The following is a 72,089-nucleotide window of genomic DNA, read 5'->3' as shown; positions in this document are numbered from 1 at the left end:
CACACTTCCCACCAATGTCCCTCACATTGCTCAATTCACTAAACAAAGTTATTGTCTCAATTATTTAATCTCATTTATTATATGGCTGCATCTAACGTCTTGTTAGACTGCCTACGTATCCTAAACAAGGATCAAGCCATTCGTAGTTCGCAATGATTAATTGTAGGTAACAAGCATAGATCATTATAGAAGTGCTTGTGGAACTATCAATTATATGCCTATGAAAGAAAAAGACCCACTCACCTGGAGTCCACACTATGATTATCTTGCACGCACATCGAGACATCACGATCTATCGTTGCCTGCCACGAAGTCCAAAAGTGGACGCAAGATGGTCAATTTTGCCCACAAAGCCAGCGGGTGCCTAAAACTTCCCGACGTCGATTCATCGTCTACAGTGGTCCAACAGGGTCAAGGTTGGTTGGGTTTTGCTCCTGGGATGATGGGCTACAAAGCCCAAGTGGTGGCATTAGCCATCACTTTGTCGATTTGCCGAAAAATTGAAAAGAGCGGCCGGAGCACTATTGATTTTCGTCAACTTTCGTGGCCTCCAACCGCCACATGCCATGGTTAATCAAGGTGGTTCTTGGGTGAGTTTTGTAGAGAGGAATGAGAGCTTCAAGATGGTGGTGGTGATGTCGAAAAACTGCATCGGAGTTGGCCGGAATCGGCCTTGGAAGATGGGTGGTCGTGGAGGTGTACGGACGGAAACCCACGGGAAAAGCTCCCAGCTTTTCCCTTTTTTTTTTTTTTTTTTTCCTTCTTCCTTTTTTCTGATTTCTCACTGGTCCTCCATTCCTTTTAATTTGATTGGTCCCTTTTCCTCTTTACTTAAGGCTAATTAGTTAGTCTTCCCACAAGGTGAGAGTTCAAATAATTTAACTACCTTTAAATAACCAACTTCAAACATCCGTAATTATACCGTTATAATTCGAACTCGCAAACGGCTTTCGCCTATGCGTTCGTAGTGACAAGTACTACGAGGATATGCTAAAAGAATAAGTCATATGTCACTCTAACCGATGATCAATGGAAGTCAAAGTCTTTGCCTCTAGGGCATTTTCATAAATTCACGCTTCTAAAATTAATAAAAATGTAAAATTTGGGATGCATTGTCATAGTTTTTGTTGGTGAATGAAATATTTAGAGAGATTTCTATCTCATATTTGTGCCTTTCTCTTTGTAAGAGTCTGCTGCTTTGTTCTTTCTGGTGTCTACGTTGTAGGCTAGTACTAGAACCAAAGTTTATAGGGTTTTCAGGCCTCTCCTCACACTAAGAGATAGTGGGCTCTATCTATCAATCTTATTTCTCATTTTATTTTGTTTCTATCTGCTGCATCCTGCATCACAGAGTATGTTTATACACTTTTCAAATCTTGCATACGGAGTCTAATAAATGACCATTTACATTGCATATATAGGGATTCAAAATTGTTGACTTTTAAACTTTAACCCTTGAGATATTGTTATATTCAAAATTAAATATGACTTATGTGTATTGCTCCAAACTCATATGTGACCCCCTAATATTTCAGTGTATTAAGAGAGAACGAGTCAAAGTTAAAATCAAATATAACTTTCGACTGGTCAAATTTTCCACGGTGAAGTATGAGTAGCCTAAAAATTTGATATGTGCTCTGTTTGCTTTTATCGTCATCGGGTACAAACAACAAAGAGCAATGCTTGGTAAATCAAAATTTTAAATTAAATTTATAAACTAAATAATGTGTCAGTAATAGAAAATAAACACATGAATCGATACTTAAGTAATAATTCAATCATCAACTACCACATCATTTGGTTTACAAAATTTGATTTAAAAATATGGTCTCTTTAGCATTATCCAACAAGAAAATATAATCGCTCGTTATCGATATATATGAAGCGAATTTAAACCACATTATTATTAGCCTATTGTGAGGCTAAGCACATCATCTTTCTTTTAGTATAGAAAATATCGTTCGTTAAAACAAAAAGAATTAACAATTTCCACTAAAATTAAAATGAAAAGAAAGTCCACTTTATGAAGCCAAAATCTAGCATTTTAAGATATCGTAAAAGTTTGTATGTTTTTAAGCTATTGGTTAGCCAGAAAAAGTGGTAAACAATGGAGGGGCAGATGATTGGGCCAAATAGTGTGGGACGGAACTGTATGTGAGATCATATGCTTAAACTAGTATATAGTTTCGAATTCTCCTCTACTCTCCTAATAATAGTAAATTTGTCATGGGAACTCACCATCATGTGCTAATATAATAAGCATGGTATAATCTGACGGTGAGAGATGTGATAGCAAAGACCATGACTAGTCAAAGCATATTGTTAATGTTAACTTTTCTTATATAGCGGCCAATATGTCATCGATCCACGTGGAAATAGAATATGCTAGGTCAGAAGTAGTAGAATTGTCAAGGTCTTATTTCTTGTTCATTTCTTATTCAATGCTAGCCTCTTATCATGAACACTTCAATCTTTCTCTGTGTTTTTTTTTTTTTTTTTTTTTTTAAGTTTGATTGAAACTACATATTTGCTCCGACGAATCTCGTGAATAATTAATATATGGCGCAGTTAACATAAAAAATTAGATCAAGAGAAACGAGAAAAAGTCAAAATTTTAAACTCGTTTATTGGATTACCATTTTACCTTTTTCAGAGGAAATGGTACGGCAGTAGGATATACCATACAGGACGGCACCGGCAGCGGTGATGATATGGTGCCGCGGCGTTACTCAATCAGAGAAGGTGACGGTTCAGTTTGGATGAGACTAACGGTGGGCAAACGTCCTAAGTGATCAGCTGTTCAATTACACTAGTTACGTTCGTTAATCCGTTGATGATGTGATGGTGGCCGTTCAATTTTGCTGATATTGCCAATTTTCACCATAGACTTCTATTTGCAAACCGCCCCTTAAAATTTCACAAATGGCCATGTCCTTTTCACTAACTATCACTTTCAAAAATTTCATCCATCCATAGACGGATGGATACTTTGTGAGAAGAAAGATAAAATGACTGTTTGCCACTCACTTAAATCCATAACTGCAAGCAAAATCTATTTTTCGGCCAACTTGTGCAGATCTAATCTATCCACTTATGTACAGCAATAACTCATATAAGTTCAGCAAAATAACATTTTAACTCTATTTCAGTATTTCACGTGTTATCCACTAAAAAATTAAGTAGTCTAACGATAAAGAGGTAATTGACTATTTATAAAAATTTGAGTTTTCGGGCGCGGGGGGGGGGGGGGGGGGGGGGGGGGGTGGCGGGGGGAGTTTTAATTACTTGAAATTTCAAAGTCAAAAATGACCTACAAGTTTAGAGGGTAAATCGTTAAAACAACTTTTAAAAATTAAGTTAGTTAAGCTAGTCGAAAGTGATTCGTTCCATTGCAAGTTTGTTAAGTTTCTAATATTTGATTGGTCAGGCCATTCGCAATCCCTTAGGCCATCTCCAACCGATGGCTGGCCAGAGGGCTCGTTTTAGCCTTCTGGCCCTTTGGCTCTCCAAGATATTAATATTTTAATGAACAATACAGGGCTATATTTGCCTCCGTCTCCAACCGAGGGCCAAAGGGCCAAAGGGCTCGTTTTAACTCTGTCACAAAAAACCGTCTCCAACCGAGGGCCATAGGGCCATAGGGCCAAAGGGCTCGTTTCACCATAGACGGATGGATACTTCGTGGGAAGAAAGATAAAATGACTGTTTGCCACTCACTAAAATCCATAACTACAAGCAAATTCTATTTTTCTGCCAACTTGTGCAGATCTAATCTATCCACTTATGTACAACAATAACTCATCTAAGTTCAGCAAAATAACATTTTAACTCTATTTAAGTATTTCACGTGTTATCCACTAAAAAATTAAGTAGTCTAACGATAAAGAGGTAATTAACTATTTATAAAAATTTGAGTTTTTTTTTGGGGGGGGGGGGGGAGTTTTAATTGAAATTTCGAAAATGACCTACAAGTTTAGAGGGTAAATCGTTAAAACAACTTTTAAAAATTAAGTTAGTTAAGCTAGTCGAAAGTGATTTGTTCCATTGCAAGTTTGTTAAGTTTCTAATATTTTATTGGTTAGGCCATTCACAATCCCTTAGGCCATCTCCAACCGATGGCTAGCCGAGGGCTCGTTTTAGCCCTCTGGCCCTTTGGCTCTCCAAGATATTAATATTTTAATGAACAATACATGGCTATATTTGTCTCCGTCTCCAACTGAGGGCCAGAGGGCTCATTTTAACTCTATCACAAAAAACCGTCTCCAACAGAGGGCCATAGGGCCAAACATAATTTATTATTTGAAAACTACAACTTAAATGTTGTTTAAGTTTCATGTTGTTAAATGTTTTTTTTAACAAATATGAAAAACTAGAAATGTTTTTAATAATTTCTTAAATTTTGTTAAAAACTACAAATTTTGCAAAATAAAAGTTATAGGAAAAAAATAGAATTTAAAAAAAAAATGAAAAATAGAAGTTATAGGAAAAATTTTGTAAAAAAAAAAAAAAAAAAAAAATTCAAATCATTCATGTCGGTTAAAACCGACAGGAATACATTCATATTATTTAGTATACAACTGACAGTAATACATTTATACTAAATAATATGAATGTATTCCTATCGATTAAAACTAACAGGATTTTCATTTTTTCTGGCCAGCTCGGAGCCAGCCCTTTGGCCCTTTCATATTTTGTGTGGGCCTCTCAGATTCCACGAGCCCTCTACCCTAGCCCTCGGTTGGAGACGGTTTTCAGGCTATTTTCGGGCCTCTGGCCCTCTGGACCCTTCGGTTGGAGATGGCCTTACATCTGAATTTGAATTTCTCTTCTCATAAATTAGAATAGTTTAGGAAATTATGATCAAGGGACAAATATTTTTAGACTCTTTTTTAGCCTTTAAATTTTACACATTAAGGGTGTGTTTGTTGCATCAGACTAACTCGGACTGTATTAACTTTAAGGACTAAGCTGGATTGGCTCAGACTAAACTAAGCTCAACTAACTTAGTGAAGTATTTGGTGCAGTGTCAGACTAGAAAACTGGACTAACAATAAATTATTATTAATATTATTTTTTAATATATTTCCTATTAAAAATATCAACATTAATATGAAAAAATGGGGCACATTCTTCACAAATTGCTAGTGCTCCTCTGCACATAGAATTTCCATTCACATAATCCAATAATTGTTCAATGATCAAAACTAATTAGTATCCCAGAAACTCACAAATCCAAGCCTACATTCACAAACCAAATGCAACCAATTCACATAATCCATCAAATATTCTGAAATTTAAGGAACAGAACAAATACGCAACCAATTCACAGAATCCATCAAATATTCTGAAATTTAAAGAACAAAACATGACACACCCCGACCCGAAATATCCACTAGAACTCTGAATCGAGCTATGTTGGGCGACACTCGAAAGGTGACGAAGTCAAAAAGTGTGATGATGATTAAAAAAATATCAATTAATTTGAACCTAAAAGTGTCTAAATACCAGAATGTGCTATGAATGGGAATGAACCCATCACACACGCGATACAGAGCATAAGTAAAGTACAGTAAGGTAAGGTAATGATTATACCATCATAAGAAGACACCTGAACTGAAAAGTGCCAAGAATCCTCGTCGATACAGACACTCTGCTGTTAGAACCTGAAGGGGTGCAAAAATAGAAAATGTGAGTGGGTGAAACAAAACCTTTCAAACCAAATTTCAATTACCAAGGAATTAGCCCCTCACCTTAAAACCTGTATAGTTTTCACCAAATCATATCCCGTATCTAAGTGGAATCAAAATGTATCCACAGTAATTTCATAAATATACCATGACACAGCATCTCATCAACATTATAACTAATCATGTGCTCAACAATCTATATTAGCACGTAAGTCGGAGTCACCCAATGTGACTTGCACGACTTATCCATATCTCATCAATCAATGCTAGCTCATAAATCGGAGTCACCTATAGTGACATGTACAACTTATCCATATCTCATCAATTAATGCTAGCTCATAAGTCGGAGTCACTTATAGTGACCTGTACGACTTATCCATATTTCATCAATTAATGTTATAACTCCATCATTTGAACTAATACCATAAACTCACCTGAACTTACCTGTGCGTCCTGCGTTCACCTTTACATTTCAGAGCATTCACCTTTAATTATGTGCAAGTAACATACATATGGATATACCAGAATGTAAATCTGAAATTCAACCATATCATAATATTTCCAAATATATAAACATATATACAAATGGCATAATATGCGTAAGTTGTAACACCCCACTCCCAAACTATTTACCTTCGGAAATAATTATCGGTGATAAGCCCAACTAAACACTAGTTAAATTAACTATCATTCCTAACTATTTTTCACTTCAATATTACGATTCTTCACACATTAATTTATAACCAACATCTAACCACCAATAAATAAGGTTAAATCTCACATTTTCCATCAATCTCCTTCACATTGCTCAATTCCCCAAACAAGGCTATTGTCTCAATTATTTAGTCTTATTTATTGTATGGCTGCATCTAACGTCTCATCAGACTGCCTACGTACCCTAAACAGGGATCAAGCCATTCGTAGTTCACAGTATCAACAATAACATAAGCAATCACTAGATGCATATTCTAAAACATAAAGCATATATACTTGTATAGAAAACCAAAAACCCACTCACCTGGAGTCCTCGCTAAAATTCGTAAATCCTTAGCACGAAGGTTGAGGCGTCATGAACAATCGGCGCCTAGAACAATTATCAAACCATGACTCAGAATCCTTATCAATATAATACATAATCTATATAGAACACACCCCTACGATTTGATCCGGAAGATCCGCATCCCAGATTTTCAATCCGAATTTTCCAAGGATCCACATTATGCTTCTAGAACAATATACTAAAATTTCATTACGATCCAACGGTTGGATCTTCGCCAATTTCAATTTCAAGTGGCGATTAACTTTTTATTTTATAAACATAAAATTCCAATTCGGAAAGATCCCTACGTCGCATTCCTGATCCGTACATTCTTATGATCCTCAAATATTACGTACTATAACATATTAAAGTTTGGTGACGATCCAACGGTCAGATCGTCGATTCATATTTTGACCTATTCACGTGTCGAAATGAAATTACGTCGTACGGATATCAAATATGAACCCAGGGCATCTAATACTACAAAAAAATATAAAAAATAAAAAATAAAAAAGCATCATTGGCCCACAGACCACGTGCCGCCGCTTCGAGTGGCGGTTGGCCACCCGACCCGTTGGAAAATTCAACTATTTTTAAAAATTCTCAAAAATTACAGAATTGAAGATCTCAAAGAGTAGAGTAAACTTTGTACCTGTGACCAAATTTGGTATCAGAGCCAATCCCTGGCTGTGGTGTGCCAATGAGGACGTCGGGCCCCTAAGTGGGATGGATTGTAAGATCCCACATCGCCCAAATGAGTGATCCTTATATGTATATTCCCATCTCTACCTAGCACGAGGCCTTTTGGGAGTTCACTGGCTTCGGAGTTCATGAACTCCGAAGTTAAGCAAGTTCGCATGAGAGCAATCCCATGATGGGTGACCCATTGGGAAGTTCTCGTGTGAGTTCCCATAAACAAAACTGTGAAAGCATGGTCGGTGCCCAAAGTGGACAATATCGTGCTGCGGTGGTGGAAGACCCCGGGCTGGGATGTGACAGAACAAATAAGGTATAAAATAAAAAATAAAAAATAAAAAGGAGATGAAGAACGCAAAGCACCTAACCCATAACCAAATCAACTTCTGCAAACCCTCCATAGTTGTAATCCTTCGTAAGGAAAATTAAATCCCAAAAAAAATCAAATCCTTCAAGCTCACTTGTATATGCAGGACAAAAAATTCGATTTGAAAACCTTAAATCGCCGGAGTTCTGTCGAATTGGAAACGGAGCTCGTCGGTTCTTCGATTGAAGATTGAATTTAAGGTCTCATTCGTGATTGTGGGTTGGGGTGATGAGTGAGAGATTGGTGGTGGTTTAGACCGGTGGTGTGATCTTGGCTGTGTTTAGCAATTGAAACATGTGTAGAACTTCTAACGAATTTGGTTTTGCAATTCGAGTCTAGGATTTGCGATGGAATTTAGGTTTCGCGATTCGAATATGGGTTGCAATTCAGCGAATCTGGGCTCTGTCTATTGGCTTTTGGGTTTGGGTTTTGCGATTCGAATCGGAGTGAATCAAACGACGGCGAGAGCAGGGAGAGAATACGACGGGTTCTGGGTTCTGAAAGATTCAAAACAAGCAGACGATGCGATTTTGGGTTAGCGAGTGTTGACGATGCTGGCAATGCGAGCAGACGAAGTGAGTAGAGAGAAGAGATAGAGGATGACAAGGAGAGAGAACGTGAGAAAATCAAGATGCAGTGAAGGTCCTAGCAGTCTCATGGTTATTGAGGGGTTTCGTTAAGACCTCTTAGTGAAGGGTTTTGTCCATGCGAGTCCTCTTTAGTCTCATTAATGTTAATCCCAGCATGGAACAAACATGGTATTGGACTAGCAGCTAGTCCAATCCAGTCCAGAACCACTTAGTAAGGGCAAACAAACGCCCCCTAAGGGTCTTAATTAAGAGTGATGTGGAAACTTTTAATAACTATATGGTGTGGATGCTAACGTGGATTATAACTAACTGATATGAACTCTTAGCATATTAACGTAGTACTCGCTGATACGAACTCGTAGACACAAACAGAATTGAATTCCAAGTTACAACAAAGATTTTACGAATCATGGAACGTCAAGGGTAATTTTGTAATTTCACATCATGAGGGATATTTTTTTCCTTTTTTATTTATTTATATTTTATGGCTTTGGGCTATGTGCCAAGTTGGGCCAACACCCCACTCTCCTCCCTCACCCCCGTGTCTCCCTTTATTTTTCCATATTTTCTAGAAAACTCTCTCATCTCTCTCACTTAACCCTACCATTCCCTCAACCTCTCATTCCTCTACACACACAGGGAGGCCGAGAGGCCTAGAATCACACCACCCACCAGTTTTTCCAACGAGCCCCACCTGAATCACCATATCTCTCCCATCCTCTGCTTTTCTTCCTTCCACCAGTGGTGTGCACTGCACATAATCACGGCAAGCACGCCACCATTTCACCATGATCCCCTAATAACCACCTAGACCATAACCTCATCATCTCGTCCTGAACCTAGAAGCAGGAGTAAGCTCACGATCTCGAACCCAAACACGAAACCTTATACTGCACAGTAGCACTACCATTGTTCAAGGGTTTTTCCGGCAAGTTTTCGCCGTTTCCGACAAAGGTAAGCCTCGGGATTCTTCAAACCTTCCTTATATATGGATCTAATCCTATTTATAACCTTGAATATTGTTTTGGTGAAGTTGGGGATGCAGGAACATCGGGGAAAAGTTATCCTAGTTTTCTAGGAGGTGAAAACCGTGGCCATTGAGCCATTTTCAAACCACTTTTCTGGCTGCCTCCCCGCTCCGTCAAGCCTCAATTTTGGTATAAATCTTTTCTTCTCCTTGTAAGCTTTAAATTGGTAGTTTATATGTTAGATTTAGTTGAGAAATGAGCTCAAATGACACTCTGAAAGTTGGACAAAAACCTGCAAAAATGCAGGCCTTCGCGAGGAACGCGAGTGCCAGCGTACTTGCAAGCATGTAGGTGTGTGTGGAGGAACCACTGTGAGTCGTGCATGGTTGCCAGTGCAACCACCTTGCAACGCGTGGTGGCGGCGTGTGGAGAAGCCCCGAGGTCCCTCCTTCTGTTTTTCGAAATTCAATCATTTTAAAATAGTTCCTTTATTAGCCATACTTTATATGAATACGCAAATTTACATTAGTTCGTTATATATTTACGTAAATGGTTTCGTTTCTAGGTGAAACGCATCGCAAGGATCTTCAATGCCCGCGAGGCAGGTTCAACCTGACAATATGACTGTGAGTGGGTTTTTGCTTTTAAATATTATATATTTATTTAGTTTCCATATATATATATATATATATATATATATATATTTTTTAATAAAGAACTTTCTACGTTACGTCTAAATTGGACCAATGTTTATAAGAATTAGCGGATTGACGGAATTTATGAAATTATTCTACGTTTTATGGGATGCATAGGTATGCGTACTATTATGGAATGCCTTAATTATATTTGCGGCCATGAATAGTATTTCATTGACTAGAATTATTGAATTATCATTGCATGATCATACTCATATTACAACTCATCGTGTATGCTACACTGGTGTTAGTACTCATCCGGGCCCTAGCCAGTCTTCACGTGTATGTTCACATCCCACCGATATGCTCACTTTAGATCCATTGTAGGCGCCAGTCCTGTCCTAGATTGCTATAGGCAATTAGGACTTGTATGTTCACGTGATTGTAGTACTGGAGCATAAATTATTATTACACCTAGTGAAATTGGTACCAGGTGGAATACCCTACAACAAAAACTTAAAGCCAACTGTATTAACTAGTCAGATGTACTAGTCAATTGAGTACAGATTGTTAGAAGCCCACAAGCATATAAACAAACAAACTTAAAAGGTTAAAACTTAACAATGTGAACTTCAGTTAAGTTTTAGTCTTAGTACTTGAGTTATGTTCACTTGGTTAATAAAGTGTCAATACTAGCAAACCCTACCATTTTTAACTCCAACAAAAGTTATAAATGAAACTTTGTAAAGTATCGAACACAAGAAAATTTTTGGTTGGAAAAACCTACCTCTGGGTTAAAAAATCGGAGTGCCAATCCACTAGTGTAAACAAAGGTTCATACAAAGATCACACAAGCTTAATTCCTAGATCCCTATCTATAAAGCAGCTTTACCTTTGTGCAACATTGCCTTACATGAGATGGACTCATTTGGTTTTCACGAAATGGTAGCTCCTCCTGAGCTCATCACCTTGTGGCACCGAGATCAACACGATCAATGATTTGACATGATTTTATGATATGCACATGAAATCTGGATTCAAATGGCCAGTCAAATTCTCCAGTCAAACAGTTGAAGGAAGAATCTAACTTGAATCCAAAAGCTTGGTCTATGAAGGATATGAAACTTAGGTTTAGACCAAAATCTTAATGCAAAACCATTAAAACAATCCAACCCTAATATGCAGTGATTGGGTGTTTGTGCATGAGATGGTTTTGTGGCTAGGGTTTTGGTTTGGAAGCTTAAGATGTAGCTCTAGGTTAAGTGCACTCTTTTTCTAAAATGAGAATATCTTAGCCAAAAACAAATGAATCCTTGAAAACCCCTTTAATGGAAGAGTTGGATGTTTTAGACAAGAGGGACAAGGAGACATATGTCACAAGCCAAAGAGACCTTCTTAGATCAAGGGTGAGAGATCCACGCACGGGAAAAGGTGTCAAATGGCCCATGTGGGCTATCTTAGTTTGCATGCTTAGACAGTTGGATAGCAAAGGGAATTTCTGACTAGACAACTACACTAAACAAAAGGAATCTAGAAAACTAAGGTTGATATGCAAATGAAAATGTATGATTCAAACCTTTTGCAGTTAAGAAGGTTTGGTTCTTGACAAGTTTAATCCTAGTAGAAATCCCAGATTAGTATTGTATCCTAACTCTAAAATATGAGCATGTGTGGTAGCAATTACAAGTTTTGACAAGGGAAGTCAAATAATAAACCTAGTACTTAACATCCAGTCATGTTCATGTCATAATATCTTTGATTGAGCTCGTGTGTCAGCATATATCGATGAGCACCCGATATTATATGTTCGTCTATGCGAGATATTGTGATTACCAGTTGTTATATGTTTTATATTTGAAATATTGTGAGTCATCGTATTTCTGAAATATTGCTGTTTATGGTAAGTGTTTTCATACAATATGTACTATATATATATTTGGAAACTATACTTGTTTTATGGCAAGGGGTTATACGATTTCAAAAAGATTTTTACAAACTTTATTGTCAGGCCCACTCACCCTTATTTTTTGCCCCTTTAAGATTTATTGGCAGTGTTTTTGTGGGCGATGATTTCTGGCAAACATTGATATAGGAGATTACTTCCAATGGTATAATTCTTATTCTAATTTTATTGTACTTTACTTAAGCTCTGACATCACGTATGAAATGGGTTTATTCCCGCTCACATGCGCACTCTTGCATTTAGTTACTTTTAGGTTTAAATTTATTCATATTTTCCATATCACCACACTTTTATGGCTTCATCCCCTTTTTGGTGTCAGCCAGCACAGCTCAATTTGGAGTCCAAGTGGCATTCCGAGTGGGGGTGTGTCAAATATAATAAAACCAAGTTAGTTAGAAAAATATTCAACACCAAACTCTCAAAACCAATTAACTATGAGATAGGAAAATGCCATGCTTCTATTTGAACTCTATAAAGAAAGATATCAAGGCTTCAATCACGTTATGATCCCGAAACATCATTTAATATATCCAACAAAACTTAACTAGCCTGCCTTAAGTACTATGGTGAAAACAACAAATCAAACTCAGAAGACCAAACTCGCCTATTGGGAGACTAACAAAACTCGCCTAAACCGAGAATACCAAACTTCATATAACATTACTCAACTTTACTTGGGTAGGTTGGTATGAACTCCCATAACAATTGGGAGGATTGACATCGCTCCCTAAATCATATCCAAACTTGGTTCTATTATGCAAGGTCAAATCGAGGAGTTCAGCATATCATATGGCCTGGACATAAATTACTCATGACTTAAGAGCCTCAAGTGCTTGTGGGATTCGAATTTAAAAAAGTTGTTGGTTCGTTGAGAAGATAAGAAATCATGACTAAACAATATCAAAGGGATGAAGATCTCATCACTATAGTGCAAAATGTTAGAATATTTCAATATTCTAGTGTGGCCCACATGCCATGATACATGTTATGTGGTATATTCTGTTTAATGAATATTGTTTTGCAAAGCAATTCTATTGGTCAAATTATGAGCATTGGTTTCCTCTTTTATTACCTTGATGGGTGGCATTTGATGACATTCTTCTAAACTTAAATTTTATTGATCTTGATGTGTGTATATGGATTGTCCTAAGGAAAACAAACCAAATACACCAAGAACGATGCCAAAAGAAATTATTAGCTTATTGAAATTATTCGTACAAACATATGTTTACATGATGTTGCTTTACAATGATTAGGAGTATGTTAAGTAACTTATTGTTACATATACCATTATGGATACATTTTCTTACTTTCAATATCATGACAAATTGGAATCCTATTAAGATAATTTGTAATATATGTATGTACATTATGAACTATGAAAAGGAAGGAAAATTCAATTTAAGGCACCTGCGAGTTCTAGGTTGCCATTGAAAGTAACAATTTAAGTTTGTGGACTTTTAGAATGTTTTGTGGTTACTATACTAGTTAACTAGAAAAGTCCAGATTAAAGATACATGTGTTATTTTGTCCTAATCATAGTATGATATTGTTAAAATCAGATTCATTTTATAATCATGAAATAAGTGTGAGTGGAAAAACAAGGGAAAATGGTTGTTCAGGAAATTGGGATCTAAGTATTTCCTAAAGCAATTGTTGTTTTTACAGTTGTGGACAATTGAACAACAATGAACACAACAATAAATGAGTATCCACTCTATGATTTTTAGCAATAAAAATATCATACAACATCATAAAGAGGAACAGTAAGACAATGTCAAGACATCAATTGTGTTGACATTTGTTATTTTGAATGAATGTATGTTTTTGTCTACAAGAATTTCATTTTACAAAATAAGTATGGATTCAATTTCATTTTCCCATTTCATAAATGTATTGATTCTACTTATTGGTTTTATATCCTGAATGATGCAGCTAAAATGAATGGATTGAAATAAAGTCTGACATTTTGTTGATTTGCGTAACGATGTTGAGTTGTATGAAAGTATCGTCTTGACACATAGCTCTCATGACAATATGCAATGATATAAAATTCAGGTCATTGATCAAATATTTCACTTGTAAGGAAATGATTCACTGTAAGGAGCATTCTCACATGTTTATAAGAATAACTCAATTAGAATCACACTGATATAAGTATCTCATTATGTTTTATAGATTCATAAAATTGATGTGAAAAATGTTATATTGGATGAATGGTTAATAGAGAACTCCTCACAAATTAATATGAGAACTTCTCGTTACTGAAAAAGAAACACATAATTTTGTAATTTAAAGTATCATAGTGTGCAATGTTTAATGGTATTATAATCTACTTTAGTCTAATAATTTGTATATATATCTCAAAGTTTAATGGGAGTAAATTTAAATTTATATTTATCATCTGAATAATTATAGATATTTTTCTTGCTAATATTGGTCTTGGTTTATTGCTTAAAACCATTAAATCTTCTCTAAGATCTATGAAACAAAGATATGAATGAGCCATTTTATGTGATAGGAATTTAAATATTTCGAAGGGATCATATGGATTTTTAGGCTTTTCCCTTTAAGTATGTATTGAACGAGTTATGGAGAGATATGAAATAATCTTATCCAATTTAGTAAGGGACAAGTTTAGGCTTATTTGATTTCCATAAAGAATTGGAACATCAAATTACAAAGAGAATTCATTATCGTTGTAGGAAATGTGACTTGCTTATTTGAGGCCACAATTCTTACTATTTAGTGAGAATTTTTCTTAAAGGCTGGGTACTTATGTTTTATTACTAAGCTGCCGAGAATTCATGGTAATGTCACAACTGTCACTTTTTCTAATAATGACAAGTATTGTAAGAATGCTAAACATAACAAAAAGAAAAATATCTTGTATAAAGTAGATTTAGAAACAATGAGTGTCTGTGATGACAAAAGTTCTTCTCCCAATCCCATTAAGAATTAGATTATGGTTGTGGAAATAAATGACATATGTTGAAAGAATTGTGGTCATGATTGGTACTAATGATTTGTTGTGTTGGATGATGTTTAATTCTTCAAGTTGACACTCTAAGCTCAATAACTAGTGATGTTTATGATATTTCCTGTTTTCCAATATATTTATACATGTATGATATTGGATGTATATAACAGGAATAGTCTCTGACAAATATATTATTGGGCCTTTGTATTTACTACTCACTAGTTGACCGTTTTGAGTGATTTATTAGTGTTGTGGTACATGGAAGGGTTATGTTGCATATAGATTTAAAACCAACATGACTCGCATTAGTGAATTACTTAAAATTGGTATTTATATTAACCATTTGATAGTGAGGATGCTTTCAAATATAATGTGCGCCTATTGTTTCTTTAGGTACCGTTTGGTACATGGGACGAGACGAAACAGAGTGGGACAAGGCATTCCGTCCCGCGTTTGGTGCGCCTAAAACGGGTGGAACGAGCTGTTCCACGGGATGAGTTTTGGGTGAATTTTCGTTCCACCTCACCCCCTAGAACGACTTGTTCCACATCCGTGGAACACAAAATTATAACCTCTCCGTCTCCTTCTTCTTCCTCCTTGTTTCCATCCGAAGGCATCTTTGCTCCCGCTCCATTCCGTTCCGTCCTGTCCCGTCCCGTCCCATCCCATTCCTTTCGGTACCGTTTGGTACATGGGACGGGACGGAACAGAGTGGGACAAGGCGTTCCGTCCCGCGTTTGGTGCGCCTAAAATGGGTGGAACGAGCTGTTCCACGGGATGAGTTTTGGGTGAATTTTCGTTCCACCTCACCCCCTAGAACGACTTGTTCCACATCCGTGGAACACAAAATTATAACCTCTCCGTCTCCTTCTTCTTCCTCCTTGTTTCCATCCGAAGGCATCTTTGCTCCCGCTCCATTCCGTTCCGTCCTGTCCCGTCCTGTCCCATCCCATTCCTTTCCGTCCCGTCCCGTCTGCATACCAAACGATACCTTATTAAACCAAAAGACATATGTCATATGGGCCAACTGAGAGAATGTAAGAATATTTTAATATTCTAATGTGGCCCACATGCCATGGTACATGTGTGATATAAAGCAATTCTATTGGTCAAATTGTATGAGAATTGGTTTCCTATTTTATTAGTGTGATGGGAGGTAATAGATGATGGGCTTCATTAGAAAATTGTACTCCTCTCTCTGCCTATAAGAGTGCACATATCCATCTAATGTATACACTAATGAAGAACACATATTAAGGTTTTAACATACAAGCAAGGGCTAAAGAGAACCTAATTTCATCCACACTGACGACTTGTTTATGGATTGCTCAAGATAAAGATTGTAGATGGCATTTGATGGCTAATTATCGAGGTATGTAATTTATGTATAAAGGATTAATAATCGTTTGTGAAAATGATGGAGTCCAAGATCTTGGCTCATGAATTGGGTCTTATGGATTTACCCAATTTTAAATTTACATGCAAAAATCATTAAAATATAAAAATAAAGCCAACTTGGCCAAGCGATGAGTTGTATTATTATAGCTAAGCGACGAACCTGAAGAATCATGGAGCCTTGATCCTTCTTTGTTATGACCAACAATCACTCTCCAATATCACTTGGCTAAAGTGCGCTCCAAAACTTGATAGATTTCCTCACGAGCAGCCTGAATTTGGCTTTTAATTTTTTTTAAAATGTTACAAAATTTAAGGACTTGCAAGAAATGTTAACTTTTCAAAATATTCGTCCACATATCCTAACCCATATATATAGTGATGTAAAAGAATTATAATTAATAGAAAACATTTTGCTACCTGCGGAAACAACATTTTGGCTATAAATAACGTTTGCCATATTTTTATTTTTATAAAAGGTAAGCTTGCAAACTATTGATTTGTCAAGATGCATGCAAGAAGATCAACATTCAACAACAGTTCTAAGAAGATGAATAGAGGGTTTAAATTGCAAGATCCATTCTTAATATACTACAAATCCTTATTCCAAGTTTCCAATATCAAAAGCTTCAGATTATTTTCTATTACATGATATATGCTGCAGGATTATCACTCTAGCCTATATATGCCTGGCCATCACTTGAGCAATGACTCCATAATCTTTTCCCAGTCCTGTCAGCGAAAAAAAAAAAGAATGTTAAAATCGTAAAGGAGTCCATCAAAGTAATTAGAGCGAACACTTCTGGACTCTCGCCCATTTTGAAATGGATCAAGGATTTACAACGTTCACGAATAAAAATCCGCCACACGAACATTAGAATAAAATTTAATGTATATTTTTTCCTTATTAACAACTATTTCGTCTCATTGGATCCCTCCGTTTTTGCTGATCAAGGTTTTCTCTTTTTAATTTCTTTGGTTATGTAGGAAGGGGTCGAACTCTTAACCTGCCCAATTTTTGATTATTTCTCACCACTTGGCTAATTCCAAATTCCCAAGGACTTACGTAGGTATATATATCTCTACACGTCCGAGAGGAGCTTAAACTAACAAATACGAAAACTAGTGCTTGATGACATGAATATTTAAGGATTAAATCTACCTTGAATAATCTACCTTGAATAATGAACATACCTCATCAGGAGAGAGATCCACGAAATTCAGCCCATCACCATCGAACTCAAGGTCCATCATATCAGCTTGGCTTTCCTGCTACACCATTACATTGCCACTATGTTAATCAAATGAAATATATCATGAGTTGAAATTAAAGTTGATTATGCCAAAAGGAAAACCAAAGTACAGAAAATAAAATAAATCAAGGCTGCGCCAGGCGTTTAATATACAAAGGTGATTTTACATGCCTGGCGAAGGGATATTTCTTTGTTCAGAGTAGAATTTTCTTGGACCAAACTTGCATTGGGATCAGAATTCATGACTTGTTTTCCCTAAACAAAAAGAAGATAATGCTCAATATTATATATAAATTAAGTCAAAAATAAAATTTAATTATGTTTTTCTTAGTACCTTGAAAACAATCAAGCATACCTTATCACAAGTCGCGGGTTCCGAATTAAGTTCATCCAAAGTTATACTATCAAAGTCATCACTAGTGTCTTGTTCAGAATTCATGACTTGTTTTCCTTTTCCCTGCACAAAAAAGAAATAGGATAATTGTGAAGGACCACATGAACAATTATTAATGGAGAAATGATGTTCGCTCCTTTTCTTCGAATGCACATCTCTGCTTATTTATGTTTCTCAATTAATTATCTTTTAATTTTATTCAATCCAAAGAAAAGAAAAAGACACAAGCGGGGATAAAAGAAGTATAGAAAATTATTTCCCTTATTGATGTGCAGCATTATATATCTAGTCAAAAGGGAAATCTTATATCTTTCTCACTACCATTACAAATATTTACACGAGCATACCTTATCATCAGTAACAGATTCCAGTTGAAGTTCATTCCAAAAGATATCACTAATATCAAGGTCATCATGACCAGTAGTGTTGTCTTTCAAATGTATCTCAGTAGAGCTAGAACAGTCCACTACTCCTGTCACATGGCTACTGCTGTTATTGGAAGCATTCACAAGATCAGTACCACCATATTGTTGTTGCTGTTGCTGTAGAGGGTTTTCCAGTGCTAAAGCATTAACATTTTCTTGTCGAATATTATTGCCTTCAACAAACATTGGTGACAACTGACTGCTGCTAGCACCACAGACATAATTTTTGATACCATTTGAAGTATCCCAGCTTGAACTAAACAGAATCTGATTTGGAATATTGGTACCAATTTTAACTCCATTTGCATTATTGCTCCCAAAGTTATATGCAACATCTGCCGATGTGTTAGTAATGGACCAGTTTCTTTGAGCACTGTTTGATTGAAATATTCCACAGTAATTGGCTGGTTGGAAACGATTTGGTGTGTTCATCATCAAAGGCTGCTTTCCAGAGTGAGTCTGACCATTCAGTAAATATGGATTTTGTCTGGTGTTGTATGATCCTGATCGAGGTAGGCATCTGCTGCTAGAAGCTTCATGATCATTAGCACCACGTCGCAGCCGGTTGAGAAGCCATGCAGTATTCTGATTAACTAAGAGCTCGAAATTTTCATGGAATGATCTTCGTTGCTGCAGTGTGGATGCTTGTCCTTCTAAAATGTTTTGATACAATAATGCACGTCTTGTGTGTTGGGCTCTTTCCACAGACAATTTGCTCACTGAAATTTTTGCTGCAACTTTCCTTAAGAACATTCGATATTTCTGAGAAAACAACGAAAGATTAATCATCATTGTTCATTTGAATTGAATTAATCATCAGTTATTTCCGCACACCCCTTTCTCTTTAAGCACATTTATGGCATTTTGATTAAATAAATCAAAGCAGAATAATTAAGGACAAAAACAAACAAGGGTGTGTAGAAGGAGAAGGGTGGGTGGAAAGGATTTATCATGCCCTACAATCAGGAATAAGTACCATTCAGTAGGAAGAACCACAAAGTTCTAATGTATACATATTCCTGTCGCATCCAATCATTTAATTCAAGGTTTTCAAGAATTCAAATCTCATGGACAGCAATTGTTGAAAAAAGAATCAAAAGAATTATTAACTTTCATAGCATTTGCCATTTCTCTTTCGATTTCAATTAAACGTGAGGGTAATCATGCGAGAACTTTTACTAGTTATCACATGCATAGGTTAATTATCTAAGTGTTGCAATTTGAAACACATTTATTGACATCTCTAAAACAAGTGGGTCTCACATACATAAGTTGAGAGTGTTGGTATCTAAAACAAGGTGATGAGTAAATGTGACCCAATTAGCATTATTACATACTTACTGAACTTTCCACAACTACAGACTTCAAGACAAACCTGCAAATGACTTGCAACGTTTTCTCTGGTTAACCCTTCAACATTCATGACCTCAAGGATTCTTTTTGGAACAGCCTCTGAAAAAATTGTAAATCAATAAAACCGTAATCACTAGAAGTTAGTTATTAGTAGGTAATTAAGCCAAATCAAACTACAGCACTAAAAGGAATAGCAATTAGTTAAATATTAGTAAGAAAAACTATGACCAAATCAAACAACTTTAACTTACTGTCTAGACCTATATAATTAATAGCCTCCAAGAAGCGATCCTGAAGTTCAGAAGTCCACTCGACCTTGTGCTTTTTTGTAGAAATATAAGTACTTTTCCCTCCCTCTGATGATCTTTTTCTCTTAGAATTGTTACTCCCATCTGTGGATGATGATGATTTCCCATCAACACTTGCTCTACGGTTAGTAATATTATTGTTTGAATCCAATCTTGTTGTTTCATTGACTCCCAAAACCAATCCCCATAGGTTTTTCACATCACTAAAGCAAATTGGTTTTACTGTATAATGTATAGCACCATTCTCTAGAGCCGCTAGTATGGTACTCTCGCTGTTATCAGCTGAAGCCACTGCATCCAAGTTGAAACCAGTTAGAATTACAATCGTTACATAATACTCATATACAAACATATATACTTACATACATAACAAAGGCTAGAAATACAATCATTGCGTGATAATCATTTACAAACATAAGTACATACATAACAAAAACAAGAAGGTAACTGGATGCCTAGAGATATCCTTAATCCCAAATTTCACTTGAATATACCCCAATCCCCAATTTTCAAAACCCTAACCACTAATCTAAAAAGCCACTCTCACTTTAAGGCAAAAAGTATATATATACAAAGGAGAGAAAATGACACAAAAGGTGTGACTAATTAGGACTTTGGATATATAACATATGCAAACAAAATATAAAGAACATGACTAATTACAGTTTCCTCACCAATTAACGGCAGCTTAAATTCATCTCTCACTCTTCTTATAAATTGAAGTCCACTAAAAATATCAGGCAGGTAAAGGTCTGTGATAACAAGATGGAATTTGTGTTCTGCAACCAGAAGTGCAGATAAGGCTTGGATTGGATTCATGAATGTCACAACTGAAACATAGCACAAAATAATAATTATTTTTTCACAATTTAGAAACAAAGTAGCATTATTCAAATAGGTTTTCGTTAAATGTTTCGAAAGATACACATGCATTGGATAATTAATGAGGTTCCAAAATGAGCGCATATGCTATGCGAAGAGAAAATTAGGCGAAAGTTAGACATCGTTGACAGTCATGCAGTAGCAGGTACTCGTGGATAGTAGAATTACTTCACTAAGAACATAAACACTTACCTCTGTATATATACTATGATGGATTGATAAACCTTTATACATATGACGCCAAAATTAAATATGTATGAAAAACCTAGTCAACAGAATCCAAATAAGCAGTATATATTGAAATTTGGTGGTATTGTTTTAAACAGTAGCGATTTATGATCAGTTAAACCTGATTTGATAAACTATTTGTAAAAGATCTCCATATATGCAAGTGTGGTTTTTCAGGATAGAACAATAACCGGAAGAGAGAGAGAGAGAGAGAGAGAGAGAGATGAGCTAAACAATCTAATTCCTTCCTTCTAAGTTTGATGAAAAAAATAAAAGAATTAGAAAAAGAAAAGCAAAAACTGAAAGAAATGAAAGGGTTAAAAAAAAAACAAAAAATCTGTAACAAGAAAAACACTAAAAGCTAATCTCTCTAATGAAAAGCAGATTCTTTAAACTCTACTGGAAATCTATAAATCAAATTTTTACCTAAAATGAAAGAATTGGGTAGATTAACATGACTAAAATTGAAAGGCTGCATGCACAACTTTACGTATATTTCGGGGATAAAATTACTTTCCCCTTTTTATTTCCTCTTCATTTCTCTTGTAAGAAGTGAAAAATCAAATGGAATGATGTTTCCTAAGTCTGGTACCTTCATGTTTCAAAAGTTTAAGCAAGCCTGAAATAAAGGTAAGAAAATCAGCATCAATGTCCAGAACGAGAATACGAAGTCTGATGGGAATGTTATTTGTGGGCATGATATCAGATTGGGGGCCCCTCAAATTCTTATCTCGACACATACTTGACGAACCTCTCTTAGGCCTTCGCATATGAACCGAAGAGGAAAGTTCAAACAAGGTTACAAGTTGGTAGAATCGTAGAGAGAAAGAGAGAGAGAGAAAGACAGTGAGCTAGAGTGAGATGAGAAAGAGGGGGAGAGAGCATCCCTATTAGTTTGATTCATTCTTAAACTCCAGGTTAAACAACATATATATAATGGATAAAAAGCTGGTGTATCGTAAGCCATCACAAATTACTATGCCACATGCTATTTGTTGAGTAATTAATGTGCATATCTGGGGTAAAATTTACAATTAATGCAGTTTACCAAAAAGAAAAAATCCTTCCAAAAGTTTCCAAAACAAGAAAATTATGCAACCTTTCTGTGGGCAATGCAGCATAATGTTTTTCTTCAGATCAACTTTTCTTTTTCTAGAAGGGGTTTTATAGCTTAATCGGTTAAGAGCCTCAAAACTTTCACTCGAAGTCTTGACTCACCTCCCTCTATATCAACGGCATATGAACAATAAAAAACTTATTCTTTTTCTACTACTTCTAAGTTCATCCCGAACACAATATTAGCTCAAAAATACTTATGAACAATCATGGTATGGGTGAGGTCTTGACAACTTATTTTAGTAAATTAAACTTTTAAGATGAATACTGAATAATGTATATGTGCGAGTGCACGTGTGTGTGTATAGATATATCTGAACATGTCACATTTAAATATATTGAAGGACGTTTCACTTTTTGAATCATACTACACGATATTAAGAAATACAATGCAGTTTTAATTCACTTTCGCTTATAACCCTCTAAAGGAAAATATCACCCTTTTAATTAATTATTTCAAAAAAGCTTTATAATTGGAAAAATAACAAATTGTATATTGAAAAATTTACCCTTTTAATTCAATATTTTGTCCTGCATCTTCTTCTCTCTCATATGTTTCCTTCTTCTTCTTCTTCTTCTATCTCATATATATATATATATATATATATATGTTTCCTTCTTGTTTTTCTTCTTCTACGATTGGATTCGAAGTAGTTTCGAACATAGAGTTTTATTACAATGTCCTTAAATGTCGAATTAATATTCTCAAAATAATTATCCCCAACGAGTCATAACAATGCTTAATCAAGCTTTACAGAGTTGCAGAAATTATGAGAAAGGTTGAAGAACTTCAGAAATGTAAAGAGTCGAAGAGAAAGAGAAGAGAAAGAAAGAGGGAAAAGTATAGCTTTGAATAGATTCACATTAATGAGAAATGAGAGGCTACATCAGTACATATAGTGTTTGAGATTCTAACCAACTAGCTTACAATACAAGGCAGCCAACTACCTAACTCATATCAACCTAATCTTATTACAATCCAATTACACTATGACACATAGACCAATAGACTAAAGCCACATTAGCATTCTGTTATTACTCCCCCTCAATCCCAGTTGGGATATCCAAGCCTAAGATTATTGCAATGTCTAATGGAAACTAGGCGGTGTAATCCTTCAATCAAAATGTCTGCAACTTGTGACTCAATTGAAACATAATGAACTGTAATGTCTCTTTTTTACACTCTCTCTATGACAAAGTGATAATCAATGTCTAGGTGTTTTATTCGAGAATGAAATACTAGATTTGAACTAAGTGCCAAGGCAAAGATCTTGTCAAAATGCATAGCAGGTGGAGAAGTTACAAACTCATTCAAATCTTTGAGCACATATCTTATCCAACAAACATCAGCAGTGCAATGTGCTAGTGCTTTGTATTTGGCTTCAGTTGAACTTCTAGAGACAGAGGCTTGCTTCTTTGATTGCCATGATATAGGATTTCCACCCAAATACACAACATAACCTGTTATTGACCTTCTTGTATTTATGTCTGCAACCCAATCAACATCAGAGAAAGCTGATATATGAAGATCAGTTGAAGGAGTGTAAGTAAGACCACATTCCAAGGTTCCTTGTAGATATCTCAAAATTCTTTTCATAAGGAAGAAGTGCATATCAGTAGGCCTAGTCATGTATTGACAAATAACATTGACAGAGTGTGCAATGTTAGGCCTAGAGAATGTCAAGTATTGTAATTCCCCAACCAAACTTTTATAAATGGTAGGATCAGACATAGGCTTGCCTTCAGAGACAAGTAACTGAGTGTGTGGTTTGGATAGAGTTGGTGTAAGTCTACAATTTTCCATTCCTGCCTTTTTTAGTAATTCTTTGGCATATTTTGTTTGATTGACAAAGAGACTTCCATCTGCCTTATATTGAATATGAAGTCCAAGAAAGAATGCCAGCTGCCCCATATCCTTCAAATCAAATAACTCTCCCAGTTGAGTGATAATCAATTGAACTTTGGACTTGTTAGAATCTGTCAAGATGATATTATGTACATAAAACAGTAGAATGATAACAAACTACAACGTAGCTAGGTCTTCAGTATGTTTGTTCTTAGGATATGCATCAGGATTTAAGGGGGTTATTTGCTATCATCTACAAGCCAAAAGATTAATTCTATCCAGACATATGCTTCATGATGAAACTCAATTTCCAGCAAAGGTCAATAGAGTTTAAATCTCTGAGAATATAAACACAATAGTTCCTAGTTCTTCATCTCCAGTGATTGTGAATGTTGTAACTTCTGAAAGTAACAATAATACATTTCAGGCACTAAATCATGCTACAACTTTATCAACTCAAGTACATGAATTTGATACTGGGTATACTTCAGGATCTGCATCAACATATGGTGGACTTTGAAATGGTTCTAATCACACTCAATCATCAAATGTTGTAGAGTCATCTCAGGAATTTGAAACACATAGTTCACAGGTCCTTCCTCAATCATAAGATCAATTTCTCCCATTGTTACCTGTTCTTGATCCTACACAGCTTCAGGTAATATTACCTATCTCAGATACACATGAATCCATCTCTGAATATAATCATATATCTAGTTCTGGAAAAACACATAATATGACAACTAGATTGCAATCTAGTGCAATTATGAGGAAAAACTATGATGCTTATTTGTCTGTATTACCTGAGCTAAAAACACTACAAATGGATGATGAAGATACATTCTATGTTGGATATTCCTTTTTAGCAGAAATCAATGATACTGATGAACCAAAAGCATTCAAAGCTGCTTCATCAAATCCTTATTGGCAGCAAGCAATGCAGGATGAATATGATGCACTAAAGGCTCAAGGTATATGGATATTGGTTCCAACTCCAACTAATAGGTATATTGTTAGGAGTAAATGGATTTATAAAATAAAGAAGAATCTAGATGGTAGCATTGCAAGATACAAAGCAAGATTGGTTGCACAAGGGTATACACAAGCACAAAGGCTTGATTATGCTGAAACCTTAAGTCTAGTTGTGAGACACACTACTGTAAGGTTGATTCTTGCTCTTGATACTTATCATAAATGGGAACTCAGACAACTTGACATTAAAAATGCCTTCTTGCATGAAGATCTTCAAGAAAACATATGAAGCAACCACAAGGCTTTATAGATCCAAAATTTCCTCAACATGTGTATAAGTTGGTTAAATCTTTATATGCACTCAAACAAGCACCTAGGGCTTGGAATTCAAAGTTTACATGTGTGTTACCATTTTTTGGGATTCAGTGTATCAAAATTTGATACAAGTTTATTAGTCAAGAATGATGGAAAAGATATAGTCATTCAACTATTATATGTAGATGATATCATATTGACAAGTTCTGACAAGTCTGAAGTTCAATTGATTATCACTCAACTTGAGAGTTATTTGATTTGAAAGATATGGGGCAGTTGACATACTTTCTTGGACTTCATATATATATTTAAAATAAAGCAGATGGAAGTCTCTTTGTCAATCAAACAAAATATGCTAGAGAATTACTAAAAAGGTAGGAATGAAAAATTGTAGACCTGCTCCAACTCCATCCAAACCACACACTCAGTTACTTGTCTCTGAATGCAATCGTATGTTTGATCTTACCATTTATAGAAGTTTGGTTAAGGCATTACAATACTTGACATTCTTTAGGCCTGACATTGCACACTCTGTCAATGTTGTTTGTCAATACATGACTAGGCTTACTGATATGTACTTCTTCCTTGTAAAAAGAAGTATGAGATATCTACAAGGAACCTTGGAATGTGGTCTTACTTACACTTCTTCAACTGGTCTTTATATATCATACTTCTTTGATGCTAATTGGGCTGGATACATAAATACAAGAAGGTCAATAACAGGTTATGTTGTGTATTTGGGTGGAAATCTTATATCATGGCAATCAAAGAAGCAAGCCTCTGTCTCCTGAAGTTCAACTAAAGCTGAATACAAAGCACTAACACAGTGCACTGCTGATGTTTGCTGGATAAGATATGTGCTCAAAGATTTGAATGAGTTTGTAACTTCTCCACCTGCTATGCATTGTGACAACATCTCTGCCTTGGCACTCAATTCAAATCCAATATTTCATTCTCGAATAAAACACCAAGACACTGATTATCACTTTGTTAGAGAGAAAGTGCAAAAAAGAGACATTACAGTTCATTATGTTTCAAATGAGTCACAAGTTGCAGACATTTTGACTAAATGATTACATAGCCTAGTTTTCGTCAGACATTGTAGCAATCTCTTGGGTATCCTAGCTGAGATTGAGGGGGAGTAATAACAGAATGTTGGTGTGGCTTTAGTCTATTGGTCCATGTGTCATCATGTAATTGGATTGTAATAAGATTAGGTTGTTATGAGTTAGTTAGCTGGCTGTCTTGTATTGTAAGCTAGTTAGTTAGAATCTCAAACACTATATGTACAAATGTAGCCTCTCATTTCTCATTAATGTGAATATGTTCAAAGCTATATTTTTCCCTCTTTCTCTTTCTTCAACTCTTTACATTTCTAAGTTCTTCAACCTTTCTCATAATTTCTGCAACTCTGTAAAGCTTGATACATAGTTGCAGAAATTATGAGAAAAGTTGAAGAACTTCATAAATGTAAAGAGTCGAAGATAGAGAGATAAGAGAGAGAAAGAGGGAAAAGTATAGCTTTGAACAGATTCCCATTAATGAGAAATGAGAGGCTACATCAGTACATATAGTGTTTGAGATTCTAACTAACTAGTTTACAATACAAGGCAGCCATTTAACTAACTTATAATAATCCAATTACATTGTGACACATAGACCAATAGACTAAAGCCACATCAGCATGTTATTATTAACGAGGTCATGCAGCTGCCCTTTGAAAGTTTATGTTAAATAACTAGTATTCTTAGGCCCTTGGTGAAACGACTTCGGTTTTGCCATACCAAATCAAATGTCGACTCGTTCTTGTGTAATAAGTCATGCTTCAACATTATCGTGATAAATACCATAAAAACGGCTGGGATTGCGAAGGGCAGTGTTGAGAGCAAGGTCGTAAATGAGGGTGGTATCGTTGGTGCTGAAATCTATCTGAGTAAGCAATGTATGAGGTACGTCAGACTTAATCGTATAGGGGAAATGAACAAGTATGATCCAGCTGAGAAAACCGACAACAGTGGCAAGGATAACGATGATGAAGTTATTAAGGACACGACATGTAACAGCCATGGTTAAGAATAATGAGCCAGCTAGGGATATAAGATATAGATTGCAGGTACTCTGGATTAGGCATCAGGGTTTAAGGTTTAGGTTTCTACGCAAAACATGAGATGTTTGCTTCCTTTTTTTCCCTCTTCTGGCTTCGATAGGGTTTGATTTTTTCTTTTCTTCCCAAATCAGGGATTTCCCAAGTTAAAATTAATAATAAGATGATTTGGAGCAAAAGATAACCCTATAGAGGAAACTAAATCTTTGATTGTTGGGACATGCTTGCTTCTTCTCCTCTAATGGCTGTTTTCATGTGTGCTTGCTTCCTAAATAGAGGTTTGATTCCTCTTTCTACTTATAATAAATCCTCCGCGTGGCTAGGTTTTAAAAGGTTCTTCCTATTATCTCTTTGCATTCAACTTGGGTTTTGGGTGATGGTTCTCAAATTTCTTATCTTGAAATCCCTAATACTCTTGCTTATACGATCAAAACCCCAGTGAAAGATTTTGTATGCAGTTCTCATTGGGAGTTGCCGGCTGGTTTCATTACTATTTTTCCTGAGGTGGCTACTTTAATTATAGCTACTTCTCTCCTATTACAGGCATCTATGGTCCCTTTATGTTGGTCTGGTTCTCTCTCTGGTATTCTTACAGCAAAAAATGCTTATTCTCACTTGCTTAAGGGCTGGTTTGGTATTGCTGTGCTTTGAAAAAAAGCTGCTTCTGTTGTGCTGTGAGAATAAGCAGCTGTGAAATAAAGCAGTAGAGTGTTTGGTAAACTTTTTGTAAAAGTGCTTTTGAAAAAAAAAAAAAAAAGCAGTATTAGAGTGTTTGGTAAACTTTTATGTAAAACAAATGTGAAAAAAAGCCGGTTTTTCAAAGCTAGGTTTTGCAGCTTCTTGTTTTTGGCTTTTTTTCATCCAAAACTGTGAAAAAAAGCTGAAACTGAGTGTTTACCAAACACAAAAACAGCTCCCAGTTTTTTTTATAGCAGCTTTTTTCAGAATCACCTCAGTACCAAACCAGGTCTAACTATGATCAGGTGCTGTGAGGAAAAATCATCTGGTCTCGTTGGATTCAACCAAGGCAAAGCCTTACTGTTTGGAAAGTCCTACAAGGTCGTTTCCTTACTTATGTTGTGCTTCAGCATATGGGAGTTTCAATGGTTTCTCGTTGCTCATTTTGTAATTCAATCGTTGAATCTCTCTTTCACATTTTTTTGGAATGTCCTTGGACAGTGGATCTTTGGTCTTGGTTGCTAGAGCTTTTTTGTCATCCCTCTTTATTGGTACCATCAATGTTACAAGTTTTTTCATAAACCTTTCTTTCAACTTTTTCTGGCTCAACTTGAAAACTTTGGATTATAATGGCTTGTACTTTTATATGGAGCATTTGGTTTCTTCGTAATCAACTTCAGTTTCGGGGCAAGTTTTCTTCATTGAATTATACCACATGCTGGCTAGTGGCTCGATTTTGTGACTTGGTACTAGTGTGTTTCCCAAGTTGTAGGTCATCGTCTTCAATGTTTCCTATTTTCTCTTTATTGGGTATCTCACGCTTTCTATTGAGGCTCCATCCTTTATTTGAGTCCATTGGCAGTTGCCAATGGCTGGGTGGTTTAAGGTTAATATTGATGGATCTTGTACCAATGGACATGTTGGATTTGGGAGGATCTTTTTCTCTTTGGATGGTAGGGTGCTTGGTGCTTTTGCATCAGATACAAAATTTGTAAGTTCAATTGCTACATAAATTCTTGTCTTTATCAAGGCTGTGCTTATAGCTTGGGTCATGGAAGTTTATATGGATTGAAACATATTATATGTTGGTTATTCCTTATCTTTTCAAGGCTCCTAATGCGGTCCCTTGGTTCCTTATGGTGGATTGGAAGAATTGTCTATAACGACTTTGTCAAATGTGGTTTATATGTACACATATTTATCTAGAAGGAAATTAGGTTGTAAATTCTTTAATTCATTTGGGGTAAATAGTTATTGCTCATCACCAATGGTCTATGGTTCCTGACTTTGCTGCCTCTATCCATGCTCGTGACATTTCATTTTGTCCTTATTATTGGTTTCGTTGATCGTTTGGGCATTGCAGGTTTTGGCTTAGTAATGGTGGGGATGGGACCGGCCGGGGTTATTCTCATCTAATCATTCTCAATTGAAATTAAAAAAAAACAAAGCTTTGATAAACTTGTCAATTACTTCATCTTAATGATTATGTACGCACCATCCTATTTTACCATGAAAATAAATATTTACACAGAAATTGCGCAGGACTGGAGTTTTCTTGGTATACAATCTAAAATATAATGTCCGAGCCTCCCGGTACGAAAAAGATTCAGTAACTTAGCTGCGACTTTATTTTCAGCATCTTCTTCGGATTCCAAAGGAACGTGAAAAGCTCCTCCCATAGTCTTGATTTCTTCCTTAATAAGCCTTTCGTCTTCCACATCACCGTCGAAAGATGATATCATCTCAAAGAGTGTCTTACGAACCTCATGCACTATGAAATCCTGCATGAAAAACTTGAATGTCACACATACTGTCCAGAAAATTAATGATGGAACCACAAATTCAATAATATCAATGTTTTTTAACCAATTTTTATTCCAAATATATTTATCAATCTCAATTTGTTGTCACTGATATGTGCATTGTTATTGTTATAATTGTTGTTCATTAAAAATAATACCACAAACCAACTGGGAGGACTTTTGGAATTCAAGATTATGACAACAAAAGCTCTCAAACCTGCGTGTGATCTGTGGGGTATTGATTTTTCCGTTTCTTGCCGATTTCAGAGCTAGTTGAGGATTCTATGTACTTATTTGCAAGTGATCCCTCATTCTCGCTGTTGGAGAACTTTGCCCATTTCTTGTATTCGTCACTCCTGTTCAAGATAGCCAGAAAATACTGAGCCAGTTCTTTTTCCCCAGCAAAAGAATCCTGAATCGTTCCTGCAGTTGGAAATGCAAACAGATGAACAGAGCATCTTTAACATGTCATAATTTTCACTCATACCAGTCATTCTGCAGTAACAGTGTATGGGCGAGTAACTCGATTTGTCCTCTTCATACGAGAGATGGTATTACACCAGAAACAGAAACCTTTTTGGACTAAGTGAAGCTAAAATAAACTATCCGTGATGCTCATACCTGTCAAGGCTAGCTTGGTGCAGACATCATCATCCGAAATATGCGGAGGCAAAACGCCTGGGGTGTCCAACACGTAAATATTGGGGTGGCTTGCAATCTGAAATGAAATACTGAATGCCGTAAGCAGCTATATGTTAAAATAAGAGTGATGCACTCACACACTATTTTATGGTTATTAATATACAAAATACAGTGTTAAAAATTAAAAGACAGTCGACAAACCTTCAAGCTGCTTATATTTTTTGTCTCACCAGGATGTGGACTCACTGTAGCACACTTCAACTTTCCCTTCTCTACAAGACAACCAATGTCCAATAAAATATAGAATTTATTCAACTTCTACTGATACGTAATACACGAAAATGAATTTTTTGAGATTATTTCCAGCTAAACACTCCCAGAAAAGAAAATTGAATGATTACGATTTAAAGCGGTACCTGCTGCACTAATCCTCCCAATCCGATGCAAAGAGTTGGCAAGGGCTGACTTTCCAACATTAGGAATTCCAACTAGCAATATTGTTGTGGTATGACAGTGATCAGCTTTCTTCAATTTTCTTACTTGAGCTTGCAAAAAGTTCAACAACTGTAAGAAGTAAACCGTCCTCAATATCCAGCAAACTGAAAAAGTAATCTAGGGACAAAAAATTAAGAACCAAAAAAGCATATCGTTCTGCTGTGTATATCCACATTCTTGGAAAAACCTATAAATGTTTCGTTTTAATAGTAGGTAAGAGTTCACATGCCAATGATCACCAAGCACATGTGAATTCCAGTGAAGTAGAACGGAACAAGAAAAGGCTGAACTTAATTTTGCGTGCCCCAAATGTTTTAGACTGTTTTGGTGTCCCATCTAACCGAGATCACACAATTGACTTTCCTACTACATTTTGATTATAGAGTGGGGTATATTTCATTACCTTCTGTGATATCTGCACTGATTACACCACACCTATTCCACCACAGCCTTTCAGGTTTCAGAAATAGACACTTATGTCCTGTGTTTTAGTCAAAGTTTCAGTTAAAAAGTCATTTTCTCTGCCAAAAAATAGAAGGGGCAAAAAAAAAAAAAACCTCACTTCTCCCCCTCCAGTTCCAGCACAGTGTGGTCATCCCAAAGTTGGTCCAGATAAACAGATAGATGGTAACAAGTAGCGATATAGAAAATGAAAAGTGTGATTGTTTTCTATCTTTCAATGTGTGTTTTTTTTTCCTCCAACGAAAAATGCATTTAACAAAAGTTATTACAAACAGACATGGTAATTACATTTTACCTGCTGAATGCTCTCGTTATTATGGGCATTGACTCCATATGAAACACGATTATTTTGTTTAAAGTACTTCATCCAGTCCTACAAATTAATCAAAATACGAAATTAATAGAAAAATAGAAATGAAAATGGTTTTTAGGAACATGTATACACAATCTCTCAACACCGTAGTAAAAGCAAAAGGAAAGAAGCATCAGCCTCAGTTAAATGTCAATTGACCAGCTCTTTCACCATTAAAGAAATTCAGTTCACAGAAAATTGACCTAATTTACAATATTTCATGCTCATTCAGTAATTTGTCCTATAAATCTAACATGACTAGAAATAAACCAGCTGAAGAAATGCTCACCTTCAGTTGAGAACGGTTCGCTAGGTCCATCTTGTTGAACAGTATTATTCTCTTTGAGAGTGGTGTATGGTTCCTTAGTTGGTCAAACTCCGACGACAATGGAATCTAAAAGTAGTATTATTGAATAATTAGTGGTTCAGATCATATTTAGTGCAACTCTTATCATAAAACAGAAAAGATGAAAAGAGGAAGTATGTGAAATGATGCTATCCCTGCTGAATTAACATTTCTGAAACCACTCATGTAATATTCCCATTTAAGATTTCAAACAAACTCTTTATTTCTTCTGCAGAATATTTCAACCCAATTTTGCTTTTTCTTTGTTTTTGCTCCCTAAAGAAGTAAAGAGTAAAGAGCCAACCTCAAAGCTAAAAAATTACTTTAAAATGGAAAATTCCATTACGAAAGATTTGTTTCAAAAGTAAGCAAACCATATGGTTCCTCCACTCCAGATTAACCAAAACCCGAGTAGTGAATGAAAGCTTTGACAAAAAATTATTGCTCCACATAAGAATAATTTATACAATAAGCTAAAACTGGTAGTGTAGAAATAAAGACAACTTCACACGAGAAAACTGTATAAAATTCTGGGGTAAGAGAAGCACTTTGTCAACCAAACAAATTAAGCAAACTTGAAAGCCAGATACACAGGTTGCACTAGTTTTCTACAAGTAAAGGGCTAAAAGTCACAAATCCAGAGCTTAAACATAGAAATCCTAAGAAAGAAAAAAAGGCTACAGCATGTGAGTCAGGCATTTCATCAAACAGTTGCAGTGCGTGCGTGACAAATACTTTGAGTTATCATTGTATTACCCTTGCGTCTCTGACTTCGAGAACGAGATCGACCAATGGGATCCGTTCGGCAATGGCGCGGGAAGCAGCAGCCATGTGAGGGTTGAACCATCCGTTTCCCGCGCTTGTGCTGTTTGTAATAGCTCTGCCTATTTGCCTTGCTAAAGTAGCCGTTGCCATTCCGCTTCGAGTTTCAAATACCGTTATTTTTCGAGTTTTAGATGTAGGCAACGGACACCGACCCTTATATGTTCGTTTCGACCCTCGCTCTTGCGTAGTAAAAATCTTTCGGATATGTTAACTTAATTTTCATGATATATTAAGAGAACTGTTCACTTTTCAAATTTTAGTCTACCCTACACAAATGTACTTTTCTTTTTAATTATAAAATATTTAGAATGTAAAATAAAATTTTTGAAATGCTAATAATAATTCTCTATATTAATATTCATGAGATTAAATGAAGGTGTTGCCACTTAGTACTAAGCTTTAATAGTATTTCTTTTCACTTATAAGTAAGAGGTTTTATGTTCGATTCTTACTAAAGGAAAAGTTGAACCCCATTATTATCAACTTATTATGAGGCTTAGCCTACTCCCAATCTTCTTAATGTAAATAATATCGTTTGCTAAAAAAAAACAATGAAGCATGTCATGTTATGCTATTTGCTTCATTTCAAATTATTATATATACACATTTTTTTTGTTAATCTCAATTTACTACTCTGAAATTTCTTGGTTTTCAATATTTGGTATATAAAGTTATCTTCATCCCAGTTTGGTACTTAAAATCATAATTCTGGAACACTTTCATACATCAGTTAAGTTTTCCGTCAGAACTTCTGCAGACGCCGTCCACGTGAACAATGATTGAAGCCACGTGTCAATATGAGCCCACATAGATTAAGGAAAAAAAAAAAAAAATCAATTTGGGTCATCTCTCTTCCTCCGCACCCACTGGGTCAGTGCTCCCCCTCCCTCTTCGACTCCTGCACATCCACCCTCTTCATCCTCCCTCCTCCGCACCCAGTGCTTCCCCCTCCCTCTTCAACTCCTGCACATCCACCCTCTTCTCTCCATCACAAAACTATAAAATAAAAAAATAAAAACCCACATCCCAAACCATCAAAAATTGGAAACCCACGAAATTCAACTCCATCAAATTCAAAAATTGAAAACCCTCCTCCTTGTTCGATTCCTTTCTGTCGTAGCTTCTTGCTTCCCTCACTACGGGGTTCACTCAGGCCTGATCGTGGATGCGGCTGAGGTGGCCCGATCTCAACAACTCTGTTACCTTCCTGATCTCGACCGCCACCGATTCGATTATGTTTGAATTCAGACAAGCCAACAACAAATCTACCTACAACGCCAAATCGAGAGTTTCGTCGCTGATTTCGAACTCGCCGTGCACGGTTCCTCAACGGACGTTACCTTTCCCTCAGAATTCTAGCTCCTCTGACACTTTCATGTCCATCGTCGGTGGGATTGAATCGCTTGGGGTTTCGGAGAGCAAACAAAGCTGGGTTCTTTATTTTTTATGGTGACTGATGAAACTTGGTTCGAATCCGCAGCACCCTAGATGAGAAATCACACTGACCAAACCATGAGCATCAAAGATTGATTCTTTTTAGGGTTAGGGTCAGGAATGGATTGGATTTTGGGCGTGATCTTTGTGGGTTTTAGGTTTAGGTTTTTTATTTTTTACTTTTCATTTTTAATATCTACTGGGGTCTATATTAACACGTGATGAGCATTTATTATTCACGTAGACGTCATGTCATCAGTTAACGAAAGTTTTGACGAAAAACTTAACGAATGTATGAAAGTGTTTCAGAATTATGACTTGAAGGTATCTGTAGACATCGAAATTTCGGTGAAATGAATGTTAACCAATAATTAAAATTTCAACGCTTACGTGTCACATAAATTTTACATGTAGCGTGTGACTCAACGAAAAATTAAAATAAATTGGAAAAGTCATCAAATAGGACACGTGTCATTACCTGGCAGAAATGATTTATTTCATCTGATTATTTAAATCCAAAAATCAAGTTTTGGAATTCTATAAATAGGAAGCCAAGACATTCATTTTGGAGGAAGGAGAAAGAAAGAAAGGAAGAAAGAAAGAAAGAAAGGAATTTACATCACACCAAAACCTTGAAGCCTCGAAACTCTAAAGCTCTCAAGCAAATCCCGAAGGATCAAGAAAACACTCTTCGTTCTTCGTCAAATCCTCCTTCAAAGGTCAAGCCCCAACGGCCCTCGAAGAACTTCCACCATTATTCAAGATCAAGCCCCGACGGCCCTTGAAGAAAGTGTTCATCGTTCATCATCCGTTCATTCAAGATCAAGCCCAAAAGCCCTTGAAGAAATCCACCCAACCATTATTCAAGATCAAGCCCCGACGGCCCCTTGAAGAAAGTGTTCATCATCCGTTCATCCTTAGATCAAGCCCCAACGGTCCTTTGGATCAATAGCTCATCCACAAACCTACACCCTACGAAGATAGAATCAGAGGATCAAATTACAAAGAGATTGTAACCCAAAAATCATTAAACACAAAAAATATATTTTGTGCACGTATTCTTGTTTCTTGTTTCAGGAATTTTTCGTGTTTACAAACTTGGCACGCCCAGTGGGACTTTCTCTACCTCTCATCTCTGTCTCCGTTCAAGATATTCAAGCACAGTCCATGGCTTCAAACAAAGAACAAGTCATGACTATCGGCACTACCTCCATTGAAAAACAGCTGGTTCAGATGAAGGAAACAATTGCAAGGCTGATAAAGATTGCAGAGGAGAAAAACTTGCAAACCGCCGGACTCATCAACCGTCTGGAGGCGCAACATGGTGTCATGGTGAAACCAAGCTCTCTTCCAACTAAGAGGACCGAAGAAGGCTTCAACCCAAATGCCTACGAACTCATGTCAAAGGCTAGGCATGACTTTGCTTCCTCTTCAAATCTTGGAAAGAAGGTTTCAAACACCGTCAACGACAAAGATAGCGACCTCACCAAAACTCAAAAGAAGTTGAAGGAGCATGGTTACGGAGTTGACAACAACCAAAGCACACCTCCAAAATCAATGGCATCAAGCAAGGGACAAGCCGTTCTTGCAACCACCAAGGGAAGAAGCATAAGCACTTCCGCCACAAATGGAGCATCCATTGGTACCACAACCACTACTCAACATGCCGCTGCAAAGTTGGTACTGCTAAGCAAGCAAGAGCAGCATCAAAGGAGCGAGTCGGTCATCCACCTGACCTTGCTGGGGGCACCAAAGCATGCTATTGAGGCACACAAGATGACACCCCAAAATGGCCAATGGGGTTCTTCATCAGCACTATGGATGTCTGAAGGAAAGTCATGTCTATTGGCTGCACAAGTCATGACCATCGGCGTCACCTCTGTTGAAGAACAGCTAGCTCAGATGAATGAAGCAATCGCAAAGCTCACACGGACTGTGGAAGAGAAGGACTTGCAGATTGCCGCACTTGTCAACCAACTAGATGCGCTGCCCGACGTAAAAGTCGACCCAAATATTGGCCTATTAAAGAAAGAAGGCGACGAAGAAGAGGAGCCACCAGCGGAGAAAGTTGAAGAGAAGCCGAAGCTAGACCAAGCAACAACATTCATGGGATCTCTCTCTATCCAGCAGCTACAGGAGATGATCGCAAACACTATCAAGACACAGTACGAAGGAAGCTCGCATGACTCCGTACTGTACTCAAAACCTTACTCCAAGAAAATTGATGCTTTGAAGATGCCAAGGGGTTATCAGCCCCCAAAATTCATGCAGTTCGATGGAAAAGGCAACCCGAAGCAACATGTCGCCCATTTCGTTGAAACTTGCAACAATGCTGGGACAGAGGGGGACTACCTTGTCAAACAGTTCGTTCGTTCGCTGAAAAATAACGCTTTTGACTGGTACACTGACCTCGAACCTGAGTCTATCAACAGTTGGGACCAGCTAGAAAGGGAATTCCTCAACCGTTTCTACAGCACTCGTCGTACTGTAAGCATGCTAGAGCTGACCAGTACGAAACAGTGGAAAGATGAACCTGTCATCGACTACATAAATAGATGACGTTCTTTAAGTCTGGATTGCAAAGATCGGCTTTCTGAAACCTCTGCCATTGAGATGTGCGTTCAAGGCATGCAGTGGGGACTACACTACATCCTTCAAGGCATCAAACCACGAACATTTGAAGAGTTAGCCACCCGCGCCCATGATATGGAGTTAAGCATCACCCGTCATGGGAAGAAAGAACAGATCGCCGACTACAAGAATGACAAAGTTTTGGGGCCAAAGGTAGATAAGGCTGCGTGGAAACCCACCAAGGAAGCAATGACGCTCAACACAACTCCAGTCAAAACCCATACACGAGGCAAAGCGATTCAAACCGAAGCTTTTCGTGATCAAGAGATACGTAGACGCACTTTGAAGGAGCTTGAGGAGAAGACTTATCCATTCCCCGACTCTGACGTGGTTGCCATGTTAGATGACTTGCTTGACAAAAAGGTGATCGACCTACCTGAGTGCAGACGGCCGGAAGAGATGAACCGTATTGACAGTCCAAGGTACTGCAAATTCCACCGCTTCATTAGTCATCCGACGGAAAAGTGCTTTGTGCTAAAAGATCTCATCATGAAGTTGGCTCAGAAAGGGATCATCGAGCTAGATCTTAATGATGTGGTGAAATCAAACTATACCTCCATCACTTCTGGCTCTTTGAACTCAAAATCTTCACCTCAACCGCTGGGGGCATGCTCCAAAACCATGTCAGTCAAGTCAAGTGAAGTTGAAGGATGGACTTATGTCACTCTAAAGAAAATGCACAAGAAACATAGGTCTCCTCCACAAGTTCACCAATCGGAAAGGGGGCAAAGCAGCTACCGTCAACCTTCAAAGCTACATGAAAGTGTTGAGGATGATGAAGTTTTGACACAAAGATCGTCCGTTGCCATCACGATGCGCGATTTCTTCCCCAAAGACTTCTTCAATTACTCAGTCAAGACTCCTTGCTATGAAGATTGCAAGGAATGCCTCTCTAAGATCGTTTGACAAATTTCAAAAGCTCCTCGTTCGCACGAGCCTAAAAGGCGACAACCAAAGCTCCTCGTTCGCACGAACGAGCCTAAAAGGCGACAACCAAAGCTCCTCGTTCGCACGAGCCTAAAAGGCGATAATCAAAAGCTCCTTGTTCACACGAGCCTAAAAGGTGACAACAAACGCTCCTTGCCTGCATGAGCTGAAACTGCAAACGGCACCAAAAGCTCCTTGTCTGCATGAGCTGAAACTGCAAACGGCAACAAAAGCTCCTCGTTCGCACGAGCCTAAAAGGTGGCAACAAACGCTCCTGGCCCTCAAAAGCATAAACTGTGTACGGCAAAATCATCACTCATTTGAACTACGTTATGACTTGATCTCTTCTTTGGAAGAGTACGTAGGCAACTTGAAACTTCAAAACTTCAAGTACAGTCACATCAAAATAAAAAAAAAATAAAAAGGGGGTTTTATTAAATGTTTGACTATTGAAAGTCAATTTCATTACATTAAAAAAAAAAATATATATATATATATAATAATAAATAAATAAGGGTTTTTATTAAAGACTTACAAATAAAAGTCAATTTTATTACAAGGAAAAAAAATATTACTTCGTTAAAAAAAAAAAAAAAAAAAGATAAAATAAAATAAAATAAAATAAAAATGTGTCTATGTGTTATGTGTGTGTCCCTCGCATGAGGCCCATCCGCACACAAGCCCCAGCTAAGGAACACGACCCAATAGCTAGGCCCACATGTTGCACACCAAGTTCCAAATCCCTGCTCGCTGATCCTCTACTTCAACAACTCCATCTTCTTCGTCTCTGCTGTTGACATCGACAAGCTTCTCCAGCACGGCGATTCGTCGAACACTAGCAGCTACCGATTCGATATCTGGCATCAAGCCCATCAGAGCATCGTGCAAGTCGAGAATCCTGAAGAGCTTCTCGGGCGACCTCCGGCTGATGCTGATGGCCTCGGCGAATACTCCGACTCTACCACCGCCTCATCTTCGAGAAGCTCCCGATTCCTGACCTCACTCGCTCCAGCTGCATCTGCCGAGTCTGGAACTCCGTCGCCTCCGATCAGGAGATCGTCGATAAAGCCTTCAAGTCCCCTTGGAATCTGAAGGAGGTGCTTGGAAAGCCCTCGTCTTTAAGCTTCTGGAGGGACAATTCGATCGGAAAATTCGCCATCTCCCATCGGAATGCCCGAGATCCCGACCAAGTGGCGCGGCCAGTGCGAATCTGCCCCTGATTTTTCCGCTACTCTCCGACCCTGAATCCAATGGCGGTTTCACTGACGATAAGGAGATGTACATGGCCAGCGTCCTCGCCCGCTTTCGCAAAACCCTCATCGTGAGGACCCACACCATCGAAATCCATCCCGGCGTGGCTTGATCTCTCACCAAGCTCAATCTCTTGACGACGTCGTTTACCGAAGGTTTCAAGGCCAACGAGATCAAATCCATCACGGCGGCGTTAGTCGACTTCTTCTCGGGGCTTCCGCTGCTGGAAGAGTTGGAGCTGGGTGTGTGTAACAACGTGAGAGACAGTGGGTTGGCGCTGGAAGTGCTCGGGTCCAAGTGCCCCAGGCTGAGACTACTCAAGCTGGGCCAGTTCCATGCGATTTGCTCAGCTATTGGGTCCAGAGCATGCTCTCTGAGCTCAACACAGGCGACGATATGCCCTCAATCGACGACCCTCTTCTCGTTCCGGCTCAGTCCTCGTCGATAACCTCGATGAGCTTCTCCAATTCCCAGCGGAGTCGAGTTTTCAGCGATGATTCTGAATACGATCTCAGGGCTATCCCTGGCAAGGCGGCGTCCCTGTCAGCACATTCGTTGTCAGAGACCGAGAGTGCAAGAAAGTGATTAAGGACCTCAATTGGGTATGATTCTGGCGGGATTGCAGTCTCCGGCACTGTATCCGATCTGACTCGACTTCTGGTTCTGGTCGACTCACAAGAAATCGGCGTCTAACTCGTCCACACACTCATGGCCTGTGCTGAGGCTGCAAAAACTTTTTTTGTGATTTCTGGCTTTGGTTCGTACAGGGTTGTTCTGATCGGAGCTGAGCAACACTTCTCACCCTTCAAACACAAATACGGCAAGTTGTGCGTGAGCAAGGAAGAGAACGATTACAGGTTTGATGTGTTCAAAGCCGACATCGCGGAACATCGTCTGTACAAGCATTTTGTGTCAGCATACGTGTCGTGCTTAAGGATCGCGACGTCGGTCTATCAGTTGCCGAGGATCAACGAGCAGCTTGTGTAGTCATAGAGCGTGGTAGACAAGTACTCGGGAGCCGATGAGGATGTTGGAGTCATGGATGAGAAAGACCTTGATTTGCTTCATTTTTAAAAAAAAAAAAAACAATTGCGGCAACATGTTCGAGTTGACACAATGGAAGCAGTCATGGCATGTTGAGAGCTTGATCAGTCTCTGCAAAGCTTAACAGGTGTATCCACGGGTGAAGAGAATAAGTCCGCTTCGTCCACAACGGCAGGCAGTGCAATGGGTGTGTAGTGGCTGTGCTCAGTGGCCGCTGTCAAACGACTAGCCGATCGTCAAGCTCGACGCTTTGCACTACTTCAAGCCCTGGCTGCTTCTGCACCTCCGCCATGGCTGCTGCCTGTGAATGTGATTAACAAAAACAAAGTTTGTCAACTCACACCCAAAGACCTCATCCATCTGCTTGCCTCTGCTGCTGCCTTTGAATGAATTGACAAAACCAAAGTTTGTCAACTTACACCCCAAGACTTTCTCCGAACTCCGTTGCTTCAGCTCTCCAAACTCCATAGCCGCAGCAACAGCATCCACTGACTACTCCAAGCTCCTCTGCAATTTCCTCCCTGCACCATGTGGGGAATATATATATAAAAAAATATTATTAAAAAAAAAAAAGGATCTATCTTGGTGGATCAGCACCACCGAAAGCAAAGAAAAAAAAAATATAATAAAAAAAAAAAAAAGGGATCTATCTTGGTGGATCAGCACCACCGAAAGCAAAGAAAAAAAAAATATAATAAAAAAAAAGGGGATCTATCTTGGTGGATCAGCACCACCGAAAGCAAAGAAAAAAAAATATAATAAAAAAAAAAAAAAAAAAAAAAAAAAGGGATCTATCTTGGTGGATCAGTGCCACCGAAAGCAAAGAAAAGTAAAAAAAAAAAAAAAAAAAAAAAAAAAATAATAATAATAATAATAATAATAAATAATAAAAAAAAATAAAAAGGAATGATGATGGACGGTGATGTATATGTTTTATCTGTATTTAGCACAATACACTGAATAAAATAAAGCATGTCCATTAATCTCCAAGAAATTACAAGTGTGTACAAAAAAAAAAAAAAAAAAAAAAAAAAAAAAAAAAAAGATGGAGCTTTCACAAAGGATGTTCACGTGAAGCCCCATTACTTGGCAAAACTCTAGAAACGGAAGGCATCGGAGCAGAAGGCATCGGAGCGGGAGGCATTGAAGCTAGAGCATTCCAGGCCTCAATACTGGGTGGAACGCTAGATGACCCAGGAAAAAGGTGCCTCTGGAAGAAAGTCGCAAGCCTGTGACGGTCACTTTGCATTCGACCATTGGATTCTTGCAGCTCATCAAGCTTCCTCTTCATGCCCGACGAATAGTTATTTGCAAGCACATGCAAACTTCTATTCTCGTACTTAAGCAGTTTGATCTCTTGCTTAAGACTTTCCACCTCCGCCATCAAGGATTCAACTTGGCGGGAGCGAGCAAGTAGGCGTTGGCCCATGTTGGACACAGAGCCTGCGCACTGAACACTGAGAGCGAGGGACTCTTGAACGGCCAACTCATCGGACCGTCCTGAAAGCAGCCGACTATCTTCAGGAGTGAGGAGGTTCCTAGCTACTATCGTAGCTGTTGTTGCGTCCTTTATCACAGAGTCTTCACCTGTAAGAGGACCGTTAGAAGATAAAAAAGAAGGGCGCCATACATTACCTTGACGGGGCACAACCGGATCGCTGCTGAGACTCAAATCTAAGCAAAGGTTCGATGAGTTAGTCATTTTTCAAAGGTGTTCAAAGAGAAGGGATAAAAAAAAAAAAAAAAAAATTTCAAAGGGTCGGAGACAATTTTTCAAGAATGGGCAATCTTCAGAGGGTGAATGTTGGGGTGATCAATACCGCTATAAAAAGCCAAGGCGACACGACCACCGATTCAAAAATCCGGATTTTCCTGCGTGAAGTTTGGCGACGCGTTCGCGGCTTTTCAGAAAACGCGTTCAACTTTGTCAAAAGATATCTGACAAAGTCGAGAACACGTGGAGGCCATCATCGCAACTACACGTCTTTAGCCGACAAGCGCAAAGTTCGGCGACGCTTTCTCTGCTTTTCAGAAAACGCGTGCAACTTTGTCAAAAGTGGCGCTCGTTCAGAAATCGAAGAGGCGTCGTTCAGAAATCGAAGAGGCGTCGTTCAGATATCGAAGAGACGTTTGTCGACAAGGGTAAAAGAACGGTACCACCACTTGCTATTGAGAAATCCCTATACATGTCGACCTTCATCTCTTATGGCAAGGCAGACCTGAAGAAAATGCCCAACTCTTCCTCACCTCTGAGGGCGCACTCCCAGCAAAGCCTCTCGAAATACTCAATTCTTCTTCTTCCCTTGAGAAAACCTATTCAACCTTTGAAGACACCAGATGCCTGGAGTACAGATAACCCAGGAGGAAACGATAGATTGAAGCATGGGCTGATTCATTCACCGCTTCTTCAAAAGCAAAGGTATCTCATATCATCAAGGGCGAAAGCATAGGTATCTCATATCATGCTTTTTCCCTATCTTTTCCTTTGCCCTTGTTCTCACCTGCCAAGACAAGGACAGAGGAAGCAATATGTCGGAACCTCCACTCAAACCAGTTGCCACCAAGGAGTGAAGCACCATTTAGATGCAAAGGTTGCATTCAACTCCTGCATCGGAGGACAAATACTACAAGAGAAGATGCTAAACCTGCATAAGGAAATACCACTTCTGCAAAGGGGAGCAAGTAAGGCAAGCGAAAATGATACATCGAAGCATGTGGAGACAAGCACAACAAATATATGTGCTGATTCATTCGCTGCTTCTTCGAAAGCAAAGGTATCTCATATCATGCTTTTTCCCTGTCTTTTCTTTAGTCCTTGTTATTACTCGCATGGCAAAGTGAAAGAGAGCAGTCAGCGGCACTTGGAGTCAGTCTTCCGATCTGAAACCGACTACCTGGAATCTATTCCTGATTGCTTACCTAGTATTGCTCTCGAGTAGTCATCTTCAACGGTTGATACACTGCCAGAGAAGGGACAAGGAAACTTCAATCTTTCCAACCCTCTTCAATACGAATTGGAAAGATTGAACAAAGAAACAGGTCAGCACCTCCACCTTGTACTTGCCTGCCATATCCTGAAACCGCTCGTAGACCTTCGGGGGGAGACCAAAAGAATCCTGCTGCCCAGTTCAAGAGTAGCACAAAGGAAAATCAACGATTGGAGGAAACCAGAAAATCTTCCAGTCGAACTCAAGATCAAGCCTCGATGGCCCTTGAAGAAATCTCCAGCCCAGTTCAAGGTTAAGCCTGTGGAAAATCAACGATTGGAGGAAACCAGAAAATCTTCCAGTCGAACTCAAGATCAAGCCTCGATGACCCTTGAAGAAATTTCCAGCCTAATTCAAGATCAAGCCCCGACGGCCCTTGGATCGACATCTACATTAAGGAACTTCAAAACGCATCTCATACACGTGACAAGCACATGTCAACGACGCGCCTTGAAGTGGGGGCATTTGTAGACATCGAAATTTCGGTGAAATGAATGTTAACCAATAATTAAAATTTCAACGCTTACGTGTCACATAAATTTTACATGTAGTGTGTGACTCAACGAAAAATTGAAATAAATTGGAAAAGTCATCAAATAGGACACGTGTCATTACCTGGCAGAAATGATTTATTTCATCTGATTATTTAAATCCAAAAATCAAGTTTTGGAATTCTATAAATAGGAAGCCAAGGCATTCATTTTGGAGGAAGGAGAAAGAAAGAAAGGAAGAAAGAAAGAAAGAAAGGAATTTACATCACACCAAAACCTTGAAGCCTCGAAACTCTAAAGCTCTCAAGCAAATCCCGAAGGATCAAGAAAACACTCTTCGTTCTTCGTCAAATCCTCCTTCAAAGGTCAAGCCCCAACGGCCCTCGAAGAACTTCCACCATTATTCAAGATCAAGCCCCGACGGCCCTTGAAGAAAGTGTTCATCGTTCATCATCCGTTCATTCAAGATCAAGCCCAAAAGCCCTTGAAGAAATCCACCCAACCATTATTCAAGATCAAGCCCCGACGGCCCCTTGAAGAAAGTGTTCATCATCCGTTCATCCTTAGATCAAGCCCCAACGGCCCTTTGGATCAATAGCTCATCCACAAACCTACACCCTACGAAGATAGAATCAGAGGATCAAATTACAAAGAGATTGTAACCCAAAAATCATTAAACACAAAAAATATATTTTGTGCACGTATTCTTGTTTCTTGTTTCAGGAATTTTTCGTGTTTACAGTATCATATTAGGATTAAAAAAAATTTCATGTACTAAATATTGGAAAATAAAAAATTTTAAAGTAGTAAACTCAGTTTAACCTTACATTTTTTTTAATAGAGGTGATCATACTTGAATAGGACCAACTGTTCGATTGTCACACTTATTTAGTAAGTTATCCACCCAAATATATTAATCTTTAGTAAAAGGGCTAAAAACTCAAAATAATTCAACTAAACACTCAAATGCCTAAAAACATAGAATGTAATGATTCAACTACATTAAGGGCTACCTTGATACATGGTGAATTAAAAGTATGGTGAAGGGAGAATATAAAATTATGACCACTTAAAAGAATAAAAGATGGATTACTCATGAAGAAAGATTATCCATTCCAATCCCCCTTAAAATGGTAGGATTAGAAGGGATGAAATTCCTTCATAGCTAATCATCTTTTGATTCCCTCCAAATGAAAAACCATTCACTTGCATCCTCAACTTCCAATCCAATCGTATGTACCAAACCATGATAGAACCCCAACTTCACTTCTTACTCAATGTAACAGTAACAATATGTATTTATTACAATATTCAACTTTTACAACAACTGCTTTCTCTTACAACTTTCCTTATATTGCAGCTAGCTATCTTAGCCACTAAGAAACCTAGTAACAATCTTATCTCTAATTAAAACCAAATAACCAACTTCCCCCTTCAAATGAGTCTTGTAAAACAAGACTTAAAAATAGTGTAAAACTCAAGTTGAACAACTGAAGAACATTACAACTAAACCACTTTAGGGAATCGGATCTTCAAATCTGAGAAGCTTTCACAAGTAGCTTCTTCTGGAGTATGATTCTGGCAGTGAACTAACACTTCAGTGACTACAGTATTGCCCTTTTTAATCATCCTTCTATCAAAAATTGCCAATGGTACATCTTGTAAAATATCAGCATTTGTAATCACTTGTGAATGAACAGTATAGGTTGAATTGCAGCACCCAAATGTTTCTTTATACAAGAAACATGAAAAACCGGGTGTAACTTGGATGTTGCTGGAAGCTTTAATTTGTAAGCAATTGGACCGATCTTAGCCAATATTTCACAAGGGACCATAAAATTTTGGTTGCTACTTATGGAAGGGTGAGAAGCCAATGACATCTATTGATAAGGTACCAATCTCACATGAGCAACTTCCAAATTAGTTTTAAGCAGTGACAACAGTTTGTCTCTCTAACAAACTTCTATTAACCATTTCCAACTTAGTAGTACCAGCTTAATAGACAAGAAGAGATGGATGAGGTTGACCATAAGCCACTTTATATGGAGATAGTTTTGTAGCAGAATGATAAGTTGTGTTATAGCTCCATTCTACCTAGGGTAGCCACATAGACCATATCTTAGGTTGAAAACTACAAAAACACCTTAAGTATGTCTGCACACACTTATTAACTACTTTTATTTGATCATCAGTTTGAGGATGGTAGTGCAAAAAATTCTCTCCAGAAAGCACTCATAAACGCAGGATCTGTATCATTGAATATAAAGATTGGCATCCCATGAAGCTTAAAAATATATTCAACAAAGAGATTGGTAACTGATGCAAAAGTGAATCGGTGTGAAAATAATACAAAATGCCCATATTTAGAAAGCCTATCAATTACAACCCAAATAATTGTTCTACCTCTACATTCTAGAAGTCCATTGAGATATCAGACCACATTCTAGAAGGAATTGGCAGAGGGTGAATTAATCCAGCTGGAGCCAAAGTTTGTCTCCAGCAGAAGGACTATTATGATGTTCTTCAAATACAGTTTGTCTCCAAGAGCTAGTGGGACTTAGTACAATTATGTACTTGTACTTTAGGAACCCATTGTCAACCTAGTATTTCAAAAGATTTGAGTGTAGATGAATCTGTGATGTTTTGCACTTCTTGTATTTTTGCCAAAATCCAAGAATCTTGTTCACTATGTCTTCTCAAATCATCCATCCAACTGAGATATGGATAAGAAATAGCTAGGAATTCCATGTGAGAAGGTTGAGAATCTGGTGGAACCATTTGTGCATCCCTAGGGATTCTAGAGAAGGCATCAGCCACTTGATTATCACACCCTTGTTTGTACTGTATCACATAGCTAGTCGAAACCAAGAAATTTAGAGACCCACTTCTATTGAAAAGGAGTATTGGCTCTATTTTGCAAGAAAAACTTCAAACCATGATGATTTGTTTAGATAATAAAATGCCTTTCCACTAAATATGATTGCCATTTCTTAATTGAATGAATGATAGCCCTCATTCTCTTTCATAAGTAGATAGAGATTAATTTCTAACACTCAAAGACTTGTTGGTAAAGGCAATAGGCCTTCCATTTTTCTGTAATACAACTCCAATACCAAAACCTGAAGCATCACTTTCATAAAGGGCTGAGTAAAGTCTGGGATTACTTGAAATGTGCCGTTTGCAAATCTCTCTAAAGAGATAGGGGCCTGCCAACGCACGTGGGTCTCATCTCTATTAGAGAAATAATACAAATTATGGTACAAGTAGATAGTAAGAATATCATTTGTGTTTGTTTGGTGACTTTATAGTGCTCATGAGCAGTGCAATTCTAGTTAACTTATCGTAAATTCCTTGCTACTTAGAAATCCGTTGTCCAAATTTATCAAAAAAAAAGGTACAAAAGTGCTTGGTACAATGTCCAGCAGTTTTATTAAGCGAGGACAACAAGGTTACACATTCAACAAGCGTGCAGATGTACAAGTACCAGCTCTTATAGCTTAGTTTGTATGCTAGGCTCTCTTTCCCACTGAAACATAAATAAACTCTAAATTAACTACTAAAACTAGCTAGCTGCTGCACGAAAACTCCCCGGAAGCCACACTTCTTAGTAAGGATTAGTTGCTGGCATAGCTCCTGGTCTGGTAACAGATGGACAGAGGATCCAAGTTCAAAACTTGCCAACTAAAATCATATGACCTAGGTCAAATATATTAGGCCGTAAAAAACGCTGTTTTTTTTATAACCTACGTATGAAATATATACCTTAATCTGTGTACTTAGTTCTCTTGTTCTCTCAATGCTCTCATGCCCCTGCAGATCCACATTTCTTGATTTTTGCCACGCAATTGTCTTTAGGCCTAGTATGAGGCAAGTACATCAAGGGGCATCCCGGATTAGTGCGTTCCATCCTGCAGCATTGGTCAAATCACCGAAACATTAGAAGATGATTAAAAATATAACAACCGATTTTCCAATTTTAGTCATGGAGAGGCAATTGGTTAAGAGTACTCACTTATAATTAAGGAGGAAATGGTGAAGGAAAATAGCTATTTCCAGCTTAGCAAGATCATTTCCAGGGCACAGATGGCTTCCAGCTCCAAAGGGAAGAAAACTAAATGCTTTCGGTGTGAAATTCTGGGCCGGCAGAAAGCAATAAACCAAGTCAGATGTAAGTACAAATTATTGTTTGTCATAATTATTAGTAAATTATAGTGCTTAAAAACTTACATCCCATCTGGAAGGGCTGAATTCCATTGGGTTTGGATATAATTCAGAATCATAGTGAATGCTCCTGAACCAAACCAATACTTTCCAGCCCTTGGGAATGCTATAACCTGAAAGCCAAATATTAAGTAAATTTCTGAGGTCTAGCAGTTATTTGAAGAAAAATGAGAAACGAGTGAAGATATGTATGCAGAGTAAAAATACATATGAAAAAAAATCTTAACCTACCGTTTATTTTGACATCCTTCTTTGCCTCTCGAAAGACGGTGAGTGAGAATGTTATCACGCGAAGAGTTTCATCAATCACCTATGGAGTTTAAAACAGTTAGCTGGAACCACTTGGCAACAGCTGAATAAAAAAAAATATTGAAAATGAAGCCATATTTTGGTACCTGGCAAAGATAGTCCATTTCTCGATATTCCTTGAGTGTCAAGCCCTTCTGCGTTGGTGGCCTCCTCTTGAGAATCTCCTCTTGCTCAGCCTAAATTCGTCCAAACATGATTACCAAATCCATTTGAAGTATTCAAGAGTTATCAAACCAGAATTCGTCAAAAGATATCAAGGAAACGATAACATCTCTTCATTGAACAATCTTAACAACATAAATATCTATTAATTTGACACATGCGGGCTAATCTAAGTGGATTGATTACGAATGCAAAATGAAAGCTAAAATTTGTGGCTATGGTGAATTGTGACAACGCGCCTGCACAGGTAAATCAGTCCCCTAATATTCAAAAGAAAAATGAGACAAAGAAAAAACTACATTCAAGATGAACTACCGAAAAATATGTTAATTCAAATACCTTAGCTCTCTGGAAAGCTTCTGGGTTTGCTTGTAGGAAAACGGTAGCCCACATTATGGTATGGCCGGAAGATTCATGGCCTGCATTCAAGTACATTAACAGTACATCTATAATGTCCTCATCGTTAAGTTTTCTTCCATCGTCATCCTCAACATCCAGCAGAGCGTCCATCATATCTTTCTTATTTACATAGTAGTTTCCGGACTTTCTTTGAGCTCTTCGCTCATCGACAATTGATTGAAATATAGCAACAAGATTTTTCCGAGCCTAAAATGGAAATAACTCGGTTAAATGCTAAAAAATTACAAACACCACTGTCCAAGTTATGAAACACAAAAACCCAACTTATCAGTTCCTCACCTTAAGTGCTTTATGGTAAGCAAAGCCCGGAAGATTGATTGCCATGGCTCTAACTCCGTAGTTAAGTACTGTATATTCCCTCTCCAAAGCCTCCATGACTGGCTCGCTCTCTGAGCTAAGAAAGATGTACATAATAATCTTGAAGGTAAGCTTTCTGAGTTGAGTTAAGAACTCTATTTGTCCCAGTTTGGACCATTTTTCCAAGGACGTTATGACAATCTCTTCAATGTACTTCATGTACACAGACAATGCTTCATGACCATTGACTGGAGCTGCTGTTAGTCTCCTTAGACGTTTGTGTTCTTCGTAAGATATACCAATGAATGATTTCTTTCCAATTAGCTCCACAGTAGAAACAGGCCACCCGGGTTTGAATGCATCGTCATCAGTCAAAACTCTTTTACTTGTTTCAGGCGTTGTAACAATGATACTTGGGAACCCGAACATGAAGGCCTTGTAGATTCCAGTTTTCCCAAATCTGCATTGTTCATTGACAAGGCAACAAAGTTACACTGAAGTTAGTCAAATCGGAGAAACATATTGCACACACAAAACGATTGAAACTAAGCCGATAATTAACTGTCAATAATTCAAATGAAATTAGTCAACCAAAGAAGGGCTTATGTGTCAAAAATTAAGAAACTCTTCCATTCACATTGTTCAACATTATGGTACAATGTGAATAATGTTCTTTCATCCATTTACCAATTTGTATTGGGTGCATTAGGTGCACTGCATCCGACACTAATAAAAAATGAGTGTGACACATTGTTGTTGAGAGTTGTCCCACATCGGTGAGGGACAAGGCTTGTTATGTGCTTATATGATCTTGGGCTACTCCCTATATAACCAATTAGTTTTATGATGAAACCTCAAGCTCATCAATTGCTACATGGTGACCCTACAAAAGCATGCAAGTTTGGACCAAAAATATTTGCTGCTTCTAAATCTCACAGACTATAGTGCCGGCCACAATGTCAACTTGTTATTTCAGGGTAGTTTTCTAGGGAAAGGGATCCTCTCCGAATCCCTTCCTACTAATCCACCAAATTAAGGAATCTGTGTCATTGAAATTTGATCCAACAACTGAAGTTATTATAATTTTTAAAATGGGTCTCTGTTTATAGCCGTTAGAACAAATTTCAATAACACGGATTTCCTGATTTAGTGGATTAGGCGGAAGGGATCCCTTTCCGTTTTCTAGCATCCATATATATTATTTAATTCTAAACTTTTTAATTCTGTTAGTTTTTTATTTTAGAAAAGGGAAAAAAGAACGAAGAATATTAAAAGCAATTTCTAAAGAGAATAACTTGGAGAAAAAGCAGTTAGTCAATCAACTCAACAAGGTGGGAACTTATTCTTAATTTTTGGAAATGGAGTCCCACATCGTCATTCCGAATGAGTCTCCATTATATCTCACTTTTGCACTTAAATGCCAAATAGTTTATTTGGTCAGAAAATGCCAAGTAGTTGATGACAAGGGGGAAGCATATTGAAATTAAAGTAGGCTACTAACTCAAAATATCAACAACTTTACCAAATCATCGCATTACAAAAATGAATACATTCTCACATCTCTTGTTTCGGAGAAATAAGTGGCTCGCGAGGAATGGAAAGAAACATATTAGATTTGATCTCGAAGTCCTCATATAGCACTTCTTCCAATCCTGGATGGGTGATCACTTGTAAAACCCATCGAAAACTAAACTCTAAAACCATTTTATTTTATTTTTCTTTATTTAAGGTGAATTGAATCTTCATTAGACAAGTATCAATTAGACGCGTAAAAGAATAACCTCATTAAAACCTGCCTCTGGTAAAACCACAAAATGAATTATGATACAATTTTGTCGAGGAAAGAGATGCTACACATATAAAACATAAAACATCTTTTCTTTTAATGTTTATTGTTAAACTCAAATTTTTTGTAAACATGATTTGGGATATTTTATAGTTTTAGCATCCCACATGGACAATTTGGTTTAACATGCGCCACACGTTGTCTGTCTATGACTCCCACATGTACAATTAGTGTGTGGGACATAGAAGGAGGAGATAAGCCCGTCTTATCAAGGGTCAAATAAAAACCCGTCATGTTAACATATGTGCTTGACACAAATTCAACTTACTTTTTCGATAGTTTTAGTTTAAAATCCTATGTGAACAATTTACAAGTACTGTAAAAACTAAGAGAATGTGTGAAATATATTTGTTAAGAGAATAATTTACACGACATAAGAAATTATTGTAGCAGAAGGCATTGAGCCTTCCTAAGCATGCACATTGTGGGGTTGAATAAGCATGTGGGGCACTGCTGAAGATCACGAGTAACGGTTGGGGATTGACTGCCAAAACCAAGGGTTTTTTATTAAAAAAAAAAAAAAAAAAAACAAGGGCTTTTGTGCAGAAAACATACAAAATAAGGAACGGTGAAAATTTGGGAGTATTTGCATGAAGTGTGGTGCGCAGTGACCCACATCTTGTATAGACTGTCCTCTACAAGTGTCAAATATGCACAGAAAAATCAGTTACAAAAGCAAATTACAAGAAAAAACCTTCGGTTACAAATGTGACAGTAAAAGTGAAAAAAATGGCTTACTATAAAATGTTTTTTTTGTACCATTTAGTATTACGATTTAATGATATATTTATCTTTATTTGGAAGTGAGAGGTCTTGGATTCGATTCTTATTAAAAGAGAATTTGAATCACATTATTACTAACTCATTGTGAAGTTAAGCTCACTCTCTCTTCTTAATGTAGATAATATCGTTTGTTCAAAAAAAAAAACTTTTTTGGTAACATTGTTTATTCTCTACTTCACTAAGGTTACGTATGGTAAGACAGACGTACAGCACAAACTTTCCCTTGTTGGGCCATATTGGTAAATTCAACATCAATTTACAATACCGCATAGAGAATGCAGTATATATCGAGAATGTAGCAGATACTGTAAATTCGTACTGGAAGTTATATTTTTTTATTGAATATCAAACAACATAAGAAGAACAGTATAACTTTAGCAAAACAGACAAATAGATAGAGAAAGAGAGGTGGAAATTGACCTGGAAACAAACTTGTCGAGAAAGGACTCAGGATTGTTAGACTTGAAAGCTCTGAGGAAGGACCACATGTTGCCAATCAAGGGCAAGCCCAAGTCACCAGGTGGGAGGGAGTACCGCCTTTCACCCAGCTGGGTTTCATACAGCAACCGATTTGCATTCTTGATAAGCCACCAGAAGGCCACAAGTCCAACAAAGCTCGACAGAAGTAACATCCAAATGGAAGCCAGTCCCGTTCCCACACCCACTACCAAACCCAGCACCATGATTTTCTTATGCTTTGTGATGACTCACCATTCACTCACTTAAGAAACAGGGAATTAATATAAACAGAGAGAGGAGGGGAGAAGAAGCTCAAAGTTTGAGTGATATCCCTCAGTCTCTCTGTTTCCGTGTCTCTATGTTTGCTCCTTTATATACAATTTAGGCATGGCTAGAAATATAGCTCCTTGTATTAATGTGTGGGGAAATATTACAATACATATAAGGTTATATTAAATTCTATTTAGGTGGGAATTTTATATTAATTATAATTTCAAATTACATTATTATAATACATGCGATAATTACGAAGAAGATTCTGAATTAACTAAATTCCCAAAGCGGTATAAAAAAAAGTAGAAAAAAATTTCCCAGATAAAGTAAAACGTAGAAAAAAAATTTCCCAGTGAAAATTAAAAAAATTTGTATAAAAAAAAAGTAGAAAAAAGAGAGGAGAGAAATTATATGTGAACTGAAAAAAAAAAAAAGAAAAAAAGAAAAAAACGAAATTGTGGTATTTACATGGTGACAGAGACACGTATAGGTGCCGGCCCTTTAAGGCTTTACCTATATTTTTTGTTTTGTCTTGCTATAAAATTGTCTTTGATTCTTTGACCTGCACCATTCGTCATTCGTGTATATTATTATTTTGGCCTGTTTATTATCTAAAATCCATGTGAAATAATGTTTAAATTTGGACTAAATAAGATCCTTCTGGGAAATTAAAGAAGAAAAATTCGCAGGCTAAATGCAATGTCTACAGATTATTAAAAAAGAAATACAATGTATATCCATAGTTAAAAAATTAATAAATACAATTTACATAAATATTAACTATACCATGTAAAAATAATTACTATGTTTATTATGAATTTGAAGTGACTAGATACTAAGGATAATATAGACCTAATACAAAATTAATAAGGATAAGCGTGAAATGACTTACTTGGAATCCCATCCAAATCCACAACCAAATATGGTAAGAGAAATTTTATTTATATCCATGTTTTGTTTGTGTACACACGACTTACTCTCTATACTTACATACTAGTTTATTTAACTCTAATTATCTCGTTACACTCAGAAATTAGTTTGTACACTACCCTCACTTATAAAAAAAATAAAAAAAACCAACTCAACTCAATTATCTACATTTCTGACGCACCCCAACCAAAATCAAGGCGTGCTGGCCGTCACGTGAGGGTGACGTAGCTATGTGCACAGTGCGGAAGCAATAATAATACAAGAAATGCGAATAAATAAAAACCAAACTAACTAGAGCACTAAATAAGTTAAGGTGCGAGACGAAATAAGTGTGAATTCACAACTAGAGCATAAGTAGTCTAAGTGCAGTTCAGCAAGACGAATACTAATTATACAACACCAAAGGTAATCCTACAATGGTGATAATATGTCAGAGCTACCGTGGATTCCTTGCAAGCCACCAAAAAGCACTCCTAACTAGAACCCGAAGGGGCGCAAAACAGAAAGTGTGAGTGGGCAAAAACAAAGCTTTTCAAAATCATTTCATTTCTCAAAAGTTCTAACCTTTCGCCGTAAAACCTATATAATTTCCCAAAAAATGGAATACATAACTATACCACAACCATGCTCAGAATAGCCAAAATTCACAAATATGCCATGTCGAATATCTCAACATCAAATATATGTACGCCAGGTGATATAAATCAATGCGAATGATATGTCAGCCGAAGTCACCTAACATGACCTGTACGGTTCAAATCCACATCTCAACAACTATACTTGCACACGAGTCAGAACCATCTAAAGTGGTCTGTACGACAGGACTAGGTGTAAAATAAATATGCTCAGGTGCTACGATCACGTGAAGACTGTGCGAATGATCGCGGGTCACCTACGTGTTGAAACCACCTATAGTGGTCTATAGGATAGGACTGTGCACCTAACTTGGATCCAAGGTGAACATATAGTGCGGGAGATGAACATCACGTGAAGGACTGTGCCCTAACTCTGAGCGGGAGCACTAACACCGGGGTGCAGGTTTATGAGCTCTTAACACATCTCACATAATCATCAATTCACATAAACAACCTATAACTCACCTGGTACTTACTTGAGCGTCTACCGCATCAAATCACAATATGCACATATCATACAAATTCATAATCTAAAAAAACTTCTCTTTTAATGAAAAGCCCTTTTTAAATGTATAGTGAACAGTACTAGGGAAAGGTATAAATGTGGTTTTTCGTTAAAAGTGAACAGTACCGGGAGTGTTTTGTTAAACCTCTCTATATAATATGGGTACAATTCTAATTGTGGGACCATAATTTTTCAGGGTTGAAGTAAGCTGCTTCCAATACAATTACCTTAGAAGTTCGGTCATGGACTCTTTAGCTCCATGCCGAGCTATATCAGATGGAGCAGTAGTGCCACCATCACCTTGTTCTAGGGCAATAGGTAGAGTTTTAGCGACGCCACTGGATGACCATGGTGGTTTCGCAAGACACGTGATCTGATCCAAAATGTGGGCACAATCAGATCTTATAAGTCTTGAAACTCCTACAATCTAGGAATTGGTGTGCATCGCAAGTAATCACAATTCCTAAGAAGGTGCAATATCTACTTTTAGATATCCTTTAGGATTTTCCTGACTTATAATGAGGATTCTATCCTAAAAAGGTCTCTCTCCCACGATATAAATACACCATCTGAGGTTCATCTTTGGTAGTGCAATCTAAAACACTTGATTCTCTTGCTCACTACTTGAGTTTAAAATCATTCACTACTTGACCGTTGGGGATCATTTGGCCAGTATACCTTCCTGTTTTAGGCTTACTCATGGTTGTTTACTGTTTTACAGGTTGCTAAAGTTTGTGCATAACCACCACTCATGGCGGTGCACGAATCTGGGTGCACAAATCTGGTTCCACAATTGGTTCTTTCATTGAGCGTATAACTCATATTCCTTTCGGCCAAATCATTTTGCCAAATTGACATTTAGCATTAATCGCACTAGTGCGGATAACCCACATTCTGACGCATCAGTCATTCTTGGAATAAACAACCTGCCACCATAAGTCATTGCGACCCTTGGGGTAAGTAAGGACCTGCAGGGAGCCACCACACATGGGAATGGCGAAAATCCCGCCAACATATCACCTCCCTCTATGGACCAGATTTGGGAGACTTTAACCAAGATCAACCCCTCTGTCGAAAAGCTAAAAAGAACTAAACCTCTACTCGAGCGGAAAGTCACTCAAACTTTGTAGACATGGAGAGGCATATGAAGAACTTGGAGAATTCAAGCAGAACAACCCCATGAAACCAAACCCTTGTTTTTGGATACAGAAACATAAGCACCATAACCCTTAAAGGAAACCCCATAATGTCTTTTGTTGTTCCGACGTTGGCAAATATCATTAATCTGAGCAGAGATCCGCTACACAATGGTAAAGTTGCTAAAACAATTTCTTAGGGGTAACCACAAAACCCATATAATCCCCCTTCAAACGCCATGGGAACGCTAAGGGTAGAGCTCCGTTATTAGAGATTCGACAAGTCTGAGTCTTCTAGGGCCAAGAGTAACGACTTCTGGACAAAGAAAATCATATAAGCTTAGCTAGGTGCGATCAACCTTTTATTCCAAATAGGCTTACAATCCAGGTTAAGACACTGCTTTCAATGGCAATTGAGGATGTAACTTCATCGAAAAAGTTTTCCCAGCCAAGGTTCAAGTCGTTTCGTGACAATTTCGACCCCAACTACCACATCAGGCATTACTGGAATGTCATGGCACTAGACAACAATGATGATGCATGGATGTGCAAGATGTTCCCATCTACTCTCGTGTGACCCACAATGAAATGGTATTCGTAGTTGCCAACCAGGTCCGTCAACTATTTTGAAAGTTTCGATGACATGCTCACAAAAATTTATTCGGTATACCGAGACATTCATAAGTGTCACGAAGCTATGTTCCGAATGGTCCCTCAGTTTAAGGATGAAAGCCTCAGAACCTACCTAAAGCGCTTCCAAGCAGAACTGGCAGAAGTGGAGAAACCTGATGGCAAGTTAGCCATTATGACGTTCAAACAAGGGTTGTACATCCATTCACCTCTTTCTCAGAAACTTAACAAAGGAAAGCATGATTACGCCACTTTGGCAGAGTTCTTTGATATTATAGATGCTCTGACTGACTAGGTTGAAAAAAGCAAAAGAACAATAGTTGAATCAGATTATTCTAGGGAGACTAACAAAAGAAAGGCCGACAAAGACATACCCCCTCCTTCTCCATGACGCTAAACCAGTATACAACTTTGAACACCATAATCAATAACATCCTTCATAACATAAAGGACAAACCATTCCTTAAGCACCTAAAGCCGCTATCAGAGCACTTAGCAAAGAAGAATCCAAACGAATACTACAAGAGAAATGGCCATGCCACCAGAAGTTGCCGAGTGCTGAGGGACCACATCAAAGAGCTCCTAGATCAAGGGCATTGCTGGGATTTTGTAAGAGACAAAGTAAGGAAATAAGGCTCAATTGAAACCAAAGATAGGGATCGATTGGATAAACACACTAATGATAAGACTGACGATCGGCAAAAAAACCTACCCTTTACATAAACTGCATCCATGAAGGGTGAAAAACTCCAAAAGATAGAAAAGCAACGAGAAAAGTCACAAGAAACCCAATGCCGATAACCTTGAGATAGATCTTTCGCCATCACCTCCAAATCAAGTAAAAAAAAAAAAAAAAGGTAATTCAAACTAAACATGGTTTGATTCTCTTCTAGGGATATGTAGGCAAAGTACTCTGGACTCAATCACAACGCTGCCATCTGCACGAAGACAAGTCCACGAAGAACTCATCTCCCAACGCCTTACCATAGGCTTAACGTTAAAAGTGATCCTGATGTTATTTTTACACCATATCATCTTTTTCTTATAACTACACCAGTGATTTGATTCTCCGTCCTGGAGATATGTAGACAATTCTTTATGGATTCAATCACACCCCCCCCCTTTTATCAATCTTATTTTAGGTATGAATAAAAGAAGTTTTGATCTATGAATACCTATTCTATCTTTTCTTTTCTTTTTAATGCATGGAATATCTTGTTCATCCCACACAAATGCATAAACTTTGATAACTTCGTATGAATGCAAATCTAAAAATTAAAAGCAACATTGTTAACTGAGTCTCCTTTAGCCTAGTTCGCGTTGAAGTTAACAACTTGAGAGACTCGAACTGTAATAAACGCGATAACTGTTGGCGGGCTACAGGCACGGGCATATGGCGATCTGACTCATAAGTAAAATGCATTATTCGACTTCTAGAAAGTTTATACAACAAGCAGAGTTGTGGATTATAACATTCAAACCCGGGCTCTACCCCATTCAAAAGAATAGTCGAAAGGACCATCCAAAAATCATCTGAAGGTGGCTTTGAACTCCAACCCTAAGTACGACTACTTTTATAACGGACCAACATGCTAAGTCAAGTATGCTCTGAAACATCATATATTAGCAAGTCCAAATCAGGATGACTCTCACTTTGTCTTATTTAGATCCCTGCACCGCCCAGTTTGATTGAAGTACCACACATCCTAGATCTTCAAAGCGCTACTCTGAGCATGCCAGATGCTTTTACTGATCTAGTGAGAATAATGAGATCACATATACCAGCTATAAATATCCCTGCAAAGATAGATGTACTAAATGTACGACATACCTTCCTCCTAGAAGGTCGGGACGTCATTATGGCCGACCCTCGTATGTTGGCAGCTAATCAATCATATGCTCATACCCAGAAACATGGCAGAACTGTTGGTTCAAAGGATTTACAACCCCGAAAGAGGAAAACCATGGCATAGGCCAATGAGCCCGCCATGAATCAGACAATCGCTTACTTATTCTATCCAATGCATGAGAAAATTCTAGATTATGGAAACGTCATGGAAGAGACGAATCCACCTTTCGAGAGTCTAGAGATTTTGATTCATTATGCTAGCTTGGATGATGTTTGAAATAAAAATGAGATGATAATCGACGATGCATTAACATATGCAATAGCTACTGAGATTATCTTAAGCGATGACATTGAACCATGTTTCGTTGATGAACGTCAATGTCGAACCGATTGGTCAAACTAGAAATAAGCAATCCAAGTCGAACTCGATTCTCTTGCGAAACGTAAAGTGTTTGGGCTCGTAGTTCCTACACCACCACATTTGAAGCCCATTAGCTTCACGTGGGTTTTCGTAAGGAAGCGTAATGAGATGAATGAAATAGGGCAATATAAAGCACAGATTATGGCGAAAGGTATTCTTCCGTAAATGATGTAATTATGTTCCGCTACCTTATCAGTTTGGTAGTTTCCAAAAAACTAGATATGCATGAAAGTTCCTATATGGCTAACATTGACTAGATCAAATAGTTCTAGACCATGGAACACCCTCTCCATTCAATGAAGGCATTCACTCTACGGATTGAAGAAATCCGGGCGGATGTGATATAACCATCTAAGTGAGTATTTGATTAATCAGGGATATATGAACAATGAGTTATGTCCTTGTGTGTTTATTAAGAAGTCACATTCTGAATTTGCGATCATTGCAATTTATGTCGATGACATGAATCTCATTAGGACTTTTAAAGAGCTTGAGAAAAGTACTGCACACTTGAAGTCAGATTTAAGACAAAAGATCTTGGGAAAATTCGACATTGTCTCTGCCTAGAGATCGAGCATTGTTCGGATGGAATCCTAGTACCTTAGTCGAAGGTGTGACGTCGTTTTAATAAAGATAAAAGTGAAGCCTACAATTACTCTTATGGTTGTTCAACCGCTAGATGCTAAACAAGATCCTTTCCGTCTTAAGGAGGATGAGGAAGAGATTTTGGAACCAGAAATTTCATATCTACGTGTGTTTGGCACTTTATTGTACTTAGCTTAATGCACTAGACTTGATATCTTCTTTTCTACTAATCTTTTGGCAAGATATAGCAACGCGCCCAAATGTAGACATTAGACAAGTGTTAAAGAGATCTTTAGCTACCTTAAAGGTATGACAAATTTACGTTTGTTTTATCCCTACAAATCCTTGTTGGTTATGCTAACACAGGGCATTTATCCAACCCACACAAGGTGCGTTCTTAAACGAGCCATGTTTTTACTGCGATATATGGGACGTCAACCAAGTAGACTTTAGTTGCCACTTTTTCAAACCATGTTGAGATTCTTGCCCTACATGAAGCTACTCGGGAATGCTTCTGGCTAAGAGTAGTTGTTGAACACATTCAAGCACATGCGAACTTTCTTCCTTCGTTGACACCCCTACAATGACCTTTAAAGATAACGCAACCTGTATTAAACAACTCAAGAATGGATACATCAAAGGAGAAAACACCATGCATATTGTGCTGAAGTTCTTTTTCTCGCATTAGCAACAAGAATATTAGAAGATTGAAGTCAAGCAAATCTGTTTCCAGGGCAACCTGACCGACCTTTTGATGTGATAAATAATAGCACTCAAATTAAACCCTCTTATTGACAATTGTAGTAAAGATGTAAGTAGGGATTGTTCTAGGCTGAGGATTAGGAGGGATTGCTAATCTACTAAAAACTGACTCAAAAATACAAAACTAGGCTTAAAAACACTAAAATAAACTCAAAGACTCTTAACTAGACTTATATGACTCAAAACAAACTAAAAATACTCAAAACTGCACAAAACAATCAAATAGACTCAAACTAGACTCTAAAGGGTGATTTGGATGAATTTTAACTTTAACTTGACTCAAAACATTTAAAAACACAAATTGGACAAATTCTAACTAATTTGACACAACAAAGTAAAGGGGATTGGGTTTTTGACGAAATTAAAGTGAAAACAAGTAACTTAAAGACTTAAACAAAGTTTGGCACAAAATTGAGTGAATGGATGGGTGATTAGCTAGCTAGAGGGTCTTTTTCCACACATGACACACTTGCATACAAATTGATTTCCAGTTGCTTTTTCAATAAACTATGAACCTCAACACCCCAGATTAACCATGACATCACTAATTAACCCTCAGATTTTCCTTAAGTCGTTGAATTGGATGGACAAAGCATCAACAACCAGATTATTCTTCCCAAGTTCTCTACATGAACTGCATAATAGAGACACAAGCAAAGATCATTAAGTTTCGTGAAAATCATAAGCATTGACAAAGCATTCGTAACTATGACATCATGATACTCATGCCAAGAATTTAACTTAACATGATTGTGACCAACAACCTTTACTACTTGTGATTATAAGTTTGTAACGATTATGTGAAACTCCCTTATATTCTAGCATCAAATTTAAGCATGCAAGCTAAATAGGCCTCCTTAATCAACATACAAGAATAAGTTCTTAATCAAACGGTTAAGTAAATTGCATTCACAATTTATGAAATCACAATTGGAAATAATCAATTCATATTACAAATATAATCATGGTTTCAAAGTCTCCTCTAACTAAAACAAGTTTAGCCTTTAATGTTCACAGCAAAGCAAAAAGAATTTAAATTAAACATTGAAAACAAAAGATAGATTACACCTAGAAACGTTCCAACAATCCAACTTGAATAGCCAAAAACGTCCAAGGTTGCTTCTCCTCTCATTCTTCCTTGCTAGGCTACGGCACAAGGGTGTAAGGGTGTCAAAATAGGTTGTGGTGTGTTATGGTGAAGGATTGATGAATGACAGGGATGTATAGTGGAGGATAGGGTGCGGAATTTTGTATGAAGGGCGATGAAGGCTACAGATGGGGGTGTCTGTGTAGAGAGGGATAAATGATGGCTGAAATTGTGTATATGAATGAATGGATGTGTCTATGGGTGCGGCAAGGTGTTAATATTTCAGGGAAAGGATCTTAACTTTAATTAAATGTTTTAGGAAAGAATTGGACCCCAGATCCCCAAGGAAAAGGAGAATTAAAGTCAGAATCCCAATGGAAAAGGGATAGGAAACTTACGGCAAGGCAAATAGGAAAGGGAATGGTGTTTCCCTTGCACGGCAAGGAAGAGAGAAAGGGTAAGGTGGTGCGGCATCTCCCTTTGGCTGAGATTAAGGCTTCTAGAACTTATTTTTAAGTGTCCTAAATTAATTAGGGACCCTCTTTTGTAGCTGGAACTTCTGTAGGAAAAGATTAGGGAAGCAAAGTCAAAATAAGGAAGTTTGACTCATGTTTCCTTCTTTGTGGCTGATTTCTTTACTTCCAAATCTTGAATTAATTTCTTCCATCTCTTTAGCAGATTCCTAGCCTCCTTTGGTCTTCAATTTGATCCATCCACCTTGCTCCAAGCATGTGCTAATCATTCCAAGCCCCAAAATGCTCCAAATTGTACTTTCTTGCCACTTTAACCATTTGGACCTACAAACACACGAAAATAGCTCAAAATACTAAAATAACTATGAACTAACAACATAAATGTAAGAAAACAAGTTAACTAAGTCCCCTAAATTTGCTCCTATCAAATTCCCCCACACTTAGCTTTTGTTAGTCCTCGAGCAAAACAAAGCAAACAAAACAAACAAAACAAAATCTAGACCTTCCAACATTTACCTCAGGGATTTCCAATGAACATGACATATTAAAGAACACTACTCCCACAGATTTTAGTTCTCTTTACACTTAAGCAAACACTTGACCACAATTACCACTTACTAGCTCACATTTAATCAATTAAAACAACATTTTGAATGTAGTAACATGCTTTAGAGAATTCCCTCAATTCCTCACTAGATGTACTCTCTATTTTCACACAGATTTTCTGACTACACTCCCTACACTAGGTATATGTGAGAAGATTGATGTAAACATGTAGACTAGTACTCACATATGTTATAGCAAAGAAATCATTTTCTGGAATTATTACAATGACATGTATATGATCTCATGAATGGAATGCTACTACTTAGAATGAGAACCAGGGATTCCATATGCTCATACCAATTTCAAACTCCACATATTGAACACATAACATCAAGATAGAAGTCTAAGGGTTGTAATGAGGCTAATGTATTGGTTAACAAAGAAAGGTAAAGGATAAACAAAGGTTCTTAAAGCAATAGGAAGCAAAGTAATAAAATTGACACTTAGAATTCACTTTTGATGACAGAAACTAACTTTTAAACACAAAGGGAAGATTCGCACAAAACTTAGGGTCAAATTCAAACTTTTGGACCCTTTCTTCAACAACCAATAATTGTGAGTTTATTCTCACTTATTTCTCAGCTCTTTTTCTTTCTTTTCACAACTTTTCTTCTTCTTCTTTTTTTTTCTTCTTTCTTTTTTCTTTCTTTGCCGTGCCCTTTTACACTCCTTCATACTTGTTTTCTGCAATATGTTGATCAAAAGGAATTGCTTTTAAGTCATGCTTCACTCTTCTTTAAGAACAAGGGTATGGATAGTCCTAATCTAGGCTAGGTGAGGATAATGTGGTTAACAAAGAAAATAGGCTAAATGGGTTCAAAAGTGTTAAACCTACAATATATATGCAATGGGATAAGGCTTTTTGGCTGTGGTTTAACTAAACAACTTCATCTTATTGTATGTTATGCAATCAATATCATGCTTTGAATGAAATGGGCATGAGTTCTAGTACTTGGAACTATAATGATGAAACACATTCTAAGTAGCAACCAATCAAAGAAATAATGAGATCATGTAACGACTTTAGAAAACAATAATCCACAGATTTATAACTCTCCAAACAAAGTTTAGGCTCAAGTCTCTCAGGGTTGTAGCATTAGTTTGAGTTCCTTCCTTCAAGTATGTTAGAAAAACTGATTTTTTTTTTCTTTGTGATTACATGTGAATTCGTAAACAACAATTATAACTAAGCATAAACCAAAGAGCAAATCAAACTTCCATCCATGTTTGTAACATTCTTTAATAGTCATGCAATTAAAAACCAAATCCTCATTATTGTGTTGGAAGTTACCCTAAGACACAAACAAACACACAAAAACAACTCTAAAACAACTCTTTTTGGTTTTTTCAAATGTTTTTTCAAATTTTCGTATTTTCTAAATAAGAGACATAAAAACACTTCAAAACACACTAAAAACACTTAAAAACACTGAGTAACAACATTAGAAGTGATAGGTGAATAAATCCCACGAAAATCATGCAAAAACGGCTTGTTTACCCCCTTCCCCCAACACTAAAATCAAACATTGTCCTCAATGTTTCAAACAAAAACTCACATTCAAACAAACAAACAAACAATTAACAATCATAACTATTATGGCAAAGTAAAAGCAATAAAGAGAAGGGTTGAGGAACGCAAATCTGGTTGGGGATTGTTAGATTGCCTAAGTCTTCTTTCTTTGAATGCATGGGTTGCCTCCCAAGAAGCGCTTACTTTAACGTCTTCCAGCTGGATGATACCTCTTCTTAAACTCTATTAGGGCCCACGGCATGGAGGGCTACATCCTCCACAATATGCCCTTCAACAATCTCATAATATGGCTTCAAACGATGCCAATTCACCTTGAATTCTTGTCTATTCCTTAAGCTTTGGATTTGTACTCCACCATAAGGAAAAACATTAGTAATAACAAAAGGACCAATCCACTTAGAACGTAACTTACCGAGAAACAAACGAAGGCGAGAGTTGAAAAGTAACATTTTCTACCCAATTGAAAATGTCTTGCTACGAATCATCTTGTCATGGAATGTCTTTGTCTTCTCCTTGTAAATGCGAGCATTCTCATAAGCTTCATGCCTAATCTCTTCAAGTTCATTCAATTGAAGCTTCCTATGAATTCCAGCTGCATCTATGTCCATGTTGAATGTTTTGACAGCCCAACGCACCTTGTGTTCTGATTCCATGGGAAAATGGCATGGTTTGCCATAGATAAGCCGAAATGGGGACATTCCAATGGGTATTTTGTAGGCCATATGATATGCCTACAGTGCATCCTCCAAACGCAAGCTTCAATCCTTCCTTGTTGGCCCAATGGTCTTCTCCAAAATCTGCTTGATTTCTCTATTAGAAACCTCGGCTTGGCCATTTGTTTGAGGGTGATAAGGTGTTGAAACCTTATGTGTGAAATTATATTTCTTGAGGAGCGCCTCAATAGTACAATTACAAAAATGAGACCCTCCATCACTTATGAGCACTCTAGGCATCCCAAATCTAGAGAAGATGTTAGTTTTGATGAAATCTACAACCACTCTAGAATCGTTTGTATGGGTGGCTTTTGCTTCCACCCATTTCGAGACATAATCAACAACTAGCAAGATATAAGTGAAACCATATGAACAAGGAAAATGACCTATGAAATCAATGCCCCAAACATCAAAAATTTCAACATTAAAAATAGGGGTCTGCGGCATTTGATCCCTTGCACCTATATTGCCCATTCTTTGACAACGATCACAAGTCATGCAAAAAGTTCTAGCATCCTTAAAGATTGTAGGCCAATAAAATCCACATTCTAACACCTTAAGGGTTGTGCGTTGTGTGCCAAAATGACCCCTACATGCATAAGTGTGACAAAAAGTTAAAATTGAATTAAACTCAGAATCATGCACACACTTACGAAGAATCTGATCAGAGCAATATTTCCACAAATATGGGTCATCCCACACATAAAACCATGCATCATTTTTGAGTTTTTCACGTTGGTGTTTGTTTAGGGTGCTTGGAACTTGTTTAAACACCAAATAATTCACCAAATCTGTATACCATAGCTTACTTACCTCAATGGACAGCAATTGCTCATCAGGGAACGTCTCTTGGATGGGTAAGGACTCTTCATTGTGCACCAAATGACTCAAGTGGTCAGCCATCACGTTTTCACTTCATTTCTTGTCTCTAATTTCAATATCGAACTCTTGAAGGAGGAGCATCCAGCGAATTAGCCTTGGTTTGGCCTCCTTTTTGGTGAATAAGTACTTCAACACTACATGGTCAGAATAAACAACAACTTTAGTGCCAAGTAAATAAAAACGAAACTTATCTAAAGCAAACACAACAAGAAGAAGTTCTTTTTCAGTGGTAGAGTAGTTCAATTGAGCATCATTCAAGGTCCGGGATGCATAATAGATGACATGTGGTTGCTTGTTCTTCCTTTGGCCTAAAACAACCCCTATTGCATAATCTGATGCATCACACATTAGCTCAAAAGGTATGCTCCAATATGGTAGAACTATGATTGGTGTTGAGGTAAGCAATCCTTTGAGGTGTTTGAATGCCTTCTCACACTCCTCATTGAACTCGAAGGACACTTCTTTTTTAAGGAGACGGCAAAGGGGTTATGCAATATTTGAAAAGTACTTGATAAATCACCTATAGAATCCTGCATGTCCAAGAAAAGAACGAACCTCTCTCACCGAAGTGAGAGAGGGTAAATGGCGTACAAGATCTATTTTTGATTTATCAACCTCAATTCCTTTTTCAGAGATTATGTGACCCAAAACTGCACCTTGTTTTACCATAAAATGACATTTTTCCCAATTCAAAACAAGATTAGTTTCAACGCATCGTTTCAAGATTAAAGTGAGATTATGTAAACAATCATCAAATAAATCACCAAAAACACAAAAATCATCCATGAATACCTCAATGATCTTTTCAACATAATCTAAAAATATACTTATCATGCATCTTTGAAATGGGGCTGGTGCATTGCACAAACCAAATGGCATTCGACGATAAGCAAAACCATTAAGAAAACAATAAAAAGAATGACCGGTTAACCTTTCAAGCATTTGATCAATGAAGGGCAAAGGGAAGTGATCTTTCCTTGTAGTGGCATTAAGATTCTTATAATCGATACAAACTCTCCAATCTGTTTGGATACGTGTGGGCACAAGCTTATTCTCTTCATTCTTCACCACAATGACTCCGGACTTCTTTGAAACAACTTGGATCGGTGAAACCCAACAACTATCAAAAATTAGATAGATCACGCCACAATCAAGAAGCTTGATAATCTCCTTTTTCACGACTTCCATCATTGGAGGGTTGAGTCGGCGTTGAGCTTCTCGAGATGGTTTAGCCCTTTCCTCCAAGAGTATACAGTGTATGCATGTAGTAGGGCTTCATCCCTTGATATTGGCCAAGGTCCATCCAATTGTTGTTTTGTACTCCTTTAGCACCCTCACCAACTTGTCTTCTTCTTGTGTCGTGAGTGAGGAAGCCACAATGACAGGCAAAGTTTCTTGTTCTCCCTAGAAAACATACTTCAAGTGGTTTGGTAATAGTTTAAGCTCAAGGGAAGGTGGCTGCATCACTGAAGGAAGTAACTTATTAGTAGAAACAAAATCTAAAATTGGGATTGGAAACTTACCATATTGTTGTGGCAATGACTCTAAGGCAACCACCACCTCAATTATTTCTTCACAAGGGGGCACGGCATGGAATTCCAGATTGGTGTCGTGGGTGTTGTTTGGTGCTGCTTCTTGGTTTTTGAGTCCTATTCCACTTGTAATGACCGTTTCAAGTGCATCCTCATGTAATTGTTCAAGATGTTCCTGTGCCAATGAGTTAATAATATCAATAGAAAAACATGAATGATCATATTAGGTATCTCATAGTTTCAGAAATATTAAAATCAATAACTTCCCCATCAAATTTCATCGTTAAAGTCCCTTTGAACACATCGATCTTGGTGCGAGCTGTTTTCATGAATGGTCTCCCAAGTAGGATCGGTAAGGGTGTGGAATGGGCCGTATCTTCCATCTCATGCACATAGAAATCAGCCGGGAGGATCAAGTTATTAACCTACGCCAAAACATCTTCCAAAACTTCTTTTGGATATGCATTAGAACGATCGGCTAATTGAATAATAACACCATCATTTTTCAGCTCCCCTAAGTTCATAGATCATAAATAGAGTATAGCATGATGTTAATGGATGCACCTAAGTCTAACATGGCATGTTCAAACTTAGTTTGGCCAATAACACAAGGAATTATGAAACTACCTGGATCTTTGCATTTAGGAGGTAATTTCCTTTGTAAAACAACGGAAACATTTTCACTTACCCTCACCACTTTTTTATTCAAAACCCTTTTTCTTGTTGTGCAAAACTTCTTCAAGAATTTAGGATACTTTGGAACTTGTTTGATTGCATCAAGGAGTGGAATGTTGACTTGCATCTTCCTAAATGTCTCAAGAATGTCCTTGTCATTATTTTCTTTCTTTGTTTGCATAAATCTACGAGGAAAAGGTACATTGGGTGGAATAGGGTTAGAATTAACGGAACCTGAACCCAACTTACCTATATTGGACGAATTGGATGAATTGGAGTCTCTAAGTGGCTGCGGTAAGGGTGTCTCTACCCTTGCTGTGGCTTGGCTTTGTCCCTCTTTCTCAAATAGCAGTTTCCCATCCTTTTTTTTATTTGATTTGGATGGTCTTGGGTCAATGCCAACTTCTTTACCACTTCTTAATGTGATGGCTTTGGCAGATTCGAATCTTCTATTCGGGTTGACAATGGTTGAACTAGGTAATTTTCCTTTGTCTCTAAATTGGCCCATGAATTCCGCCATTTGCCCCATTTGCTTCTTCAAATCATCCACCTCCTTAGCTTAATTTTGTACCCCCTACGTCAAAGTGGTTAATAATTGAATAACCTTATCATTATCCAAAGATGTACCTGAATTTGATTGAACCGGAGGTGGTTGAGGTTGCATGGGTGTGAGCGGCTTTCGATATATCCCAGGGGGTGTTGGACGAACTCCTCCTTATTTTTGAGGTTGTTGAGGCTCTCTCAACCTCGTGTTTGGGTGATCTATGAATGCCGGATTGTAAGTATTGGAGTATGGATCATGCCTTGGCTGATTTGGTCCTTGGTAGCCCATGACATTGACATTCTCCCATCCACCATTCTCAATCAATTGAGGGCATTTTTCAGATTGATGTCCTTGTATCGAGCACACACCACATATTGTGTTTTCTTGCATTTTGGGTTTTTCAACAACCTATGACACAAGAAGAGTGAGATTAGCCAATTAGGATTGAATTTCAGATATTGCACTTACCTCATTCACATGTTGTTGCCATGGTATGTCTCTATGTCCAACTTTTTCATATTGTTGTGCATTCAAGGCTCAGTTTGCAATCAAAGTCTTGGCATCAATTGGTGTTTTGTCAACCAAAGCTCCTCCCACAGATGTATCAAGCATTTGCCTCTTAATTGGAAGAAGTCCTTTGTAGAAATATTGAATTAGAAGCTCTTCTTTCATTTGATGTTGAGGACATGATGCAACAAGAGTCTTGAAACGTTCATAATAGGCTGGAAATGACTCCCCTTGATTTTGTTGAATTCCACTAATCTTCTTCCTTAAGAGAATGACTCTGGAAGTGGGGAATAATTTTTCTAAGAACCCTTTCTTCATGTTTTCCCAAGATATGACAGTGCCCGGTGCTAATTCATACAACCAATCCCTAGCTTTTTCCAAAAGAAAAAATGGAAAAGCCTTCATCTTCAAAATGTTGGCATCTACGTTGATTGGACTCATGCTTGAATAAACCACTTCAAATTCCTTCAGATGCTTGTTTGGATCCTCCATGGACAACCCATGGTACTTTGGAATATGGTGCAACAAGCTAGACTTTAATTCGAATTCATCGGTCTTGTCTTAAGCTGCCCTAGGATATTGAATGCATAGGGGTGAGCCATTGTCCATTCCCGAGGCTGAAAGTTCCTTGATGGTTCGATTATCCGCTGCCATAACTTGAACTTCTTCTTCCTCTCTTGTCGTGGCCTCTTCTTCCTCCTTAAAATCAGATTCTGAGCTAGAACTAGGTGGATTAAGTTCTGGCTCCTTCCTCTTCTTTCTCAAAGTCCGCTCAAAATCGTCGTTAAAGTCCAAGATATTTGCACAAACAGGTTAAGAGCTTTGAGTCATAAACTAGTACCTAAAAATAAGAAAAGAAAACAAGGTCAGCAACTAAAACAAAAACACACGAAAAATAAACAAAAAGAAACAATGGGGTATTAGCAAAGTTGCTAATCCCCAGCAACGGTGCCACCTTTTCACCAAGTCTTTGCCGAAGATGACGTTTTAGAAGCTTGTTCAAGGAATTGGTAGGCGTAAACTTTTTGAGGTGTAACATTATTAGTTCTCCTTGGAATTATGTCAAACTCAAGGGGAGTATGCTGAAGAATACTCACTTGATCTTAATGTACTATTTTTCTCTACGATTAGGAGCATTTTTCCTTTTGATTTTTTTTTTTCTTCTTAACAAGGTTTTAATGAGGCGCCCATATCCTTTTGTACATTTAGTAGACGTCTAATTTGGCTTTGCACTTGCTAATGTACTTTGCTTTAGACTATGGGTTTTTGCCTCGTCTCGGGTTTACCATAGCCATTGATTTTTTGTGAGACTTTGTTTTGTATCCAAGTTTATTTGATTGAGACTAGCGTGTTCCGACGAGTCAACTTCCTCAACTCTACCTGATGATGAATCTACTTGAGCATTTGTACACTCAAAGGGGAGTGTTATAGATATTATATTAAAGTGTGATTGTGTAAATCCTAGATAGATTTGGTTACTAGTTATTCTTTCCCTATAGGATTGAACTTACTTGGAGGACAAGTAATTCCTCTTCTCTTTACTACTATAAATAAAGGTATTGTGTAAGGGGAATAACACATCTCATAAACACAGAGATATCCATATACTTTCTTCACTCTTTCTTTTTGCCACACCCCTTATTCCCTTGTCAGTTAAATTGGCCACAATAGATAGGAGACTAATATCTAAAATAAGCACCGATTTTTATTTTTATCGAAGACTTACTGCTAACAAAATAAAGTAGCTTTTTTATTTTTTTGTGAAAGAAAATGATCTCAATTGAAGCCTAATAGTACGCGAAAGAAAAATATTTTGAACAACACGAGTTGGCGTTAAAAGTAGTTGGCACCTAAATTGCAAAGTCTGAAAATTTCCAAAAATAAAAATGAATTAGAATTAAAATTATCTTAAAACAAAAATTAGCTGTAAAATAAAGTATATGAAACTCTATTTTTGAAAGTGTTATGAGTAAAAAACAGTATAAAAGAGTTTGGTAAATTTTAATTTAAAGGTGATATAAAATTGCGTATATAATAAAAAAAACATAGTAGTGGGTGGTGGTGATGACAGGGTCGCAAGGGCAATGGTGAAGGCAACGACAAAGGTGGGAGGATGGTGGTGGTGTCAATAGTAAGGTGTGGTTGTTAAGATGTACAGATAACAATGGTGGTAAGAGCGGTGACAACGACTATATTAGCAGTTATGGCTGTGGACATAACCATACTTGTTTGGAATATTTAAAAAGGAATTTGGAATGCCACTATTGTTGAGGGGTTTTAGGCACTTAATCATAATATTTTAGTTTTTTTAAACAACGATATTATCTACATTAAGGAGGATGGGTGGGCTTAGCCTCACGATGGACTAGCAATAATATGATTCATATTTGTCTTTAGCTAGAATCAAATCTAAGACCTCTCACATACAAGTGAAAATGAATACTACCATATCGTAGTACTAAGAGTACTAAGTGGCTAATATTTTAGTTTTAATTTCACTGAAAGTTGAAGCTAGATTTTGCAAATTAAAAAAGTACCTTTCAGTTATCATTTTTTAACAAAAAAAACTTAAAGTTATGTGTTTTCATTTACAAAAATAAAGATAGAAAACAAAATTTTGATCAAACAGCCCTTGTGTTTACTAGTCATTGTGGGTTTAGCTTTGGATTCTAAATTTTGTAAGTTTAAGAGAAAACTCTAATATTCACCCAAAAATATTTATGGTATGAGGGGATGTTTTATGAATAAATATAAGGACGGACCTAAACCTTTACTCTTAAAAATAAATAGAATTCAGAAAACAAATAATACATGAATAAAGGGGAACTTAAACATGACCTAGTTAAAGGGAGGGGGCATAGAGCATAACCCCAACAAAACCTAAAATCTATAAACCTGTGAAACAACCTTTGAAAGTTGAAACACAAAATGAAAAACGTTAGGATAAAAAGAAAAGCAAACATCAAGAAACTGAGTGTTAGAGGACTTTTAGGTCGACGTGGACTTGGGGTTTAAGAACGTCTTCTTGTCTTGGTGTGGATTCGTACAAAGTCCTGAAATATCTCAAAAAAAGTTAGCTTGTCTTAGTAGATACCTTGATAACATCAAGATAATGGCTTGCTCAAGTCAAGCGTGGTGTGGAAGCTAGAAGCTTATCAGTTTAACATGAGAAAGAAGGGGTTTGCCTGGTTGTATGGCATTCTTAATTGCATGATTTGGGCTTTTCTAGGGTGATAGCAAGGCTTCTAATGGTTGAGATGTTTGGTGGAAGGCTGTGGGAATTACTAAGGTTGCATGAGTGATGGTTCCTGAGGCTTGAAGTATGCTTCTGGACTAAGTTAAACTCTCTGTGCTTATTTTCTGGGTGGTTCTCTCTTCCTGCGTTTCTTCTATTTCTCAGTATGTTACCTTCTCTATGTTCATCCCTCTAATG

The 72,089-nt window shown here is 37.4% G+C and overlaps 2 protein-coding genes across 3 annotated transcripts; both read right to left on the bottom strand.

Annotated features, from left to right (window-relative positions):
• Positions 1-29,664: 29,664 nt before the first annotated feature.
• On the bottom strand, positions 29,665-33,307 carry LOC137748961 (DAR GTPase 2, mitochondrial). The gene is made up of 8 exons (XM_068489147.1): positions 33,050-33,307; positions 32,237-32,341; positions 31,891-31,968; positions 31,055-31,202; positions 30,840-30,910; positions 30,618-30,714; positions 30,214-30,419; positions 29,665-29,975 (listed from the first exon to the last, which is right to left on the bottom strand). Exons 1-8 carry the CDS (start codon positions 33,206-33,208, stop codon positions 29,718-29,720), a joined length of 1,122 nt encoding a protein of 373 aa, XP_068345248.1. The 5' UTR covers positions 33,209-33,307; the 3' UTR covers positions 29,665-29,717.
• A 13,921-nt stretch (positions 33,308-47,228) lies between these two features.
• LOC137748481 (ent-kaurenoic acid oxidase 1-like) lies at positions 47,229-52,703 on the bottom strand. 2 transcript variants are annotated; one of them, XM_068488640.1, is made up of 9 exons: positions 52,342-52,703; positions 49,275-49,752; positions 48,915-49,181; positions 48,500-48,589; positions 48,336-48,414; positions 48,111-48,217; positions 47,896-48,017; positions 47,646-47,791; positions 47,229-47,564 (listed from the first exon to the last, which is right to left on the bottom strand). In XM_068488640.1, the coding sequence occupies exons 1-8, from the start codon at positions 52,602-52,604 to the stop codon at positions 47,686-47,688; spliced, it is 1,512 nt and encodes a 503-aa protein (XP_068344741.1). In that variant the 5' UTR covers positions 52,605-52,703; the 3' UTR covers positions 47,229-47,564; positions 47,646-47,685. The 2 variants fall into 2 exon arrangements, with proteins under 2 accessions (XP_068344741.1, XP_068344740.1); XM_068488639.1 differs by having other exon boundaries at positions 47,229-47,521.
• Positions 52,704-72,089: the final 19,386 nt, after the last annotated feature.

Source organism: Pyrus communis, chromosome 10, assembly GCF_963583255.1.
Source record: "Pyrus communis chromosome 10, drPyrComm1.1, whole genome shotgun sequence".
NCBI lineage: Eukaryota > Viridiplantae > Streptophyta > Magnoliopsida > Rosales > Rosaceae > Pyrus > Pyrus communis.
This window is presented reverse-complemented; position numbering and strand designations above follow the sequence as displayed.

Bases quoted from the DNA above. Each gene is read 5' to 3' on its own strand.
- LOC137748961 (XM_068489147.1), bottom strand. From the start codon at position 33,208: ATGGCAACGGCTACTTTAGCAAGGCAAATAGGCAGAGCTATTACAAAC. The intron at 30,911-31,054 runs GTACCGCTTTAA...GTTGTCTTGTAG, and splicing joins TGGGAGGATTAGTGCAGCAG to AGAAGGGAAAGTTGAAGTGT. The intron at 30,715-30,839 runs GTTTGTCGACTG...ATTTCATTTCAG, and splicing joins AAAATATAAGCAGCTTGAAG to ATTGCAAGCCACCCCAATAT.
- LOC137748481 (XM_068488640.1), bottom strand. From the start codon at position 52,604: ATGGTGCTGGGTTTGGTAGTGGGTGTGGGAACGGGACTGGCTTCCATT. The intron at 49,182-49,274 runs GTGAGGAACTGA...TTTCCATTTTAG, and splicing joins CTTACCATAAAGCACTTAAG to GCTCGGAAAAATCTTGTTGC. The intron at 48,018-48,110 runs GTAAGTTTTTAA...CTGCCGGCCCAG, and splicing joins TCAGCCCTTCCAGATGGGAT to AATTTCACACCGAAAGCATT.